The following is a 71,288-nucleotide window of genomic DNA, read 5'->3' as shown; positions in this document are numbered from 1 at the left end:
CATGTCCAACAAGGTTCGATTTCTTCTTTCTGATACACTGTTCTGTTGAGGCGTACTAAGTGTAGAGAGTTATAACTGAATTCATTTTCTATCAACTAATCTTGCAATCGTAAGTCCATATACTCTCCACCTCGATTTGATCGAAGTATCTTTATTGTTTTACCTAATTCATTTTCGACTTCATCCTTATATTCTTTGAACTTCAAGATAATCAAACTTATGATGTATTAGGTAAATATTAACATACCTTCAATAATCATCAATGAAACTAATGAAATATTCATACCCACCTCGAGCTTTGACATTCATAGGTCCACAAAGGTTCGAATGAATGAGTTCTAAAGGTCCTTTGGCTCTTTGTCATTTTTCCTTCAAGACAAGATTCACAAGAGAAAAAGAGTTATCTTCTAAATGACTTAGAAGCCCACTTTTAACCAATCTCTCAATCCTATTGAGATTTACGTGACCAAGTTTTAAGTTCCAGAAATAGGCGTTGGAAGAAACTTTTTGTCTTTTATTATGAATTTCAACTGTTCTGAATATTTTAATATTTAAAGCAAAATTTTCTTTGGTTGGTTTTAACTTATATAAGTTGTCTTCAAGCATGGCAAAACAAACTAGAGTATCTTTATAAAAAATGAACGCTTCATTAATTTCAAAATATAGTCTATACATTTGTTCCAAAATACAAGAGATTGATATTAATTTTTTTTTGCATTTGAGGTACATACAAGACATTCTTAAGTATGACATATCTATTTTTAAAATACAACTTTAAATCTCCCACTCCTTCAGCTGAGACCATATTTCATGTTCCAACCTTGAGAGTGAGCTTACCTTCTGAAAGCTTTTTCCAAGAACTATTTTCCTGAAATGAGAAGCAAATATGGTTAGTGGCTCCTGAATCTAGTATCTAGGTAGAATTTTCATATTCTAGTAAGCATGTAATTTCTACAACTAGTAAATCATATTTACCTTGTGTTTCCTTCTCTGCCTTTTTTTCTGCAAGGTACTTTGGGCAGTTCCTAAACCCTAAACCCAAGTCACATTGGTAACACTTACCTTTTTCTCCAACTTTCTTTCCCTTGTTCTGTTTGAGAGTCTTCCATTTTCTCTTCTTTTTAAACTGAGTATTAGGTTTTGAGGGTCCAACTTTGGCTTTAGAGGACGATCCTCTTGAAAATTTTGTTTTTATGGTAGCAACATTTGCTTCCACTTGTTTTTCCTTACCCATGGTAAGGTTTTGGAATCGTTGGAGCTCGTTTAGAAGGGTTGTCAGATCAAACTCTATCTTGTTCAAAGATGCATTCGTTTGAAAATGAATGAAGCTCTTTGGAAGAGACTCTAAGATAAAGCTAACTTGATTAACCTCTTAGATGGGACCACCATTTACTTCGGCGATGTTGAAGTGCATCATGATGTCCATGACATGTTCTCTAACAGAGGTCCCTTCCTTCATACGCTTAATTAGTGTAAATGTATTTTACCGCCTTGTGTCTTAAGGATCATTCTGGTTGCTCAAAAATTCTCTTTAATGAATCATAATCTCTTTAGTCGTGGCTAAGGATTTATGTTTCTTTGCCAAAACATCAGACATGCTGGCAAGAATGTAGACACTAGCTTTTTCATTAGTTTTGATCCATCAATCATATGCTTTCCGACTAGTTCGATTACCATTAGAGGCAGGGTTTTAAGGAAATTCCTCCGTTAATAAAAATCTTAAATCGCCAACCACTAGTATTGTGTTAAGATTTAATTTCCATGCCGCATAATGATCGCCATTAAGTTTTTCAGAAGCTAAAAGTTGAACTATTGAGTTAATCATGTTGAAAAACAAACATATTATGTTTAGGAAAACTAAATCATGAAGAAACCAAAGTAAACCTCTTAATTTGTCATTCTTCTTGTCAGCCCTTAGACTTTTGGACTGAAACCCAAAACGAACTAAGTTAAACACATATAGTAACTTTTAGAGTCGCATTTGAAAATATGTTAAAACAAATATATGAAAGATTTAGAGGAAACACCAAAATTATCCAAGAAATTTCACAAATATAATAAATTTTCAATTATTATTTAAACTAGGAAATCGTGGTATTTTAGGATAATTTTATCCATCATTTAATTATTTAAAAATAAAATTATATCCGTAAATCTTAAATAATTTTTTAATATTTTTGAAAATCTCAAATAGTTTTTTTCCTTAATTATCAACCACATAATTTATTATATAATTGTAATTTCCTTAATTATTATATTATATATATATTTTTTTTATTAATGTAATATTTTATTATTTTTTTATAATTTAAATATGGTATAAATTATATATCTTTATATGGTAATTATATGGTAATAGTTATTTTCAATTTAAATCATAAACCAAAATCATTTTTTTATTCCATCATCAACGTGTTGCTTTTTTTTTTTTTTTTTTGATTCCTATAGAAAATTAAATTTGTTCTTTCTTCTTTCCTTCCGATTTGGCGATTTTAAATTGGTTAGTTTTTTTTTTCATTCTTCTTTTCATATAACATTTTAATTTTAGTTTCCTAGCATATAGTTTTTTTCCTCAAGAAAATTGTTATTTCTTTTTCAATTCATCTTCTTGTCATGTTCAGTATACATTGATTATAGAATATGCGTTATGTATTTTTTTTTTTTTTATACATATGGTACTGTATCTTTTGATGTAATTTTTTGTGTTATGTTACATATATACTTCTACATATATTGGATAATACGTTCACAATTTTTTTTAGATCTGTAACTTAACACTTAATTTATATACCACTATATACACATCTTATGTGATTTGCTACATATATACTACCTCATATATTTGATCATACATAAATCATTTCATCATTATATACAATTGTATATATACAGTAAGACGTACTTAGTTCAATTTTTTTTCCTTCCTGTTTTGTATCATTTTCTTTATTTTTTTCTCTATCTTATCAGTATTTTCTTTGATTTCTTATATATACTACTACATAAAACATTTATGTTCTGTGATTTGTTACATATATAATACTTTATATATTCAATAATACAAAATTTGAAGTACTTGTCATCCTCCCATTGAATGTAAAATTTTCCATTGGTCTACCAAAAAAGATTAGAATTTCTTCTAAATTGGTGTTCAAGATGTTGATCGGTATGACAACCCTAAAGGGTGAATAAGGTTTAAATAAACTTTTTGACAAATAAAAAGTAAATTCAACTAATTAGATATTTTTTAATTTAAATAGAGAACTTTGTAAACTTTGTTAAATATCAAGATTGATAAAAAGATATGAATGGAAGTATGTAATCAAACTCAACCAATAAGAATATGTAACTAAAATTAAATTAAAAAATAATTAGAAAAGAGTTAGAGAAGAAGACATCGTAATTTTATAATGGTTCTGTTAAACTCAACTACATCCACTTTCCCAAGCACCTCTTGGGATTTTGATTGAAAATCTTCTTTTAACTCTTTCCACGGATTTGAGTCGAACCGATTCTTGCTCCTTTTTCGGATTGAAGAGCAAACCCGATCCTTTCCACGCGTTAGTATCCAACCGTTACAATATGTTGAAGTTTTTAAATCACACAAAATAAAACTCTCTAAAAGAGTAAGTATATAATTTGAAGCTTACAAATTTAATCCTTACAATACAATAAGAAGCTCTCAAGAATAAGATGAAAAGAATAAAAATTGGAAGCTTTAGAGAGAATAACAATATTGGCTTTTTACACTTTTTGAGGATTGTAAAGTTTTAATAATCTAGTCTCTTTAAAATTTGGGAAAAGTGAAGTATTTAAAAAGGGAGGAAAGATAAATTTAAAATCATTTTGAGTCATTAGATATAAGTAAAAGAAAAATGAATGGTTGAGATTTAAACTCAATTAGTCTCTTTTCAAAATACTTTGTTTAAAAAAAAAACCAATAAAACAACTGCACCATCTTTTAAAAAAACTAACTGTTAGACACAAGGAAAAATAATAATATTAAAGTCATTTTCTTTATAAAAGCCAATAAAACATAACCACTTTCTCTAATTGGTTCAAATTGAATGCTTGGTCGCCACGTCACCATCTTGGGTATTTTTCCGTTAACCTTTTTTTAGCAATATTTTCTTCGTTTGAACTTCGATTTGGGTGATTCAAGAGGCGTTAAAATCATTTTTCCAAGCTCTACGATATGGTCTATTCAAATTAATAAAAATTTTAATAAAAAAATCAGATTTGTTATCATCAAAACATAAATTAATTAAATAATTAAAATAAATTAATTTAAGATTAAGGGCCAAAAAACCAACACAAGAGACGCATTCAATGTGGCTGTTGTGGACGTGTTGACCATATCTAAGAAAAAGATACAATTTTTTTTTTATTGAACTAGTTTTTTCTTATTATTAAACTTTTAGTATGTTATTTCAGACTTTTATTTGAAATATTTCATATTCCAGTTTTTATTTCAATTATTTTATTTTCATATTTTTTTCATAAATTTTCATCTACAATACTAATTAAAGTTTTTCAATTTATTATATTTAATATACTACCTTTCATACATAATCACTATTGTTTCAAATATAACTTATTATTTGAAATAAAATACATAAAACCAATTTAACAAAATGATAACATAACATTTCATTCATAAAATACACAATATATTATTTCATATATATTATTCATATAAACCAATTTAACATATCCTCCACATTCAAACACTTCATACAATTCCTGGATCTTCAATTTTTTCATCAAAATCTCTACATCGCAAACATATTCAGTTTTCCTCCACGTTATATACTAGAGAACAACTAATATTTTAATAGCATATATTCATCATAATTTCTTCTCATCCATGTTCTTGTAAACATAAACAACTTTTATACATAATTACTATTCTTACAAAAATAATGTATTATTTACTATGTAAGATATGAACATTTTAAATAAAATACATAAACATATTGATATCAAAACCTTTCATTCATAAAATATACACCGTATTATTCAATATATAATTACATGAAATATATATACAAAACGAAAGAAAGAATGGATGGAAAGAGATTGGGAAGTGAGAGAGAGATCGAGAGAGAATAATTTTGTAACAAAATCACCGAAAGAAAAATAATTAATGGGTAATTTTGATTATAATATTATCATAATATAATTAATCACTTATCATATTTACGTACAATATCTAATAAATGTAAATCTTAATCATGGTTCACTTTCCTTATTTTCTTTTTTATTTTTTAATATATTATTAATGATAAATATGAATAAATTTGTCATTCTGACCCTATGTTTGTGTAAAATATTAGCCATTAGTATTATTAATGTAAATAAATTAGGCTTAGTTAATTTGGGTAATGATGTTAATGTAAATAAAGTAGGCTTAGTTAATTTGGGTAATTACCCTTGTATAAATACACAACTTTGGTCAATAAACAAAATGAGGGAATATTCTTCAGCATATCCTTCCACATGGTATCAGAGCTAGGGTTTTCAGACTTCATCTCAGCCGCCGCCGCCGCCGCCAACCACCCGTGAAAGTCTCCATCCCGAATCCTCATCGCGCATCACAGACGTCTCGAACCGTCTCCGTCATCCTCATCGCGCCTCGCAGCCGTTCCGTCATCGTCATCCTCATCGCGCCTCGCGCCTCGCAGACAGCTCCGATCTGTCTCCAACCCTTCCACCACAGCATCGACGTGGCGCGCCTCGCAGACAGCTCCGATCTGTCTCCAGCCATTCCACCACAGCGTCGGCGTCGCGCCGATTAGTCGCAGCCTCGGCATCGCAGGTGTCCGTTTCCGCTCCGATTCGTCTCCATCCGCGAAGCACCAGTCTTCCTCTGTCGTTCCAAGCCGCACGCGACTTCTCTTCCAGCCGTGAGTGCAAGACGACGTCTACCGTCCGACGCCGCCCACCAGATATGACGAATCCTTCAGCCGTTTGTCTTCAGATCTGACGAATCTTTCAGCCGTTTGTCTTCAAGTTTTTTTTTTTTTGTCTCCGTTCCCAGCCGTGCACCCCTGAATCCAGTCGCCGCAACCCAGCCGTGCACCCCTGAATCCAGTCGCCAAATACAGTGAAACCCAGATCTGACGAAAATCCGTCAAAACTTGGCCGAAAATCCGCATTGTTAACCCCAAATCAAAATGGAGAGAGACCATATCTTTAGACCAATTTCTACCATACTTGATGGTACAAATTATATCACATGGGCAAATCAAATGAAAAGTTTTCTTATTGGAAGAAAACTATGGCGCATTGTAACTGGCGACATCACCAAACCAACTGCAAAGGAAGGGGATAACACATTCATTGAACGTCTCGAAGATTGGGACAGTAAAAATCATCAAATTATCACCTGGCTTGGTAACACCTCTATTCCCGCTATACATGCACAGTTTGATGCCTTTGATGATGCTAAAATATTATGGGATTTTTTGTCTACACGCTTCAAGTCTATTGGTTTAGCCCATTATTACCAACTGCACAGTACACTTGTAAATCTAAATCAAGATTCTGGTCAGTCTGTTAATGAATATTTGGCAGTTCTTCAACCCATTTGGACTCAACTTGACCAAGCGAACATCAGCAAAGATCATCTTCGCCTTATTAAAGTCCTTATGGGATTACGTCCAGAATATGAATCTGTTAGAGCTGCTTTACTACACCGGAATCCCTTACCCTCATTAGATGCAGCTATTCAAGAAATTCTGTTTGAAGAAAAGCGTCTTGGCATCAACTCTACTAAACAATCTGATGTTGTCCTTGCTAGCACATACACTCCCAACAGAGCCGCAAATATGTTTTGTAAGAATTGTAAGCTCTCTGGTCACAAATTTAGTAACTGTCCTAAAATAGAGTGCAGGTACTGCCATAAACATGGCCACATTCTGGATAACTGCCCTACCAGACCACCCCGACCTCCTAGCACTTCCACAAAAGAGAAAATTTTTACCAAACATGGTTCCTCATCTGTTGTTGCTGCGACCTCGGATGATTCATCCCTCATTCAGATAAGTGATCTTCAGAGCTTATTGAATCAACTAATTTCATCATCCTCCGCTCTGGCTGTTTCATCAGGTAATCGATGGCTTCTTGATTCTGCCTGTTGTAATCATATGACCTCTGACTCTTCTCTTATGTCTACTTCTAGCCCTACAAAATCTTTACCTCCTATTTATGCTGCTGATGGTAATTGTATGAACATCTCTCATACTGGTACCATTGATACTCCCAGTGTACATCTTCCCCATACTTACTGTGTTCCTAACCTGACCTTTAATCTAGTGTCTGTTGGTCAATTATGTGATCTGGGCTTAAATGTTTCATTTTCTCCCAATGGTTGTCAGGTTCAGGATCCGCAGACGGGACAGACGATTGGAACGGGTCGCAAAGTGGGAAGATTGTTTGAGCTCACATCACTTCGGATTTCATCTCCTTCTTCCATCTCTGCTTCGGTCACTGATTCTGACACATATCAGTGGCATCTTCGTCTTGGTCATGCTTCCTCTGAAAAACTTCGTCATTTAATTTCTGTTAACAATTTGACTAATCTTACTAAATTTGTTCCTTTTAATTGTTTGAATTGCAAACTTGCTAAACAACCTGCCTTATCTTTTTCTCAATCCATCTCTAATTGTGATAAACCTTTTGATTTAGTGCATTCTGATATTTGGGGTCCTGCCCCAATTACTACTGTTCATGGTTATCGCTACTATGTTTTATTCATTGATGACTACTCTCGATTTACATGGATTTACTTTCTAAAACATCGTTCTGAATTATCTCGCACATATATTGAGTTTGCTAACATGATTCGCACTCAATTTTCCTCTCCCATCAAAATTCTTCGCACTGATAATGCTTTGGAATATAAAGATTCCATCCTTCTTTCTTTTCTTTCCCAACAGGGCACTATTGTTCAGCGCTCTTGCCCTCATACCTCTCAACAAAATGGACGTGCTGAGCGCAAACATCGTCACATTCTTGACTCAGTACGTGCCCTCCTTCTTTCTGCCTCTTGTCCAGAAAAATTCTGGGGTGAAGCTGCCCTTACATCAGTATATACAATCAATCGTCTCCCTTCCTCTGTCCTTCAAAATACCTCTCCGTTCGAAAAACTATATGGTATTTCTCCCGACTATTCTAAACTCAAAGTTTTTGGTAGTGCCTGCTTCGTTCTGTTACATCCTCATGAACACAATAAACTTGAACCACGTGCCCGTCTCTGTTGCTTCCTTGGCTATGGCACCGAACACAAAGGATTTCGTTGTTGGGACCCTCTTTCCAACCGACTCCGGATATCTCGGCATGTCACTTTTTGGGAACACACTATGTTCTCTCGTTTGTCCTCCTTCCACACCTCCTTCTCTAGTCCTCAATCTTTCTTTACAAACACATCTGTTGACCTTTTTCCTCTCTCTGAACCCACCTTGGATACTGAGCTTGCACAATCTTCACCTGCTACTGCAAATCTGGATCCACCGTCTGTCTCCGATGATGTTCCTGAATCGCCACCTGCTACTCCTCTTCGTCGCTCTACCCGGGTAAGAGAACCTCCCCCTCATCTCACTGATTACCATTGTTTTTCTACCATTGTTTCCCTTGTTGAACCCACCTCTTATCAAGAGGCCAGTATTAACCCAGTATGGCAGAAAGCAATGGATGAAGAATTACAGGCTCTTGAAAAGACGCACACTTGGGACTATGTTGATTTACCTCCCGGTAAAAGACCCATTGGTTGCAAATGGATTTACAAAATCAAAACTCACTCTGATGGAACTATTGAACGTTATAAAGCTCGGCTTGTTGCAAAAGGATACTCACAAGAATATGGGATTGACTATGAAGAAACATTTGCCCCTGTTGCCCGGATGACATCTGTTCGCAGCTTGTTAGCTGTTGCTGCTGCCAAACAGTGGCCTCTTTTTCAGATGGATGTCAAAAATGCATTTCTTAACGGCAACCTATCTGAAGAAGTGTATATGAAGCCACCTCAGGGAACTTCTCCTCCTCCCAACAAGGTGTGTCTCCTTCGTCGCGCTCTATACGGTCTAAAACAGGCTCCACGAGCTTGGTTTGCCACGTTTAGCTCCACCATTACTCAACTTGGATTTACCTCCAGCTCTCACGACAATGCCCTTTTTACACGACAGACAACTCATGGTATTGTTCTTCTCCTTCTTTATGTTGATGATATGATTATTACTGGTAATGATCAACAGGCCATATCCGACCTACAACAATATCTTGGTCAACATTTTGAGATGAAAGACCTTGGATCTCTCAATTACTTTCTCGGTCTTGAAGTCTCTCACCGTTCAGATGGTTATCTGTTATCTCAAGCGAAATATGCATCTGATCTAATAGCACGCTCAGGAATTACAGACTCCACCACATCTTCAACACCGTTAGATCCTCATGTCCATCTAACTCCGTTTGATGGTGTTCCTCTTGACGATGCAAGCTTGTATCGGCAACTTGTTGGCAGTCTTATATACCTAACAGTAACTCGCCCAGATATTGCATATGCTGTTCATATTGTCAGTCAATTTATGGCTGCTCCTCGAACAATTCATTTCACTGCTGTTCTACGCATACTTCGCTATGTCAAAGGCACCTTGGGACATGGTCTTCAATTCTCATCTCAGTCTTCCCTTGTGTTGTCGGGATATTCTGATGCTGATTGGGCGGGGGATCCTACTGATCGACGATCCACTACAGGATACTGTTTTTACTTAGGTGATTCTCTCATCTCATGGCGTAGTAAGAAACAAAGTGTTATATCTCGTTCCAGTACGGAATCTGAATATCGTGCTCTGGCTGATGCTACAGCTGAACTTATATGGCTTCGGTGGCTCCTTGCCGATATGGGTGTCCCTCAACAGGGTCCTACCCTCCTCCATTGTGACAATCGTAGTGCCATTCAGATTGCTCACAATGATGTGTTTCATGAACGTACAAAACACATTGAAAATGACTGTCACTTTGTTCGTCACCACCTCTTAAGCAACACCCTCCTCTTACGTTCTGTTTCTACTATTGAACAACCTGCGGATATCTTCACCAAAGCCTTGCCATCTAATCGATTTTGTCACTTACTTACCAAACTCAAGTTGATCGCTACTCTACCACCTTGAGTTTGAGGGAGGGTATTAATGTAAATAAATTAGGCTTAGTTAATTTGGGTAATGATGTTAATGTAAATAAAGTAGGCTTAGTTAATTTGGGTAATTACCCTTGTATAAATACACAACTTTGGTCAATAAACAAAATGAGGGAATATTCTTCAGCATATCCTTCCACAAGTATATTTATGAAAAGTTTATAAAATTTAAGTCTTATCTTATAATATAGTATACAATTTTAAGTGATAGCAGTTAAAACCTAAAAAAAAATTAATGAAATTTATAGTTTGAGCACCATAGTGTGATTCAATATGTACTTTTTCTTTTTAATTCAACAACAAGGATGGTTGTTTATGAAAAAAAAAAGTCTTTAATGGTAGGAGTGGGGTTTTTGTTAGAGTATTTAGGTTGTTCAAATCCAATCATTTTCACCCTCAAATGCAATTTTTAATATTAGAATTGAAAATTTCGAGAGATTAAACGTATCACCATCTACTTTATAACTAAATCTCTATAAATTTTATTGAATTCAAATTTTAAAATTCAAACTATTTTCATTATATTTATTAATTATTATCTATTCATTTTTTTTCTGTATAAATCAATGAAGTGAGAATTTGATGGGCTCAAAAGGCACTTGAAGATAGTCGTGGAAAGTGTAGGGATATTGAATAAAAAACTTGGTGAAATATTAAATTGAGGAATTAATAAATTCTTTTATGGGTAAGTTCGTGTTGTGTTTGCAAATGATCTTAATGAGGTGATTGAGATAGAGACGTTGTGACTATAGTTTCATGGATTGAATGGGATATCCAACTAACTGAAAGAAAAAATAGGAATAAAGGTATACACATAAATGTGAGTGTGTAAACTTATTGGTTGAAAATTGAAACGTTTTGGATTGAGACAAGATATGAGTTCATCTTCACGTGGTACGCAAAAATTAAGAAGTATCAATTGCCGTATAAAATCTATGTGCAAGTTCAATTGTGAGTGAATATTTGAAGAAGAAAGCAAGATGACGATTAAGAAATGTGAAGCTTCTACAATATTACCAATTCATTTATGTTGGGACTGACTCGAAAACCATAAAATTTCAAATTTGTTCCAATTTAGAAATTTTTATTCTGTTATCTTTCTTGCTCCACCAAGCAGCTTATCACTATTCAAGCTTTTTAGAGTTTGTCTTTTGAATTGAGGGTTCCAAAAAAAAATGTTATCCTACCTTTATTCTTTATATTACTTAGTCAAACTTTTTTTCTTTCAAATGCACCATCTTCTGAAAATAGTGTACTTAGCTATTTCTTTCAATATAATGTATGTGTTCTTGATCTATAACTAGTAGCTATTTTTAACACAATGTAAGATAGTACAATATAAAGTATATTTTATGGTGAACATGTTGATTAAGTTAAAATTAGTTGCCTAGTTTCTATGAATTACAATTGAACGATACAAAATTAAAAAATCAAGTGTAATAAATTTTGTTTTTAGTGTTTTTTAGATATGATAAATAATTTTTTTTTCTATTTTTGAAAAAGTCCTACAAAATATATTTCTTTTTATTGTAATGGATCTTTTTTAATAATATATTCATGAATATAGATAAGATTTGATGTTACGGTTTGAATTTTTTTACAAATTGGTTAGTCACTATTTTAAGAGAATTTTAAATTATTGGATTTTTAATTACAATAAATCTGAGTTGTTAAGGATTTGAAGTTTGGGATATTTTGGTAAATTATTAATTTGTACTTAATAACTCTATAAACCATTTTACCATTCTTCTAATTTAAATTTTATTTTGATATTTGTTAAAATGAAACGTTTTATTTTGCAATTTATTTTGTTAGGCCTTTATTTGGAAAAGAAAGCATTATCTATGCCAATATTGAACCAAAAACCTAACACTCAAACAAATACTCCAAATCCAAATAGTTTTAGTATTTTTCCTTTCCTTAATATTAATTAAGATTCAAATTGTACCATTTTCTCTTTTTTTTTTTTTTCCCTTAAATTTCAGTAATATTTAAATTAATTAATTTTTTATTTTATTATTTTTTGAAGACATCCTTAAACTTCTATTATTGACTATCAATCGGATTAATAGGAGCATGGTTTCTATTTGTCAAATTTATAATTTAAAAAACTTCTCTATTTTTTTTTAAAAATAAGAATTTTAAAATTTGAAACTCTAATAAATATAAAACGCTAATGCTAGCTCTCATCTCATTTTTGTAATACAACATTTTAAAAAGAAAAAAAATAACTCCAACCAAAAGATGCAGTATGTATTTTAATTCATCACTAAGAAAAATAATTCAGTATTAGTAATTTGTGTTTCTAATGTCAGAAAATTTGAATCCCAAACTCCACAATCTATATATTTATAAGCATATTTTTGCATTTTTTACAGCTTTCAAATGCCCATTTTTATAGCAAACATTCTTTAATTTTGGGAAAACAATGTAACATAAAATTTATAACACATTATATTAGTTTACTTGGCAATTAATAACAACATTTGTAGAATTATATATAAGAGAGTTTTTCCGTATTAGAGATTTTGATTTCTATTTGTTTTGAGGAAGTACAAGTTTTCACCCAATACATGTAAATGGATACAGTCCACACTCACAAAATTATCTGTTGATGGCCTAATTGATAGAAACACTTATGAATTCGAGGACATAAACACTTAAGAAAAGGCTATTGCATGACAGGACAGAAAACAACAACAAGTCTCTTTCGTTTTCCTTAGTACTATATATATATTGTGTTCTTAGCAAAAACAAACTGAAAGAGAAACAAAAAATCTATTGGTTTACATATATAAATTATACATTTTGACAGATTCGTATTTGAAAGGTTTTAATTTTGGTACTAAAATCAATGTCGGATTTTTATGAGTTTAAAAGCTGCATCTGATCGATCACAACTATTTTTCCTGGTCCATTTCTTTAGGTTCATTGATTATTCTCTCCTTGAAGGAGGAATCAAATGTAATGGAATCAAGAAACAAATGCATGGGGATTCTGTCAATGGAATATATATATATATATTAATAATTATATTATGTAGTCTTTAATCTCTGTGTTTTGTTTTGTTGCTTAATTATTGGGTTTACTTTAGGTTAATCATTTTTAAATCAATCTCAAAACAACTTATTAATTATTAATTACTAACCATACAAACCACATATTCTATTCACATGGAGCATGCATGCTTGGGAAACATGTTCTCGTCGAACCTATGTTCAAAGGAATATAAATAAGATTCTCCATTCTCTTTCATCCTTCTTCTTATTATATTTATTCATATATAAAACTATCGTTTTTAGTCCATCCGAGTTTTGAAGAATTGATGCATTTGGTTTATGTTTTATCAAACACTATACATTTTTTCAACTCATGTATTCTTTTTAGAATATGCATCTTAAGTCTCTAAATTCTTAAAATATATCTTTTTATGGCGCTTTAAAAATCACTTTAATTGTATTTCTTTTCTTTCTTTTTTTTATAAAGTTATATGAGATTTTAAATTGGAACAAAAGTTTTTAAAAGGAATTTCACAGAGAAATATGATTTTTTAAAAGTTAAAATTTCAATTTAAAATAATAAAAAATCATTATGATTTTTTTAACCTATTATATGATACTTTAAATAACTAATTTTAAAATGTTAGAATAACTAAAATATTACATTTTGAAAGTATAAAGATAAAACATACCTATTAAAACTAAAATCGTAATTTCTTTTCATTTATAAATTTCTCTTCTCTCGAGTAAAATCTTATCCATCTTTATTCAATCGTAAATTATTTTCTTTAGTAGGATCTATCAACAACGTCTTCAAAACTCTTTTGTCTTTTCTACAATCTTTTTTATATGCATTTGATGGTTTATCTATCTAACATTGATATAATATATCAATTCTCTGTCTCTAAATTATAATTAAAGCAGCGAAAGATTAAATTATCATGTTTGAGATTTGAGTTTAGAATCGAATAATAAATAAAAGTCATTTTTATAGATTTTAACGATATTTTCCTCGGCTTCAAATTATCACGAGAGAATCACTAAAACAAATTTTAAAATATAAAAATTAAAATAAGAAGTAATGTAAACCTAATCCAAATATTAAACCTTTTAACTAGTTAAAAAAATAAAAATAAAAATATTTTTTAATATAAATAAGATGTTATATATATATATATATTATATATATATATATTTGTATAATCTGCTTAGAAACATCCATCTCCAATGATTTTATAAAAGTTACTTTTACAAAATTGAAATGAAACTAAACATACATATGTGAGATCAAGTAAAGATTTTATTAAAGAAAAAGAAAAGAAAAAAAAAGGTGTAAAATATTCCCCAAGAAAAGTGGTTGATACCACCCTAAGATGAAAGTAAATAAAATCGTGTTTAATTAATATTCTTCCCTATCCTAAATTCCTAATAACATAACAACCAGCTAGGTAGGTGCCAGGCTATTATTTATTTTGTACATTTTCCAAAAAGTTGCTCATTAGTCTATTTTAACGCATATTTAAATTGAAGTATTGAATAAGAGATAGAAACAAATGCAATAAATAGAGCCATAATTAATATTCCCCAAAACAAATAAACAAAAAAAAAAAAAGAAAGGAGGTAGTAGTAGTAGTAGTTGTATATTTAGTGGTAAAGATTTGTAGAACAGATTTATGAGGATGATATTAGACAAACATTAATATTGATATATTTTTAATAAATAGTGAAATTTGTGGTTCAATTTAGAAAAACAAACTGTTATATATAATTCCATTAGTTTCTGGTCCCCTTAAAATCTATGGATCCCACAAAAAAAAAAAAGAAAAAAGAAAAAAAGAGAAATAAAACTTTGACAGCCTTTTTCTTTCTGACCATGGACAGAGAAATTAGAAAGAAGGAGGAAAGGAAGAAGATGACTTTAGAGTTCACCCAAAAGCCAAGTTTCTAAAAAAAAAAAATGATAAATATAACCTTTCAGAGTTTCCAATTAGCCACTTCTCTCTTTTGGGGACCCTAATTGGTTTGTATGGTTTTGTGGTTATGAGCCATACCCTCACCATTTTGGTATGGCTATTGCCCCTTCCCATGCGCCGCTTCACAACTCTCAATACAAATTAAAATTAAAACCCTACTTCTTCTCTTTTATTGCCTCTTTGACTCTTCCAACATTTTCTTTTCTTTTGTCCTTATTCTTTATTCTTTTTCTTTTTCGTAAAACTATAGCTTATCATCCTTTTTTTTCATTAATTTTATTCATCTTTCTTCATTTATATGCTATTGTATGTTCTCTCTAATCCCCCTTTTTGTTTTACTACATTTACCACCTGCTGCTCCATGGAGGTAGCTACATGGCACCCATGCATTTCCATTTTCCATTTTCCATTTTCCATTTTCCATTTCCATTTCTATATATGGAAAATTAGTAGGTACAATTTAGATTACACATATTTTATATATAATCGTCCATTCATTACACAGTGGGGAAATACAACTATTTAACTTTCCTTTTTTTTTTTTTTTTTAATGTTAAAATGTTGTTGTTAGTTTTTGAATGGACAAAAATAAGTGCAATCTCAATAGCATTTTTAAGGTTTTTTTTCCCCTTCTATATAATTATTGTGTTCACTTTATTGATACGCTTCTATATCTTCTAATCCCACTATATATAGATTACAGACTGCACTTTTTGAATTCAAAGTTTGGGAAGTCTTTAAATATCATACTCTAAAAGTTAGTGGACCAACTAATTAATTTGGAGATTAACCACTACTATGTGTGCTGTTTTACAACCATGATTCAGTGATTAAAATAAATTAGATGTGAATTTAAAGTTATACCATCTCATGTAGTTTTAAAAATATTGACAGATATGAAAGCTTTTTTTAGTACAATGATTGGGGGAGAGAAATTTGAAACTCAAATCTTGTAATGAGTCGAGTTAAGCTAAATTTGAATATTGGTTTAGCTTTAAGCTGTTGTTGACAGAAGATATATAAGTTTTTATGTGTTAGATCAATTAAGGAATATGTATGGAATTTGAGATGTGAAACTAAAATTTGATGGGCAGATGATTTGTAAGTATCAAATGGATGGATACAGTTTGCATATCTATGTTTATGAAATGGATTTTAGCAAAGATTCTGTGGTTGTAAATTGAAAAAGGTCACAGTTGAAGGATTTTGTTTGATAATTCTCTTCCCAAACGTCAATCATTTTCACCTACTTTTCTTCTTTGTCATAAATGCTGTGTGGTTTCAGTTTTTGGTTTAACACACAACACTATAGAGACACACAAGAAGAAGATAATAGTTTCTATCTCCTTTTCCTTTCTTAGATATTCATCATCAGATTAATCACAAACTTAGATTTTTTTTATAAACTTTTTAGGGATAGTGGCATATATATATATATAGCCATTACATTCAAAATTATATAGAAATCTTTTGAAAATTACAAATATATAGCCATTAAAAATCCTAAAATTGCTATATTTTAGCCATTATTAAAAATTACAATTCTTAATTGCTATATACATGTCCCACCCCATTCCAAAAGTCACTCTATGCGACCAGGTGGAGACTTGACCACCTACACATTCTACGTGAATCTTTTCGCAAATAGCACGTAGAACACCTAGTAAGCGGAACAAACACAATCCACAATCTTAACACAAACTGAGAACTCAATTGATAACACAAATACTTCATTCATAGTGGTTAAAAGAATATATTTAACACAAGTACGAAGTTCCTTCTAACAAAAAATATATATAATCTCAAAACAATAGTTGGACTCTCCTCACCTAGCTTCTACACATGTTGTGTGAGTTGACACAATGACACTACCAAAGATGATGTGAATTGAGTATATGGCAAAAGAGACGATAAAGATAGCAAGTCAAACGTTGGTTGTCCTCTGTTACCATAGAGGGGGGGAGTAAATCAAGACATTTGAAAGTTAGACAAGAATGTCTAGTGAGTGTGAGTCTTTTACCAACACTAAGTCAAATTCTATCCTAACGTGTTACAACTCATTTTGCCAAATCATGTAATATAAATAGTTATGTGTTTCAAAAATAAAATATCGAGTCCAAATCAAATCATCTCAACGCGTTACACGATCAACACAATCCAAATTTCATTAACAAATATTTATTAATCATAAATGGAAAACATTTCTTTTCAAATCATTTATAACCACTCATATCTCATAAGCATACATCTCGCATAATGCATCATTAAGTCACATCACACAACTGCTGTACGTGTTCAATTACATCTTTGTACCCTTTTCTCAACTCAAGCATTTATCACACTCTTTTGCTAGGTTGTGGCTATACAAAGCAACCTCAACACAATCAGCAATTCAACACAATCAGCAATTCACCATCAATTTCATCATGCATAATCCGTCCTCCAGTGCCAAATCACACTTCAAGAAAAGAGCATCTCATACCATATCACAAAACAATTATATGACATCATATTCTAGATCATACAACAAGAATAAGGTATCTTATACCTAAAGAAACTAAAACCTCAATCAAAGGAGAAACTAATATTCTTGATAAACACATGATGGATATTTATACACAAATTGAATAAGCTACAAACATGGAATGAATAAATTTGTGATTGAAAAAATAAATTTGTGGAGGATTTGTGGAGGTCAAAAAGGAGAACTGAGCAAGGGTCATATTTTTCATTCAAGTAAGGCAAAATAATCATGGTGAATTTGGACAACATTTATGTCAAAGGCTAATTATCCGGATTTTGAGGTAATTTGATTAATTCATATTTGGTGTCAATTTGATTTTGAGATGCCTGATCTCTTATATCCTTCTTCAAACTGGAGTGTTGCATTGCTTGAACTCTAAGTTTGTTTCGTAACTCAATAAAGTGTGCTTTTGGTAAGGGCTTGGTGAATATGTCACCTAGTTGTTTATGAGAAGGGACAAAGCGAGTGATGAGTGAGCCATTGGTCACTTTTTCTCGAACAAAGGGATAATCGAGCTCGATATGTTTGGTTCGAGCATGAAATACTGGATTGACCATCATTTATAATGCACCAAGTTTGTCACAAAAGAGTTGAGGTGTTTGGTTGAGGAGTATAAAAAGATCTATAAAGAGGAAAGTGATCTAAGTAAGTTCAGTTGTGGCACTAGCCATGACACGATATTTAGTTTTAGCGCTTGATCTAGCTATAATGATTTTCTTTTTCGAAGACCATGAAATGTAATTTGCACCAAGATAGACACAAAAACATGTTGTATTACACCTGATTGTAGTGCATTCAGCCCAATCTGCACCACAAAACACATAAAGGTTATATGTACTTTTGCTTAAAAATAGGTAAACCATAGTTTATAGTCCCTTTATTGTAGCGAAGGATCCGTTTCCCAGCTCAAAGGCCTTTTTTTGTTGGATTTTGAAGTTGTTGACAAACACGATGAACAACATGGGAGAGATTATGATGCATAAAAGTGAGGTATTGGAGGGACCCAATGAGACTACGGTAGGCTTGGGCATCGATTGGGTCATTGTCCAAAGATGATCTGAGGTGGTGACAGTCATGGGAGTATTGATTTTGGAAGCGTCAAGCATGTGTCCTTTAATGAGGATTTCTTTTGCATATTTGCTTTGACATAGGAAAAGACCATGAAGAGTGGACATCACCTCAATTCCCAAGAAGTATTGTAGAGGCCTTAAGTATTTAAGAGCAAATTCATTACCGATGGTGGTAATGAGTTGTTGTATTGCTTCAGGGTAATTTCTGGTGATAATTATGTCATCAACGTAGATAAGCATAATGAGTGTGACATTGGGGTGTTGAAGAATAAATAAGGATGGATCAGAGTGGCAACAATTAAATCCTAATGTCATAAGATAGTTGAAAAGTCTATCAAACCAAGCACGAGGAGCATGTTTTAGGTCATAAAGGGACTTGTTAAGTTTGCAAACATGGTTTGGGTGATGAATATCTTGGAAACCTAATGGTTGCATCATACTATAATATACAACTTATTTGAGAATGCTTATCTATGACATTTGTTAAATACCCCTGAAAAGGTAAGTTTATCCTAATGAGGATGTAGGAGGTTTGACAACAGAACTAAATGTTTCACCATAGTCAATTTCCTCTATTTGAGAGTATCCTGGAGCAACTAAACGAGCTTTATATCTATCTATTGAGCCATCTTGATCTCTAAGTTTGATTTTGAGGACCCATTTGGATTCTATAATATTGGTGTATGTTGGACGGGGAACTAGATCCCAAGTATGGTTTTTGTGGAGAACGTCCATTTCTTCTTTCATGGCATTATACGAGTGGAAAATCTTAAGGGCAGATCTATAAGATTTAGGTTCACAAGTGGGAGTGGTGACTAAAAGTGAGCGATGTGGATTTTGAGATGCCCCTATATTTCTGGCGATTAAACATGTTGTAAAAATGAGACAGCGAGAACAATGAAATCAAGAAAATATAATATTAAAATATAATAATATATAATATATAAATTAAATTAAATTAAGAAATTAGAAAATAAAAAAAAAAATCACTTTCTCCCATTTGTTTGAAAATTTCATAAATATGCATTTCATACATGACACACCAAATGTCACTATTTATAGGCAATTTGATAATCATAAGATGGATTACATGACCACTAAGAGTTGATATCTTTAAGACACATGTCAAAGGTGTTGCATGTGAAGGAAAATGACACATGACAATGTAGTGGAATGTGGAAGGAGTTACACTTGGCAATGAACACCGAGTATAATAGGACATGATCTATTTTACTAATATTTATAATACTCCCTCTTAGATGCCTATTTACATATATGAAATATGCATCTCGTTAAAACCTTACTAGAAAAAAACCAATGGAAAAAAATTCTAGTGAAGAAAAAAAAGTACATATTTCATATAATTTATAAGCTTACAAAAATACAATTTACTCCTCATCATGGAAACATCACTTGAGATATTTGAGTCTCTGCATTTCAATGTTGTGCACACCAATTTTTTAAAAATTGTGGTAGTTAAGGATTTTGTAAATAAGTCTATCAAGTTATCATTTGAAAAAATTTGTTGTACTATGATGTCGTCAATTTCTTCAAGATCATAAGTGTAGAAAAGCTTCCATAAAATATTCTTTGTTTTATCGCCTTTAATATAATTTTATTTGATTTGAGCTATACATCACATGTTGTCTTTGTATAGTATCATTAGAAGATTTTTATTATAAGATGAACAACATGTTCCACGAATGTGCTAGGTCATTAATCTTAGCCATACACATTTCGACTGCCTTGTGCATTGCGGGAACTTCAACATGATTTAAGGAGGTAGTTATTATAGTATGTTTCACTGATCGTCATGATATAGCAAATCCTTCATATGTGAATAGATAACCTATATCAATTGTTCCTCGAAGATAACTAGGTATATCCATAATTCTATTCCAATGTCTTTTTATTGGAGAGGAAATGTATCTAGTTAATAAATTTATTGAAAATGCAATATATGGTTTTGTATAATTTTCCAGATGCATAAGTGCACCAATTGCACTAAGATATGATACTTTTGGACCAAGAAGTTCTTCATTATCCTTCAAGGTTGAAATATCTTTTTCTTCATGTCTACTTAAATAAATTTACATTTGTATGTTTAATGGATGTATGTTTTGTCTATATAAAATCTTTTCAAATTTTTTTTTGTATAAGTTGACTGATGAACAAATATGACAAATGCTAAATACTCAATTTGCAAGCCAAGAAAAATTTTCGTTTTTCCAAGATCTTTAATCTCGAATTTTTCCTAAGATATTCTATTGTCTTTGAAAAGTCTTCAAGAGTTTCAATTATATTTAAATGATCAACATATACAGTTATAATAGCAAATCATGACTATGCTTTTTTTTATATATGTAAAAGAGAGCTTGAACATATTAGATTATTTTGATATCTTTTTTCAACAAATATCCATTCAGACAATTATACCACATCCATCTTGATTGTTTTAATCTATATGGTAATCTCTGTAACTTTATTGGATATAATTTCCAACAACTTGATTTATATGTACGTTTTAGGTATCTTAAATCCTTTTGACACTTTCATATAAATATCATTATCAAGAGATCCATATAAATATGTTGTATCTACATTCATAAGATGTATGTCTAGATTTTTTTCACACACACAATCATGTCAATTAAAAAACTCAATGTGTGATTGCAATCACCACCGGAGAATATATCTCTTCGTAATCAATATCAGGTTTTTATTAAAAAAAAAAAAAAAACTTGTGTAACTAGTCTTACTTTATATCTTGTGATTTCATTATCATAGTTTCTTTTTCTCATAAATACTTGTCCAAAAACTTGATGTTTTGAAAGTGAGTTTAATTTTGTCTCAATTACTTTTTTTCACGAAAGCCAATTTTTCTCTATCAACATTCTTCAACAAATTTTGTTTCTGGATCCTCATTTTCAGATATAATATCAAAATTAACATTATATACAAAAATATTGTCAACAACTATATTACTTTGCTTCCATTTTTTTTCCTTTCATGATATAATTTATAAAAATCTCATTCTTATCCTAAGTTGTTTTATCTTCTTTGATATTCTTATCTATGGTCAATTTTTAATTTCTTATGGAACATCTATATCTATAACCGAGTTATGGACTCCCTTTCTCATGGAACATCTATATCCATATTCTTATATATATTTGGTCTAGGCATGCTCCAGATTCATTAATTAAGAATAGCTTGTTGCACTGGAATATCAAACCTTTTATGGGACATTTGCAGTTGCTATATATGACTTAATTACTTTCTTTGTATTTATAAATGCATCGGATAAGTGATTTGTTATATTTTGCAAATAAATTATTTTTTGAACGTCAAGTACTTCACATTGATTATGCACGATGATCTAAAATGAGATAAAAAGGACATATTCCATGTAACTATGTAGTTTCTTTTTTTCAACTTCTGGATTCCTCCACTATGTTGAAAAATTTGTCTCGTTAAAATGACAATCAATAAATCATACAATAAATATATCATCTCCAAGGGTTCAAGTTATTTAATAATTGATGAGAAATCAAATTCGACATATTTTCTTAGCCTTTTTTAAGGACTCATCTTAATACGTTGTGGTAGAGCAATTGGAACATATATTGCACATCACAAAATTCTCAAATGAGAAATATTTGACTTATGGTCATATACTAATTCTAATGGTGAGTAATTGTGATAAGTTGCTAGCTTAATACACACAAATGATGCAGCATGCAAAATAACATGTCTGCATACAGATGTAGGAAGCTTAGATCTCATAAGTAGTGGTAAAGAAAGTAATTGCAAACGTTTTATTAATGATCCTACTAAACCATTGAGCTACATGATGTTCAACATTTATTTCAATTGACATACAATAATTATTAAAATCGTGGTATGTAATTTCACCAACATTATCAAGCTGAATGTTTTCTTAATTGTATAATCAGGAAACAATGCTTTTAACTTCATTATTTGAGCAAGTAATTTTACAAATGCAAGATTTCAACTTGATAATAAGCACACATGTGACCATCTACTAGATTCATCTATTAATACCATGAAATACTTAAATAGTCCACGTGGTGAGCTAATAGATCCACATATATCACCATGAATTCATTCTTAAAATACAGATGATTCAATTCCCAATTTAGCTAGTAATGTTCTAATTATTAATTTGCTTTGAGAGTAAGCATCATATAATAGTTCATTAGATTGAAGAATCTTTTCTGGCTCTTCAATGGATGTCCATATGTGAATTTTCAATAATTTTTCTCATCATTATAGATCCTGGATGATCCAATCGATTATTTCAATTGTAAATATGTCTAGATTCATGAAATCTAGGTTAATAGTTGTATATGTTTTAATTACTCTTATATGAATATAATATAATCAAAAAGATAAAAAACTCAAAACATTTTTAGTTATTTAAATATAAGAAAATTTTTTGTGCTTCCTCGTTAAACAAATTAATTTAAACTTGAAAAAAAAAAAAAACAAAACTTGGAATATATATATATATAATATGAGAGATAAAAAAACATTAACTATTATATAATCACAAAAGAAATACTTGTTTTTTCGAATATGTCAATTTTCTAGAGATTCAAAACTCTACCGTATCCAAATTTGTCATATTGGATAGGTCAAATATATATATTATTAATCATATATGCAAAATGTCATTTCACATTTTTCTATTTTTTTCGAGGTGCTTTCCATTTATTATGACCATCATTTCATGTGGTTCTTTTAAAATTTGGATAATTATAACAATCAGCCGCAATGAATAATTATTTCTTCATTTATTGTAGTTATAACCTCCATTAAAATTGTTAAACTCACAACATTCATTTTAGATAATAAGATTAAGAATCATAATTTTTAATCCACCATTATTAAAATTTACAACATTCACTTTAGCAAATGTTGGTTCTATAGTAGTTGATTGATATTCATGGTCTTTCAATCAATAACTCGTTATTTCATTCATGAGAAGATATTATGCAAAAGCTATTGCATGAAGCATATCCAAAACGTAGAAAAATTCTTCTCTAACATATTTATTTAGAAATTTGGAGCCTCAACTGTATTCATTTATAACGAGCTTTAGGAAGAATAATTGCTTTCTGACGATCATATTTTTAATTACATCTAGGTGTATTTTTGTATCAAACATTCATGATAAATAATTATTACTATTAATATCAAATACTAGAAATTGTAATTTTGTAATATCTTCAAGATAATATACAAAATATTGTAATTATATTAGAAATTTAATATACATTCAATATGCAAAATAACATTCATTTTATTAATTATAATAAAGTGGGTGAAAAATCAACCAACCTTTAGTATAGAAGATGGTTGGAGCTCATGCTTGGACGAAGGAGGCAATTGGAGCTCCAGCGTAAAAATGAGACACAACGAAAATACGAAAATCAAGAAAATATAATATTAAAATAAATTAAATTAAATTAAATTTAAAAATTTCAAAAAATTCAACTTTCTCCTATTTATTTGAAAATTTTACCAACATGTGTGTCCTACAAGATCCATGTCCAAATGACATTATTTATAGGCAATTTGGTAAGCATGAGACGAATTAATTACATGGCCTCCAAGGGTCTGATATCTTCAATACATGACAAATGTGTTAGATGTTGAAGAAAATGACACATGACAATATAGTGAAATGGAGAGAAAGTGACACATGACAATTAACCCATAATATAATGGACCATCTAACTATTTTACTAATATTTATAACAAAATCAATTTTTTGGCCATGTTGAAATGAAACATTTAAAAAGACATTCTAAATGGATGATTAATTCTATAAAATTATAAATCCCATTTCTTTTCTAATAAAAGTGTTTGAAGTAATAGTGCAATACCATTTATGTAATGTTTAGGGAAAATGAGAAAGAGAGAGGAATGAGTTAATTTTTCTTTTTTTTTAATTATATTACATGATTATTATTGTAAAAGTGAGGATTCTATTTTTAGCTAGTTGCCAAGTTAATGAATCATTTGTCATGTTGAATACTCCAACATATGTTTCAACCATAACATCAAAAACTCTATTTCCATTTTAAATTTGAAAATAAATTTAACTTTTCATGGGAATCAATCCCTAATTGTTCATATTATATATTAATTAAAAACATCAAATATTCATTGCTTAAAAGAAATTTTCTAAAACTAGTTTCAACCATTTTGGGATGAGAGAATTCCATTTCTACTTCTCGAAAATTTCTATATTTACCGTAACCTATCAATACATTCTACTTTTGAGTTAGGTTGAGTGATAATTTAGTATGGTATCAATGCAACCCAACTTAGTATTTAAACTTTTCAATTAGTTAAAAATAACGCTTTAATAATTTATAACTTTAGGAAAAATATCTATTTATATCTCTAAATTTAGAGACATGTTCAATTTTCTTTTCTTAGATGAAGTTATGGGTCACAAAGGACATCAAATCATCCTAACTAGGTTAGCACAAACTTAGCACTCCATCATATTCAATTTAAACTAGGTTGACATCAATCATCTTCTCAACTAGGGATCATATTCAATCTAAACTATAAAGTAATATTTAGATTAATTTAAACCCTAAACTCTTGTGTATCAATTAAGGGTTTAGAGCCCATGATCGGAGATAGAGATGTGTATCCTATTAATTGAGTCATCCTAAGTACGTTAGATTTTATTTTTCTTTTTTAATTGGCCTCATTTAACTAATTTTTTGAAAAACTTCTTCCTCCCATCCTCTCGTCCTTCTTCTGCCTCCTCACTTGAACTTCCCCAAATGTCCATAACCAGCCCTTCTCCTTTTCGGGTTTGGATTTTGCATATCGTTATCAACTCCAAATTAGAGATTTTATTTCAATACATACATATATGCAAATGTACATACATACACATATATATATAGTTTAAAGTTATTCTATATCATAGTTATTTATTTTCTATTCAATTATTTCACACTCAAAGGTTCTACTCCTACCTTATATATGGTAAAATAATAACAATAATAATAATAATCTAGGTTGATAGTTGAATACATACTTAAAATCCCATTAAATATATTTTGGCAAAGATATACATACCTAAGTAATCAATATTTATAAAACAGCTCAATTATATAAAATATTCGTTACGAAAAACTGCCCCTTTATTTTATTGTTGGTAGAAAAACTATTTGGCACATAGTAATGGCCAAAAAAGTAATTTTCAAAAACACAAATATTTCATTAGTATTTTAAAGAATCATTTCACTTTTTAAATGCTTGGCTTTACGCTTTTTTTCTCTTTTTCCTTTTTTATAGAAACTTTACACTTTTTTTTTCATTGAGAGTGAGACGTCTTATAAAAAGAATGGAAGAAAGTAATATTATCGTCTTAATTTGGTATGTCAGCAAAAATATCTTGGTGACTATTTGAAGAAGATATTTTTACATTAATTAATTATATATATAGTTTATAAGATAAGAAGATATATTGTTAAATTTTAATTAATTCAACAAATCTCTATCAATAATATATATACATACACTTGTTTGTCTTTGCATGCGTAAGGTAAGGTAAGATCGTCTTTTTTTCTATTCATTATGTGTGGAAATATTTGCTTTCTCCTTCATATTTGATTTAATACATTTTTATTTTCAAACATTTAGTACACAGGTACATTTTTGTCAAAGCAAAATTTCAAAACTAATAAATAAAAACTCATACATGCATGGAATCTCCTAAGATTAAATTAACTCCTCTAAGAACACAATTTTTGTATAAAGAAAACACAGAAGTTAGCAAAAGCTTGTCTCCAAAAATATAGATCAAGTATTTATTTTTTTTTCTCTTTTGTTTTTATGAAGATTTTGAATCTCTTACTATTTAAGCTATGTTCGAGTTAAACAAAAGAAATTATAAATGCACATTTTAGAAAGATTTATAATCACATGTTTTTTGAAAGTTTAACAAACTATATTTAAAGTAAATAGAATGAGTGATTTGAACAGAAATTTGAATCATAGAGCCATGGTTATTAATAGTAGTTTGAAGGACAATAATTTAAAAGAAAATTGAAAGTAAGGGTTGTGGGCAGAGATTTATTTATTATTATTATTATTGTTTTGTGTGTATTTTGAGAAAATTAATAGTGCAATTAAGAAGTGGGGGAGAAGAAAGGCAATTAAAATAAGTAAGAAGAAAAAGCTATGGAAATAAAAGATGTGGAGGATATCTTGTTGATTTGAAGAGAAATGTTTGAATTCATCGTGTGGCTGAGACCGGTATGAACCCAAGGGCTCACACCCACCACAGATTCATAGTTCTGATTTGTAAGTACTTCGTCAGGCTCGCCCTATTGGCACGCCCCCCACTCCCGAAACGGCGTCATTTTGAACTAACAGCTCCCCCAGCCCATCGAAATTTCCTGTCCAATAGGTTGGGCCCTCACTTTCGGCTTTTTCTTCACATACATTTCCTATATAATCACACCTTCTCCTCCCTACTTTTTCCCACCACCAAAACTTCAATTCAAACTACAACATCATATCACAACAAAGGTGGTGGAGGGCAAAATCAGGAGAATTATTTCATTTCTTTTCTAAACAAATAATCTCCCATGGCGGCTTCTGTCGACAACCGCCAATTTGGCTCTCTCCAGCCACCGCTTAATGGCGTCGTTCGCTCCTTCAAATCCGGTCCCAACCACCGGTCCGACTCCCCCGTTCGTGGATGCAACTTCCCCAATTCCAACATTAACAATCGCCTTCTCAAGAGCTCCGTGAAGATGGAACAGGAGGAAGAAGATGATGATTCGTGTAGTGAAGACGAGAACGATAACAACGAGCTTCGTGAATTGATCAAGAAGGGGAACCGTGAACTGGAACCGTCGACTGTGGACCCTAGAGATGAAGGGACGGCTGATAATTGGATCGAGCGGAACTCTTCCATGGTCCGTCTCACAGGGAAGCACCCCTTCAACTCGGAGCCACCTCTCAATCGTCTGATGCACCATGGGTTCATAACCCCAGTCCCACTACACTACGTGCGTAACCACGGAGCAGTCCCTAAGGCCAAGTGGAGCGACTGGACAATCGAGGTCTGTGGTCTGGTCAAACGGCCCACTAAGTTCAGCATGGACCAACTGGTGAACGAGTTCCGGTTCCGAGAGTTTCCAGCCACGCTAGTGTGCGCAGGAAACCGGCGAAAGGAGCAGAACATGGTGAAAAAGAGCATCGGGTTCAACTGGGGAGCGGCGGGAGTTTCAACGTCAGTATGGAGGGGGGTCCCACTGCGAGAGGTGTTGAAACGGTGTGGGATTATGAGCAGGAAGAAGGGGGCGCTGAATGTGTGCTTTGAAGGGGCTGAGGATCTGCCAGGTGGGGGAGGGTCCAAGTACGGAACTAGTATCAAGAAAGAGCTGGCTATGGATCCGGCTAGGGACATCATTTTAGCGTATATGCAAAACGGAGAGCAGTTGGCACCGGACCACGGGTTTCCTGTGAGGATGATAATACCGGGATTCATCGGGGTAGAATGGTCAAGTGGCTTAAACGCATCATCGTTACAACCAAAGAATCAGAGAACTATTACCATTTCAAGGACAATAGAGTCTTGCCATCCCATGTAGACGCTGAGCTGGCTAACGCCGAAGGTATAAAATAGTTACTATATGATTGAATTTTATGTCAACCTTAATTATAATTAAATGTTTAATTTAATTTAAAATATGCAGCATGGTGGTACAAGCCGGAGTACATAATCAACGAGTTGAACATCAACTCAGTCATAACAACTCCATGCCATGAGGAGATTCTGCCTATCAACTCCTGGACCACTCAGAGGCCCTACACCTTGAGAGGCTATTCTTATTCCGGTGAGCCGCCGCCGTTTTTTGTATTTCTTTTTTTATATTTACTTGGTTGTTATCTAGGAAAGGTAGATGTAGATCCGGAGAATTAAAGTTCAAAAAAAAAAAAACACACAACTATTTTAACGTGTCTAGTTTTGAAAAAACGTGTAGGTGGCGGAAAGAAGGTGACACGTGTGGAGGTGACAATGGACGGTGGAGAGACATGGCAAGTGTGCACGTTAGACCATCCAGAGAAGCCAAACAAATATGGAAAATACTGGTGCTGGTGTTTCTGGTCCTTAGAGGTGGAGGTTCTAGACCTGCTTGGCGCTAAAGAAATTGCAGTACGTGCTTGGGATGAAACTCTCAACACTCAACCTGAGAAACTCATATGGAACCTTATGGGAATGATGAATAACTGTTGGTTCACCGTGAAAACCAACGTATGCAAACCTCACAAGGGAGAAATCGGAATCATCTTCGAACACCCAACGGTTCCCGGCAACCAATCCGGTGGATGGATGGACAGAGAGAGACATCTAGAAATATCCACCGAATCAAACCAAACCCTAAAGAAGAGTATCTCCACTCCATTCATGAACACTGCCTCCAACACTTACTCCTTATCCGAAGTCAAAAAACACAACTCCCCTCAATCCGCCTGGATCATTGTCCACGGCCATGTCTACGATTGCACACGCTTCCTCAAAGACCACCCCGGCGCGCTCCGACAGTATCTTAATCAACGCCGGCACCGACTGCACCGAAGAGTTCGACGCCATTCACTCGGACAAAGCGAAGAAAATGCTCGAGGATTACCGAATAGGAGAGTTGATCACCACCGGCTACGCTTCCGACTCCTCCTCCAACTCCCCTAACAACTCCACTCACGGGGCCTCCAACTTCTCCCATTTAGCGCCCATCCGAGAAGCCCCAATGGTGACAAGACGCGCGGCACTGGCCCCTAACGAAAAGATCCCCTGCAAGCTGATTTCCAAAACCGAAATCTCGCACGATGTGCGTGTATTCAGATTCGAACTGCCCGGCGGTCAGGATCAGGTACTTGGGCTGCCCGTGGGCAAGCACATTTTTATATGCGCAAAAGTGGACGGCAAGCTTTGCATGAGAGCCTATACGCCCTCTAGCACCGTAGACCAGATGGGCTACTTCGAATTGGTCGTCAAGGTGTACTTCAAAAACGTGCACCCCAAGTTCCCCAACGGGGGGATCATGTCACAGTTCTTGGACAACATGGAAGTGGGTTCGACAGTGGAGGTTAAGGGTCCGTTGGGCCACATCGAATACACCGGACGTGGAAACTTTACGGTCCATGGGAAACCCCGGTTCGCGAAGCGGCTTGCAATGCTGGCAGGTGGGACCGGAATAACTCCGATATATCAAATTGTGCAGGCGATTTTGAAGGACCCGGAGGACGAGACGGAGATGTTTGTTGTGTATGCGAATCGGACGGAGGATGATATTTTGCTGAGGGAGGAATTGGACACGTGGGCGAAGAAGAACGAGCGTTTGAAAAGTATGGTACGTGGTGCAGGAGAGTATTAGAGAAGGGTGGGAATATAGCATTGGGTTTATTACGGAGGAAATAACGAGAGAGCATCTACCGGCAGCGGCGGAGGATACTTTGGCTTTGGTTTGTGGGCCGCCGCCGATGATTCAATTTGCAGTGCAGCCCAATCTGGAGAAGATGAATTACGACACCAAGAATTCCATGTTGGTGTTTTGAGTAGACAGAGACAGACGAAAATAATAAAATTTTAATTTTAATAAAATGTTTTTTTTTTCTTTGTTTTTTTCTTTCTTCAATGGAAATCGAAAATTGAAGAAAAGGACGTTGGATTCGTTTTGTAAAATAATTAGTATATGTGAATATTAAGTTGTAAATACCCTTCTTTTTCTCCTATTATTGTTTGGATGTCTACATGCAATTAAGGGACGATAATTAATTCATTAACATTTCTCACCTATTATTTCATTATTTTCATTATTTTCATTTTGGTATATATTTGAAATTAACGAAGAAGAAATTAATTGGTTCATTTGTGTAGGAAAATATGTGGAGAATTTTGAAGGGAACTTATTCGTGGGGGAACAGGGAAATGACAAAAATGTCAATTCAAATACCAAATTGTCCACTAGGGGAGATGATCAGCTTCAAGATAACAAGAGATAGAAAATTAAAAGAAAAAACATAGAAAACCATAGCAAAGAAAATTCTGCATTCAAACATGGTTTTGTTAAACTCGAGTTGTTGAATATATGAATTCTTAATATTAAAAATTTTCAGGATTCTTTGGCGTTTATGTCAATATTTGATATCATATATCTAAAATGTTGGTATAACTATATATATATGTAGGTGATGGAGTATCTGAATGAAAAACTTGAAAAACAACCTAACACGGCAACACAAATTTGTGACACTAATAATTAAGATATAATTTTTAAATTAAGATTTTATGCATTGAATAATTTGCCCTCATGTACTCAAAGCAATCTTAATTCCACCACAAATTATTAAACAAACATAAGTGAGGAATGAAAAGAAAATAACAAATAATAGTACCTAATAAACACATGAATTTAGGTAAGAAAACTAGAAAAAACTATGACTCATCCTAGTAGAAAAAAAAAATACTATGAAAAAAGGAAATTATTGGAAATGACACATTATAACAAATATTCACAAAATATGGTAGATTATAAAATTTTGGTATATTTTATAAATAACTTACACTAAAATAATATGGATTGATCCAATAAACTCACCTACTATAAAAGCTACTAGTTACACTGGACAATATAATGTTTCAATCACCCTCAAGTACAATATTTTTTCTAGAATTGTAGATGAACAAAATCTTGAAATGCCTAAAATTAAGTTATCCAATATACTTAGTTTATGTCCAGAAAATTTATTGACAGTGGGTTTGAAGTTGTAACTTAAAAAAAAAATAAAAATTTGAAAAAAAACTATACAAATAAGACTTGAACGCATTATTACCACTAAACTATCAATTAATATTAAGTATTAATTGATTTTGTTTATACATATTATATAAAGACAAGTCTCCTTAGCCTATACTAAATTTGCGGGTGAGTTTAATACATACTTGATAGTATCTATTTTTAACCATATAAAATGAAAAAAAAATGTAATATATAGGAGTTGTCCTAAACAGAGGAATAGAGAAAACCAATATTTGAATTCAAAGAATACACCGCAAACTTGTAAAGGGTGCACAATATCCATAAAACAAGTACAGTAATGTAGATGCGGAGTTTATAGAGATGTGAGAATTTTGGTGGAACGTGTATTAAGGGAAGATGCATATAGAGAGGTATTTTAGAAATAAGTAATGAGAAGGAAAAAGGAGGAGGGTAGGGTGATTTAAAGAATGAAGAAGGTAGAATGAATTGGGAAGGTATAAGGAAAGATGCATGAATGTAATAATTGTAAAAAGGGAAGGGTAGAATGAATTGGGAAGATGAAATTAAAGGATGATAAAAATGGGGCATGTGATTAATGAAAGAAGGAAGAAGGAATGTTAGCCGCGTAGCAAGCGAAGGGGCGAGTAATGGGAAAATGAAAATGGGCCCATTGTTATTTGGGGAACTCAAAGGCCAATTTAAAACCTAGTTTAGTTTCCTTTCCCTGGCTTCCATCTTTTCCACAATCTCCGGACCCTACTCTCTCTCTTTCTCCTTCTTCTTTTTTATGGCCGCCACACGCATGGAATCATCCTCATTTTTAGATTCCACTTTACTCCTCCTTTTATTTACCCACCGCCACCACAATCCACTACTACATTTTCCCACCCTTTTTCTTCTATTCTACATACCTAACCCCAACTCCTTCTACCCAAATAAATATTTCTAAATTATTTTGTATCTCAATCTTTCTACCTTAAATTACTGTTTAAGTTAACCAATTTTAAGATGAACCAATTTTAAATACATACATGTACAATTTATTTATTGTGATATATAATATTTTACTATATTTTATAATTATTTTCCATTATCTTTCCATTTAAAATAGTTTCATATAACTCAATCCATCCAAATACCATTACTTTCTTTTCTCCTTGAAAAGACTCCCAGGGTTCCATCTCATCTTATTTGGTGAATCATGTTAGTGTGTCTAGATGTTTATATTACACCACAAGTTCGATAAATTTTTTGAGTTTAAATTTAGTTTTTATTTCCAAATTTTTTTAATATTTTTAAAAACATATTTATTTTACTTCTTAAATCTTAATAAAAATAAAAGTAGCTATTTTAGACTTTGTTAAATCCATGGATGATTTCTTTTTTTTTTGTTGGTCTGTTTTTCTTCATTTTTTTTTCCCTACAAATGATGTGATGTAGTATGTTTATATTAATAAGGGTATTTTTAAAAATAGCAAAATAAATTAAAATATTTACAAACTATAGCAAAATTTTAGATTCTATCACTAATAGTCTTTGATTATTCTAGCATGTCAATGACTATTTGTTATAGAATTTACTATAGATTGAAAATATTTTGTAAAATTTATATTTTTTAAAAATTTATTGTATTAATATTTATTTTTAGAAGTTAAAACTTTAATTTGACTCACCCACTAACTAACTAAGAAAGAAAGGGAAAGATTAAGAAGAAAAAAAAAAAGGGAAGGTGGAGTTGAATTTTCTATGGTAGAATGATATTTAGGTATAGAATAGTTTAGTTAAGTCTAATTGAGATTAGTCCCATGTTGAACAGGAAGACATTGTGGAAGGCAGCTAATTAGGGTGTTTGGCTTGACTAATGGACATTTTAACAAGTGACAGCCATATATTAATTAATTTAAGGAAAGAAAACTTTATTCACACACTATTTTAAGGAATTAATAATAATATTATAATTGCACCCAATTTGATAATTGTACTGCTTCTTATGAAAATAGGAACCATATTATATTACCTTTGGACTTGATCACCCTACAACGTGGAAAATGACTCCAAAGACATTGGGTGGAACAAATTTGGCCTATTCATTGTCTGCCTTTCAATATACATTTATAATATTAATAAAGGTGAAGATACCTCTTGTCATAAGGGGCAGTTCACAATATATATAACTATAACTATATATATATATATATATATAGCCAATTTGTGTTCTTTTCTTAAATATTTATTAAAAAAGTATTTTGAAAAAGTGAGAGAGGAATGTTTATTTTATTGTTTGGGTAGGCAAACACCAAAATCTAAGATACATCTCTTCCTTTTCAACTTTAATTAAAAAAAGAAGAAGAGTTAGGATAGAAGAATTAACTTTTTACTTTCATCCTATGTTGGTTTACTAATAATTCTCTCCTCAAAGGTTTGATATAAACACGAAATTAAGCCAAATCACAACGACTTGACTTAAGTAGGAAGGAAATTACAATATCTAAAAACTAGAGGTGAATATTACAAAAATTGTGATTATGCCTAATGTGAGAGATCTCATATCCTGGAGAAAGTAAAGAGTTTAAAATTGGGCATCAATCACATTGAAAGAGTAAATAATAAAGTAAATCAGTTCTTTTTTGTAAATTGGAAGTTAGGGTGTCGTGTTGTTGGGCCAAAACGTGAGTGAAGTGTCAAATCAAAGAAAAGGAGGCTAAAAGAATGCATGGCCCTCCACACAGTTTGCAAAAATATCACAAGGACTTCCATATATAATTATTTGAACTCCCCATCACATTCATAATCTCTCCTAATTAATTTACATTCATTACTCGTCCTTTTTGGAACTTCATTTCAAATCAACGTTGCCATTGGACAAAGCTTTTCCAATACATGTTCATTTGAGACAGTTTTTAATTTCAGGACAACTTTACTTTACATTAATATGTGGACATAAATGAAAATATATCAGATATTTCCCATTCTCATCTTCCTGGTGTTTCTCAGATTGACAAACCTTAGCTTTCTCTTTAATGAAGACTTAGAATACACACACACAAACGCATATATCTTGTATGTATCTTTTCTTCCAGTTTTTCGTTAGGTTTATGGTTGAAGATCAAACGAACGAATTCTCTACTTTTATAGAAAATATATTTTACCCTTAATCAATTTGTACGGTAGAAATAAATATAATACTATAAGAGTATATTTTGGAGTAAATGCATATCTATGTTTATTACATCTTATATTTTCGTATTACTTAATGTCCACGAATAACCTTTTTAAGAATAGAACGATACAATTATTACTATAGTTGACATTTTTTTTTGCTGTCAACTGAAGGATGGTATTACATTTCTCAAACTCTCTTTTTTGTTTTAAGCCAGGATTAAAATATATCAACTTGGTGATAAAATATTTGCTATTCTTTTTTTAATTATTTAATTTTTGCTTTAGATTTGAGCCAGTGAATTAAAGTAATTGAGTTTCAGTCATTTTTATAATGGAGAATTTTGTAATTTAGAAGCAATAAAAAAAAAAAAAAAAAAGCCAATGATAAGAATAGAAGTTTGAATAATATTCAATGGTTCACGATATAATTGAAGTGTAGTTGTAGTGCCTTCGCTTTCTTCGTGGAAAAAAAAAAGCACTAGAAATGAATCTGCAGAAAGGGCTTTAAACAATTACAAAGATATTTATCTTAACATTATAATATATTTCTTTACAGTTGTGATATAATTAATTAATTAAAAAGTTTGTTAATTAATAATCAATTTAAGAAGGTGATGTAATCAAAATTAACCTTATTTCATTATCAATTCATGGTTGTTGTTTTTCTGTCAATATTTTGCATCTCCCCCAAATTCAATTTATTTATTTTCAATATTTATTTCAAAACTACCACAAATTTGTCATTTGTTTATTAAATTACACTATTCATAAATTTAACCATGTTTTTATGTTATTGATGTTGAAATTTGAACAAGATAGCAACGGTGAATTGATGGAAAGAAATCAAAATCCTTGGAAAAAAAAATGTGAGTTTTAGACATTGGTGTGATGGATGCCAACCCACACTCTAATGCTTAAATCAATAAACGAACCAAAAAAGAAAAAGAAAATATTAGGATAGAAGAATTCACCTCCTTCTCCAAGGAGTTGTCATGGCAGGCGTTATCATATGCTGTAATCCTCTCACGATTCTGTTTAAAAACTATGCATCTGGGAGGCTTTTGAATGCTCATTAGACCAGATAGGGCAAATGAAATAGTTCCATGGCCATTTTCTCTTTCATTATTGTTCTAGGTGGAATGAATGGAAAAGTTCCCAAGCTAATTCACTAGGCCCGACTTTGGTGGAAGCTAAGCTGAGAATCTCAGATAAGCTTTTTCTACCCATTTCTTTCTCTTTCCTAAACCTCCTTTTCGTCTTATAATGTATTGCTTAGGCTCTAGCTATCTTTCCTCGACTAATTTAATGGCCACGAAACTTCTTAAAAAAATTACCCACAACACTGACCTCTCACTCACAAGTTGGAGCCCATGAAGTAACATGCAATTTATGATTCTAGTACGTATTGGGAGTTATAATCTTTATTTTGTTAGATTGATATATGTGCTTGGTTTACATAACGATGGTTTGCGCACTTAAAACCCTGTAACTCCAGGGTATCTAACTAAGACACTCTTAATTTTACATTGTACCTGTTCTTCCCATTTTCATAGGTATATGGATATCGAACTTAACTCACATGCACTTCATTGTTATCCCCTGTTGATATTTATGTAAACTAGTGTCCTAAAATCTCACTGTTAGTAGTTTTCATTAAACAAAAATTATTTATTTAAGAAAGCCTGAAATATTTTATTTTACTTTTAGACAATATTAATTCAATTCAATAAACAAAGACCCACGTTATATATAATGTTAGTCAAATAATACGTGGATGACATACAAATAATTCATGTGTTCAAGTTATAATCTAAAAGGTCTTTGGTTACGACCCACTTTGTAATTGTTACATGAGATGTAAATGTTACAAACAATATGAATTGTATTGTTCATATGAAGATACGTGAGTGAAATGTATAAAGGGTTCATACATGGGATAATGGATGGTGAAATTTTTATATCATTATTACGTCCAGTTCCATAAAATTTACTTTTGTTGGAATTTTATATACCCGTGCACTTAAGGTGCTTGAGAAGAAAATTATTAACCTAATTCTTTTAACGTATATTTAAAGAGGCTAGAGTTTCAAGTGAACTTGAGAATCAAATAGAGACAAGTGAAAAAATCAAAGAGTCAATTTGTAACTAGATCGTGATGATTGTCAAATTACTTGACAGTAGCATAAATGAATAGTTGTTTGAGCATGCATCACAAACTTTTATTCAATTGCTCAAAGATTTAGAGAAGGTGAAGAAAAGTATTTGGATGGAAAATAATAGTGCAGGTAGTTGGTGTTTAAAATACTCGATGGTGTAATATGCGATGTGATAGAGGTGTGTGAATATTAGTAATGCATTTTTAAAAGTGTTGGTAATGCTCTACCACAAGTTTTTCTATATATAACCCCAAGTGTAAGTTAAGCAAAGGTTTTTTGAAAATGATTCGAGGTCAAACACGAAAAATAAACAACATATAGTTAAAAAGATCGAAAAATGTTGTCTGTGCAACTGAGTGTTTATCAAATATAGGAGGTGTAGTTTTATTTTTAACTATAAAAAAGTATGTGTTCTAATTTAAAGAGAGTGTGACAAGTAAGTGACAACACTAAAAAAGAGATGAATAAGATCAAAGGATGAAGTGAAGTGAATGATGTGATAGCGTCATATTTATATTTGTAGCCTTGCATTGTCTCCACCGTTCAATGAGTTAGCCACATGTGTCATATTTTTATGATGCATGCTAAGGTTAGTCCAGAAATAAAGAGAACTTCTTTACCCGACTTAATAAATTCTGCAATCACTTATTTGCTCGAGCAGTTAATTGCTACCACTTGATTCGAATTGGTATTGGGGTCAACAGTTAGGAATAGGATATCGCATCCATATGACTATGAATGCCAACGCATGCTTCACAACTTACTATGTACTAATCTCATTCTCCTATGAAATTAATTAAGCTGCTATGACAAAGTGAGAAATCAGTGTCGACAACAAAACAATAACTTTAGCTATGGAATGTGATTAATAAGAAAATATAAAAAGACAAAAGAATGATGATGTTGTAACAATTATAGAAGGAATTGTAACAAATGAATATGATAGAAGGAATTGCAGCTGTAACAATTTCCTGCTCTTAGCTTTAAGTCAAGGTTTTATACAAAGTCTCAATGAAATGATACTAGATAGGATTCTTTCGAACTCTCTTAAATCTCTTCACTTTCTCTGTAAAGAAATTACTTAAATTGTACTCCTATGATATCTCAATCTGTTATTTGATTGATTTTAAGGTCTCTCACACTTAGTTGATTGAATCCATACAAGTGTTTGTCACCAAAGATGATTAAAATACAATCTCAATCTTAGAATGTTAACTAGAGTGCCATAAGTTCCAACAAAAATTTCAATCTAGTAGCTTATTTGGCTAGTTAGATGATGATTTGAAAAAAAGACTTCATTGGCCTTTTATAGATGTTGGACATAGAAGATAACTTCTAATAACCCATATCAGTGAATGTTGAAAGTTGAAATATTCTTCATGTTTTCTGGCACTATCTTTGTGTTATTCACCAGCTCTCATTGCATGCAATCTTAACACATATAAGTTTTGTTGCATGTGGTCTTAACGTGTAGCTTCAAAACGCGATCAAGGTCTCATAAGTTAATATGTTCTTTAATGAAGTTCTTAACTCAATATTGTGTCTTCCTGAATTCCTCCTAAAGAAACCAAGTCATGTATCTACAAATTCATCCAATGAAAAGTGGAGATGGTTTGAGGTAAATTCATCCAATGAAAAGTGGAGATGGTTTGAGGTATGACTTGAAGTAGTAAGTTTTAACATTTTTCAATAGTGATACTTGTTTGAATGAAGTAAAACAATTGTTTTTTTTTTTTTTATAGAATTGTGTGGGAGCATTAGATGGAACTCATATTAAGGTTAGTGTCAATACCATTGAAGACCTACATATAAAACACGAAAAAAATGAAATAACCATAAATGGTGTCAAGTGTTTGTAACCAAAATATAGAATTTATTTATGTCTTACTTGTGTAAGAAGGATCAACTTTAGGTTCTAATGCATTCAAGAGATGCTATATCAAGGAGGAATTCATTGAAAGTTTTGAAAGATAGTAACAACATGAATAGTTCAAATGTTCTCATAATGTTTACCGTAGTTCAAATTGTCAACTATTATCAAAACTAAGCTGATACAGAACATGGAATCAAGTTCTGACATTTGATTATCATCTAATTGTTATCAGATTTTCATTTGATTATCAATGATATCAATTGTTATTTGATTGTTGTCTGATTACTCTCTTATTGTTATTTAGTGTTCATTGTTATTTGATTGTTAATGATACTAGTTTACCATCTTGTTATTATTTAATTTAATATTGATTTTTAATTATTTGTAAATGATACTAATTGCAATCTAATGACATTACATCTTTTTTTTTATAATTACTAAGTAAAATCTGATATTCATCTCATTACCATCAAGCTTTTATCAATTATTAAGTAGTTTCTGATTACCATTACATTGTGATATGATTACTTTCCATTTTATGTCAATTAGTAAGATTTTTTGTTCCATTATGATTGTGATCTGATTTGTCACACCTTGTCTCGCACGCATCCCAAATCTTGCAATGCAGCGTGCGATGTGACTTGAGCAAGTTCTAATGCCTCAAGATGAAACCCCAGAATGCTCAACCTAACTTCTTGAACTTAAGCTTTAGGCGAATAGAGTTTACATAACGCAACGGAAAATAATCAACCAACTCTTCTCTTAACTTAACATAATGTACACAACAACACAATTTGCATGCTTCTTAAATACAACAACTAGAACAATAATCTTAAAAGTCTTGCATTAGCTTCACTGCTTGGTAGTTCACCTTCCTTATCCCAACCTTGGCCTTAACGCATGGTGACTTGGGAGAGAAAAATCTTTAAAGCGTAAGTAAAAACTTAGCGAATGTTAGTTTTGGAAAACCTTTTCAGACATACAATGCGTTAAAAGGTTTTCAGTAAACAGGCTCAATGTCTGTTTCGTAGAACATAAAACATGCATTAGTCTTTCATATTCCTTTCTTTCAAGAACATTAACTATTCCCCCATATGGAATACTGTGATGTCCTTTTCATCAACAACATCCCTTGGAGAATATCGTGGTTCACTTCATGTTGCTTAAGCCGCTAAGCTCAGTATTTCCTTTTACGCATTAGCTAACTTCACTTACACCATGCAATAATTTTATACATAGATGCCTTTATTTCTTCTATGCACATTAATAGTTAGTTCATTGATAGAAATAAGACTAATGATTTATACATAACATAGCATACATTTAACATACATAAAACTTTACTTGGAGCATAACATTAAAGCTTTCTTTAGAAAACATTTCTTTCATGAACATTATTATAAGAAGCAATCATTACAATCAGAAGGAAGCTTTCAAAATTTTTAAATGATATTTGAAAATCACTCACAACATAAATTTTGTCTTTAGAACGCCTAGGTTCTAAAAGACCTTCTTGCCTACTGACTTAGAGTGACTTCAAATACTTTAGCATTACATTTTTCATAACCGACCCTTTTTCCCTATTTATATACTAATCCAAATTAGATTAGTCATCCGTAAGTTCTTGTTAATTAACTCACCAGCTTCTGCTTAAAGTACTACACACGTAAGCTTAATATTTTCATGACCATACTTAGTTTAAACTCTTACACACTTCACCCATTAAGTACAATTAGAAAGTTTCTAGAAAAAATCCTACCTTTCAACGCCTAACTTCAGCTCGTGTTTGATCCTCAAACTGCCTACCTTTCAACGCCTAACTTCAGCTCGTGTTTGATCCTCAAACTGCCTACTTAGTCTTGCTCACCTTCTCCTTCTCCCCACGTCACCTTATCTCAATGCTAAGCATCAAAACACTTAAATTCTCAAAAACTCTTTCTTCAAAATCATTTACTTAACAAATAACAAACGTAGATTATCTCAATGCGCGTCACCTTCTACATTTAAATTTTTTTTAATTTTAGTTAGCCTTCTAAAATAATCATTAAATTTGATTACCTTCTGCTTATTTGATTACCTTCTCATTACTTTTTTTATTGTCACAGTATTAAGTACATGCACCGATGACAATTTTGTAAACTAGTGAACCTTCATCCACTGTAAGGCTCTTATCGTAAAAGCCAAAATGAGGATATTTGCATAAGAAATTATATTGAGAATTATGCAGATTTTCAAGAGCAATTGAAGTTGTTACAGTGTGGTTGTCAGGGTATTCTTCATCAGCGAGGGTCTAGCAGAAAAAGGGGGTTTTTTTCGACAAGGGTAGTTCCGTTCAACGTGGTTTTCTTCAATCTACAGGTGGGTATTTCAGTGTGATTAACTCTGATGAAGAGAGGTGGATTTCAACAATGATATTGGATCTTGGTTATTAGGGGTTTAGTCAGCCTGTGTGGTTTTGGTAGAGCTTTCCAAACATAAGAAGAAGGTGGGAAGAAAAACAAGGAAGAAGATGAGAGTTTGGACTGACAGTTTTTTTTTTTTTTTTTTTTTTTTTTTTTTTGACATAAGAAAGGTGTTGAGGAAGAGGAAAGAGGAAGGAAGAGGCGCAAGAAGAGAGGGTAATTTTGACATTTAAAAAAATAAATTAATGTGATTGTTTATTTGTCCAATACTATCAATAAGTTTTTATACATTTAAAACATACTAAATAGAGGTGATAGGGAGGTAAAAGAGTTTACCATACCATTAGTTGGTCCAAATTGTAATATTAGTAGAATTAATGAAAATGAGTGAATGAATTAATAGTAAACTATTCCCTAGCTTTTATTATTGTTATTATTCTTTTAACTTAAAATTTCAACACATGTATCATCAATCAATCTATCATACAACACAGAAAAGTGAATAGAAAAACCAACATAAAGAATATTATTGAAGTGATCATAATTATTACAAATGAATAAGATCATATAAATTGAATTTTAACCCACTTTCACAGTAATTATTACAACAAACAAAATAATTATAATAATATTGAAAAGGTAATTAGTAAAAAGATCAAAACACCAACAAGGAACCTTCTAAATCATACTCCAAATTCTTGAGTATGGGCTTAACTGTGAGCTCAATCATGGGAGGCGGCCCACAGACCAAAGCCAAAGTCTGTGGTGACCCCATCGGAATATGCTCCCTCAGAATATCTTCCCTAATATATCCCACACTGTACGGCCACCCTTCTTGAACCCCATCCTTCACCACATACCAAATCTTCAATCTCTCATTCTCCTTCGCCCATGTTTCCAACTCTTCCCTAAGCAGAATATCCTCCTCACTCCGGTTCGCATATACAACAAACATCTCCGTCTCGTCCTCCGGATCTTTTAAAATCGCCTGCACCACTTGATATATAGGCGTTATCCCAGTCCCACCTGCCACCATGGCAAGCTTCTTGGCCAATCTGGGCTTTCCGTTGACTCTGAAGTTGCCGCGCCCCATGTACTCTATATGGCCCAATGGGCCTTTCACTTCCACCATTGATCCCAACGGGAGCGAGTCAAGATACTGTGACATAAGGCCACCGTTGGGGAAATCGGGATGAACGTTCTTGAAATAGATTTTTACGACTAAGTCGAAGTAGCCCGTTTGGTCAACGGCGCTTGACGGTGTGTAGGCTCTCATACATAGTTTCCCATCCACATTGGCGCATAAAAATATGTGCTTTCCAACGGGTAGTCCTAATCTTTGATCTTCCGAAGAAAGACCAAATCTGAAAATTCTCGTGTTGTGAGAAATTGTAGTTTTCGAAATCAATTTCACCGGGATTTTCTCACGAGGGATCAGAGCCACGTGTTGAGTAACTGCTTTGGGTGATGACGTTGCGTCCTTGTTGTCGTTTAGGATCAACAAGTCTCCGATTTTGTAGTCCTCAAGCATTTTAATGGCTTTGTCGGAGTGGATAGCCTCGAACTCTTCCGTGCAATCTGTGCCAGCGTTGATGAGAATGCTGTCTGCGCCGCCTGGATGGTCTTTGAGAAAAGGAGTACAGTCGTAGACATGGTTCTGGACGACGATCCAAGCCGATTCGGACGAGTTGTGGGTTTTGACTTCCGACATGGAGAAGGTGGTGGTGCTCTTGTTGTCTTTTTGTTGGGAAGGGGACTCGTCGGTCGGATTGGGTTTGTCCTTTTCCTGCCAGCCGCCGGCATTGTTGCCGGCGACTGTTGGGTGGCGGAACACGATCCCGATCTCTCCTTTTTGGGGTTTGCATATGTTTATCTTGATTCGGTACCATGAGTTGTTCATCATCCCCTGCATCCAAACATTTTTGTACTTTTATTATCAACAAGCTGTGGTAGAAAATGTGTTCTCATATAGTATTCCTCTATGAAAAATTATTATTATTATTTATCTTTTTTAATAAAAAGGGGTTTTTCAAAAGTTTAAAAAAAATAAAAACTGTAGAAAAAACCCACGAAAAAAACTAAAAAACTACTAAAACGAATGTACGTTTCCGCAACATCTCTTCTCTTATGATTCTTTCTCTAGGACTATTATTACTATATTAATTATGAGAGTTCATAAATTTTTGTATGATAACGTTGAAGTCGTACTTTTTCTATATTAATTGGTACTTTTTCTTTTAAGAAAAAACAATATTTTTGGCAGTATGTATTGATCGAGTATTATTGTTTGAAATAAAGTAGAATTAATATGTATTCTACTATCACCATACAAAAAAGGGTTTACATTTGTACATATATTTATTTTTATTTTCTCAAATTGACCGGTTATTTAATTTGCGTCATCCTTACATAAACTTTTTATTACGATAAAATGTTCTCATTCTTCCCATTTATGTCACTATTTTATAATGTTATCAATTATTTATTATATTATTCAACCTGGGTATATTTTTATTGCAAAAACCGTGTGTTTTCTTTAATTTATCAAACCATTGAGTCTCACTATACATATTGCAGTTTAAATATAATTATTTTGTAAGAAACTTTTTCTTTGAATTAAAGCATATGGATGAGAGGGTGAGAAATAGGAAAGTCAAGCTAAAAGGTGGGAAGAAGAAGAAATATCTGTGTTTTAAAAGATGGAATAAAAAATAGGTAGTTGAAGAAGGCTGAAGAAAGGGACATTATATGTCAGGTTTCTTATGATTTAGTTAAAATTTTATTGTTTTAGTTTCATATGTGTGCATGGGTCATAGATTTTGTAAGATTTTTCTGACGATAATAACTTCATTAACTATAATATATTTTTAATGTAGAAATAGAAACATAATTATTAATAATTACCATGAGATTCCAATTAAGATTTTCTGGCTGTGTGTTGGTTGTTTCATCCCATGCTCGGACAGCAATTTGCTTAGATCCAAACAGGTCCAATATTTCCACGTCGACTGACCAAAAGATCCAGCACCAATATTTCCCATACTTGTTTGGCTTCTCATGGTACTCCAAATTACATATCTTCCACGTCTCCCCACCGTCCAACGTCACCTGTACACGTGTCACCTTTTTCCCTCCACCTACACCAAGAAAACAAAAATAAATCTCAAATAGAAAATTATACAATAATTGTGTTCACATTACTAATTCTTACTCACCGGAATATGCGTATCCCCTTAACGTGTAGGTGGATAGTGTCGTCTCTGAATTAATCAACAACGTCTCGTTGTGTGACGGTGTTGTTATCACAGAGTTTATGTTCATTTCGTAGATAACGTACTCCGGTTTGTACCACCAACCTAAATAAATATTGAGTATATAGTTTTTAAAAATTAGTAAATTTTAGAAAATGTCAATTAATCATTAAATTATAATAAATAAATATATCACCTTCAGCATGTGCCAGCTCGGAAGAATCCACGTGGGATGGAAGGACACGGTTGTCCATAAAATGATAATAATTGTCAGACTCTCTATTGGTGACGATGATTCGTTTGAGCCACTTGACCATGCGGCCGCCAGTGAACCCCGGGACGATCATCCTAACCGGAAAGCCGTGGTCTGGCGGGAGTGGGTCGCCGTTTTGCTTGTATGCTATTATGATATCTCTTGATGGGTCCATTGCCATTTCTCTTCTTATGCTGGTGCCGTAGCTGCAGCCGCCACCACCAGGGAGATTGTCCGCGCCTTCCATCCATACGTATAAGGCTCCTCTTTGACGGCTGAAGATGCCGCACCGTTTCAGTACTTCGCGTAATGGAACTCCCCGCCACAGTGAGGTGGAGGTCACGGCGGCTCCCCAGTGGAATCCGATGGTTTGTTTCACCATGTTTTGCTCCTTCCGTCGGTTGCCGGAGCACATGATGGTAACCGGAAACTCTAGAGATCTGCTTTAAGAATATGAATAAAGGGTTAGAAATAATCATATCCCACATATTTAAGTTGTTGAATTTAAATATGATTGTAATTTCATTTGTTCTCAATTTCTTATATATATCAATAGTCAATTACTCAATTGTGTGGGGGTTTTGTTCTATATTTTAAAACTTGTATTTTAAAAAAATAAAATAAAATAAGCTTATGACGTTTTAGTTTTGCTCTTGAATTGCTTTGTTTTGTCATAACTCTACTTTCCTCTTTTATTATTATTTTAAAAAAAAACGTTTTCAAAATGTCAACCTAAATTTAATAACTAAAAAGAAAATTTTTAAAAGAAATCCTATGGGTTTTGTCTTTGTGTTTATTTTTAAGAAAGAAATAAAGTGATGATACAGATGTTTTGTTGAAGCTCTCCTGCGCTAAGATACATTATTTCTAAGTACCTCATAAATCTTAAAAGAATTCATTAAAGAAAATTAAACAAACATTGATTTGTAAATTTAAAAATAAGTAGTTCAGTCTATTTTATCTCAAACTTGTATAACAAGTTTCAATTTTTAATTAAAAGAGCTAGATTTAAAATTTGTTGGAGAAGTTGAAAATCCATTTAAAAAGATACTACTTCTCTCATTGGTTTTGAGATAGAACTGGTACTATCAAATTTAACAAAATGATTTTTTTTTTAAAAGAAGAATACTTTAATTTTATAAAATATTGTTAGAAAGTTAGAAAACAAATCAAAGAATCCACTAAAAAGAATATTTATAAGCTTAATTATTAAAAACACAAAATCAAAAACCAATGTTTATTTCTTTATCCTATCTTCAACCCTTAGTTTTGGAAGTACCGACTAAATCCTAAAATCAAAATATCAATTTTTTAAAAACTTTTTTTTGTTAGCTATTAAAAAAAATTGTTTACGAGATAAACAGTGAGTGTTTATTAACTGAATTTTAAACTTTAGAAAAAAAGAAAAAACTTAAATTAAAAAATAAAAACAAGAATTAGTTTGGAAATGAGTTTGGAGGGTTTTGAGTAAAATGGGTATTTGAGGACCTGAAGTTATTGACAAGTTGGTCGAGAGTGAAGGATGTAGGGTTTTCAACGAGTCCAGTGACGTCAATCGTCCAGCTAGACCAATCAGTCTTCGGAACCGGACCATGGTTACGAACGTAATGAAGTGGGGCCGGAGTAATGAACCCATGGCGCATGAGATGGTCCAGCGGCGGTTCAGAGTTGAAGGGGTGTTTTCCGGTAAGCCGGACCATACAAGGATTCCTCATGATCCCACTATCCGCCGTCCCCTGGTCCCTCGGATCAAGAATCGACGGCTCGATTTCCTCTTTCCCCTTCCGGATCAAATCCCGGAAGTAATCAATGTTCTCCTCGTCACGATCAAAGGAGGAATCATCATCATCAATAAGGAGCGGTTTCTCGGCTTGGCGCTTGAATTTGAAGCTATTAGACCGGAATGAGTTGCAACGTTGAACTGGAAAGTTGCCAGTGGAGGAGACCGGTTCCAAGTCGAGGGTTTTATGATTAACAGCAGTCGCCATTGGATCCTTGTTTCTTGGAGAGAATTGAATAATTAAGGATTTGGAATGCGTGAAGTTTTGTTTGTTGTAGGAAAGTGATAATAATAATATGTGTTAAGATGTGAGTGGGGAATTTTGTAGTTCATGAAATGGGTATTTATAGAGAGCTGTTGCTAATTAAATTAACATTTTGGGTGCCCTACTTTGAATAGTCAACTTTAGTTATGATTTTCTTTATGTTATTTCAAAAAATATTACATGAAATTTTGGTCAATCATACTGTGTTGAGGAGGGAGGGATGTTGGGAATTTTTCCTTTCTTTATTATTTTTCATATTTGTATATTTAATTTAATTTTAATTTTTTAATATTTAGATTTACCTATTATTTGATTTTCAAATTTCATATTTAGTTTTAAATCTTCTTTTCTAGTTACTTACATTTATTTTTTGTTTTTTAATATTTACATGTTTAATTTAAGTTTGAATTATAAATTATTTAATATTTAAATTTATATATTATTTTGATCTTGTTTTATTTAAATATTAATTTTAAATTTTGCAATATGCATGTGTATATTTTATTTTCAATTTAAATTTATTATCTTTAGTTCCTTCAAAATTAGTTAAACTGTTACCTGATATAAATTTTTCTACTAAAATATTCATTTATGTATATTAAAAAAATTTCTACTAAAATATTCATTTATATTACTTTTAATATTTTACATATAAGACATTTACGTAATAATATATAATTGAGTATAATTAAGTTGAATTTTAATCAACATCTTTGTCTAATTAATTGAACAAGAAATAATATTTTAAATTAAATTTTAACCATATATAATTAAAAAAATCTATTGTATTATACTTATTAATTTTGCAACCAGATTTAGGTGTGTTTGAAAATGTTCATGTTTTATAATTATTCTTTTATACTTGAACGAATTCTATATATTTTTTATTTTCACCTAATTTCACCTATTTTGTCTGAGTACGTATTTGACCTAATTAATGGTTCACAAGTAAAAGAGAGAAAAAAAGTGAGTGTTTGGATTTTGGAAGGGCATATCTTACGTTTTAGAATATCTAAGAGTTACTAAATGGGTAAAACGAAATCTAAGCAACATTCTATATATTTTCTCCTTTTCAAAGATCTTTCTAAATAAAGATTTATTGGAAACTATATAGTTATCAAATTCAAAATTTAGTCGCAAGTTTTCTGAAAATCAGTTTTTATATTAAAATACAATACAATGACAAATAATAATAATAATAATAAAGAAACGAAAATGGAATAAAACAATTTGATGGGAATAATGTATTGGCTTAGTAAATCCATAATTTTAGCAGGGTAAGTTGTATTTAATACAAAAGAAGAAGATAAAAAACAATTTTAAAAGAGTAAAAGTTGGGTAACTATATTCTAAGATTCGAAAGCAAAGGAACTTAATTGGATTTTGTAAGTCAAATAAATTTTAATGATGTGAGTCTAAGAGTTTTCAAACCTAAATACATTATAATGAATTAAATAGTTAAAAAAAATATATGAAAAGAATGTTTTGATAAGTACATAAGCTATGAAATGAAGGAGGATATCCTTCTCATGCAAAACGTCAAACACACGGAATGGTGAAACGAACAAACCTTGGAGGTGTGATTTTAAGTGATGAAGGGTGAGAGACCTTTTACTCCCATCGTCCTCCTAATTATTGCTTTTGGGGTTACTTCTGAAACAAGCAGAGAAACCAAAATCATGATTCACATCATAACAGTGCATTAGAAAAATATATAGTAATTCTGAGAATATATTAGTAACAATCAATTCCTTATCTTTATTAATAAATATTAGGACATTTGTAAAAATAGCAAAAAAAAATTATGATAATAAAACACATTGTCACTACATTTTGGCTCTGCTATTATTTGAAAGGGTACAATGAAGCGAAAAAGTTAAAACGAAAAAGAAAAGGAGAAGGAAAGAGGACACTTTCGGCGGTGGCGGCGGTGAAGATGGACGGCGACGGCGACGGCAACACAACTCTCCTCCTCTCCCTCGGTCAATTTATGGTTTGTTTTTGTTTTGCATTCTTTTCTGTGTTGAAGAGAGAATAAATAGTGTGAACTTTCTTCGACGTCTCCGAAAACGTCGGGAAAGGTACCTTTTCGTCAACGTATATAGTACATGTCAAAAAAAGTTTAAATAATAAATTCATTATTTAAACTTTTCCGATGTGTCTCCCTGCCACATGTCGAGAAAAGGTGACTATTGTCACTTCAATACGGACACTTTTTACGACGTGTGACAGGTTGTACGTCGTGAAAAGTTTAAATAATAATAATTATTAAACTCATAATATATCTATTTACTTGTCATATTTACAATATCCAAAAAAACATGAAAGTGGTATGAACTTTCTTTTTCTCTTTTTTTGTCATGAGTTTTCCTTAAATATTAACCCAACATATAACAACCAAATCTAATTTCTTATCTTTATTAATAAATATTAAATATAAAAATTTAATTTATTAATAATCATAAAAAAAATGGATGCTCCAATTTTGTTTTTAATAAATAATCCAATCAAAATCTGTAACATAAAAAGATTAAAATCATTTAATGTAGTTTATTAAATGTCATTGATGCTTGACAATTAAAAAACTGAAGCTTGAAAATTAGGGTTTTCGGACCAAAAACGCCTTTTTCTAACATTTATGACACAATTTGCCTCCTCCAACTCAAATTTAGTTATTTACCCTGTGTCATTCAAACCCAAATTTATGACCATGTGTGTTAATCAAAAGATCGTCTCTTTTACGAATCTTTTGATGATTTTTCCATCGTTAGAAGTTTAATTAAACTTCGATCCTAATGCTATTTTGTGCATTTTCGGACGAATATATGCGTCAAGAGATATATAATTGTTTGTAGTGACAATTCAAAGACTTAAAAACTGGATCATATTGAGTTGTTGACTTGTCATTTTTTAAAATGACTTGACATGAGTTGGAAAATGATTATATAATTAAATCTCTAGTTTTAATGTTTGGTAGGATGAATCTAAGTTAAATATTTATCTTTAATTTAACAAAAAAAAAAAAAAAAAAAGAGTTAACTATGGTAATTAAAGTTAACCAAGTATAGGAAAATAATTTAAAATATCACAACTCTAATGATAAAGTTAACAACGCGAAGGTTGAAAGCAGAAGAGTCTTGGAAGGATAGTGGTTAAATAAAACCACGTGAAGGTAGAAATTTGAAGTTTTGCATGGGAAGGATAATCATATTAATTGCCAATATATTGAGAATAATATTTGAAGGTAATCGTATTGGCCCAATATATATTGAGAATTTGAAAGGGTACAAGAAGGTGAAGCATAAAGGAATTATATGGTAGTGTGTAAAGAGGGAGAAGAGGAAAAGTAATATGTATGTTTTCACCATTTTAATTAAACTAACATGCTTGGATGTTCTTCAACCATTCAAATCATTTTTATTATGCTTTGAGTTACATAAAAACATTCAAATGTGGACCAATTATATATCCAATAAAATAATTTCTGTGGAATCTTTGTTTAGACCAACTCATTTATTCCGTGTAAGAAAAATAATAGTGAAATTAAGATAAAGTAATAAAATTAAAACAAGTAACACGAATCTACGTACATAACTTCCAACTTAAAGAAAAACTAGAGATAAGAAAAAAATTCACCACCTGAAAAATTGTTATAATCACAAAAAATAATTCTCTCCCTTGATTCCAATTTTAGAAAAACTCTCTAACCACTTCACTATTTTTTAAGTACATTTTTTTCACTTTCTAGCTAAAGCATACACAATGAATTTAATTAGAGTCCTGAAGCATTTGGAAGTAATTTTGAGTTAATCAAAACCATAATTTCTCCTGTCAAAATCACTTTTTCAAATTAAAACGGATTTTAGAAAAATATAAAATTATTTAAATTGATTTTAGAAGAATTAGATGATAGATATTTTTTTTTGTCTAATAATTGATCAAAAATCACTTCTAAAATAGTTTTCTAATTCAGTTTTTATGTAAAATATTGATAACTATCTATGAGTTTTTTTTCTTTTTTTTTTTAAATGTTGAAACAAAAATGACCGACACTAAATTATAGATAAGAATTTTAAATTGTTAAAACAAAATATTACAGATATTAATTTTAAATGGTTGTTCATTAAATTACATATAAAACAAACATTTATATATGTTTTCTGAATTTTCTTTCGATATCTATCTATATATATCAACTATATACATATAAAAATTTTACAATAAAATAATAGAAATATATCTTTACCAATAATTTTTAAATAAATAATTATTTACAAAAAAAAGTATAATTACTAATTAAAGAGTTCTAAATTAACTTTTAGAATGGGTGATTGAAAACTAATTTTAAATATATAAAAGTTACTTTTAAAAATTTGATACCGACTGTTTAAAAATCAATTAAACCTAAATATTTTATTATAAAAGGACTATTTCAACTATATTTCAAACAGGTATTTTTAACTAAGAACTCGGCCTATTAAAAATCAAAGAAATAGATTCTTTTAATATAGAAAAAAACTTATGAATCTGTGAGCTCTTTTATTGTAGCTCAAATTAATGACATTAAAAAAATTTATGTTGGACATTGTAACATACATTTATTATATATGATTCAATATAATAAATATATTAAATCATACATTTCAATCTTTTAATCATTTTGAGAAACTTTCAAATCAAGTTTTTTTTATTGAGCTTCAACCTCTAAATTAACTTGTTATTTTGAGATGGAGTGTAACTTAATTATTTTGACAACATATACGAGTAGATACATAATACATTCACAGATTTATCGTATTTTTCCTATTAACTTTAATTTCAAGCTAATAAAAAAATATGTGATTGACCATATTTAAAATTTCAGACAAGTCTCTTTTCTTTCTGGTTTTTTTTTTTTTTTTAATTTTCAATGAAATTCGAGACGAAATTTAAATAGTAAGAACATTTGTCAAATTGAACTTTTATTATTTGTGGGTCAAAATCTATCATTTGTTTACAATTTGTGTTTCTATTAATTCAAAGTCCATTAATTATTGTTTATTTAACAAAAAAAAAAAAAGTCTATAAATTAGTCGAAATACATGCAAAATCAAATCTATACATGGATCTTTTATATTATGAAAAAGGATCATAATATAGAAAAAAGAAAAGGGCAAAAACAAAAGTTGAATTAGTCCCAATATAGAAGTAATCAAAATTCAGTCAAATTATTAATTTTTTACGTACATTCCCCCACTTTATTTGGGTTTGAAACTGTATACCTATGGTTGTCCATATCCCTTCCCTTTACGAAAACAACAAAATTTTTTAATTTTTTTTTGTTATATGGTGGAGAAACATATGAAATGGGTATCATTACTCTTTACATACAATTTTTTTTTATCTAACATATCATTCTCTGCATTATAAATTCTACATGGGATGAATTGAAACTTTTTATCATAAAAACTAAAACAACAACTATATCAATAATATTGAAAGAATATGAATAACAAACTTTTTAACTTGATTAAAAAGTGTACAATGTTTACTTATTATAAAAATTGTTTTTATAATTTCTTTTAGAATAATGGATATTTCATATTTTCATTGGCATAAAACACTTAAACCTTACCCTCTACTATGTCAACCCACTTCATTTTTCAAATGTAGACCCATTTGTAAAGTTACATTGATATATTAGAATTTCAATAAACTAAACATAAATGGTCATGCATGGATTGTCATAGTAATGATCAAATAGGGACACAACTTTGCAAAGGCTAAGAGATTAGGGTTAAATTCAGGTAACAATATATTTTTTATTTAATATTTTATCAATTTTTCTCAACACTTTTACTGTTGTTGTTAGGAGAAGATATAGATATGTTTATTTTTAAAAGTACACATACTTTTAACAGTTTAATTGAGAAAAATAGAGAAGATATGGACTAAATATTATTAAGTCATAGATTAATTAAAGTAGAGAAGAGTGAGGAAATGAAAAGAGGGAGATAATGAGATATTTAACTCTTCCTCTCTTTTTTTAATATAATATTAGGTTGCTTAGCCAACTTTTAAAAAATTTATAAATACTTTTTTGGACACTTCCAACAAATAAAATAAGTTATAATAACTAACTTCATACCACACACACTTTATTATTTACGAAAATGAAAAAATCGAAACTCAGCCCATACACCAAGAGGTAAAATGTCACAAAAGCGCTTGTTACTGATATACGTTTGATACACCCAATACGTCTTGATACACATGATACATTTGATTGATACACTTGATGCACCTGATACTTTTTGATACACTCGATACCTTTTGATACAAAATTCTGATAACTTTATTAAATTTTTTATATACTTTATTATACCTTATTCTAATGAACTGCATAACCAACTAATACATATAATATAAGTATATCACAACACTAATATACGAAACTGAGACAAAGTAAAACCAAAACAATTAATGTAAAAGAATAAAACAAAATCATTTGGACTCAAATTCAATTCAAAATACACATTGAAGAAAGTAAAAAGAAAATCACAAATAAATTTAAATTCCTCCGATTCAACAACCATTATATTATATTCCATATTGCAATTATTGTACTATTGATATTTTGAAATTAAGATTAAGACAAAAAAAAAATTCTAGTATAAGAATAAACAAATACTTAAAGCCTTGAAAAGTAGGAGAATAAATAAATAATGAGTACAACATTTAAAAGAGAAAGAGAAATAAGCTATTATTGAATGGTAGTTCATGAATAATAAAAAATTTAAGATGATGAAGTGAAAATTTTGTCATATTCGTAAAATTCTATTATACAAAACAATGTGTTATAATTGCTATATCATATTTTTAGAGCTATCCCATGCAATTTCTCATATATTTTTTTACGGTGGTCTCGAATATTTTCTTTTACTTGATATTCTTAAAATTTAATAATTTTCCTCTAAAGCTAATGACAAGAATATATATATTTTTAACTCTTTTTTAAAGTTTGAAAGTATCTTCTAAAGTTTTAAAAGAAGAAATATTTTTGATGAAGGTGCAAAAGGTCAAGGTCAAGGTCAATGTGTATTTCATGTAATTTAGTTTATCTCTTTTAGAATAAAAAACAATTTAACTAATTTGATTTGATTCAATCAAAACGTGGTAGCCAATCAAACAATAAAAAGTTGAAATAAATTGGAAGTAAAAGCAACTAAAATAGACAAGGAATCAACTCGGCCATTTTGATTGCATCAATTCATTTAATTTGGACTATCATTATTGTTTCACTCTCCTACCTAGCCAATTCTCTCTGCCTATTCGTCTAAACTCATGGTTTAATATTACAAATTTGATTTTCAAACACACATATATAATATTTACACCTGTTTTTTTTATGCAAACACCATAGATTCAGTCCTGTCAAGCATTAAAATTAAAATCGCAATTACCTGGTGCATTCATACTGTTGTTGGATACATAAATCTAGTAACATATAGTTTCATCTTATATTAAAGACCTAATAATAATATACTTGGTCCTAAGGTTGTTTCTTTTCTTTTCTCTCTCTTTTTATTATTTGCTTTTGACATGTAAGAAAGATCATATATTAAATATCAAAGACGGCCAACATAAAATACGAGGAAAAAGTTCAAAACCTATAAACCATGCAAGAACAACAATTGGGTTTTGTTCAAATACACTGATGATGGACTTTTCAAGTTAATCAGTGGATAGTAGAATATGTAAATAATTGTATGGCTGTTATAAGGTGTATGGTTAAACTATAAGATTAAAAAGGTATTGAGGTGGATCGTAGATTAAATTGCAAGGACTTTCAAACTTATACTATTTATTGTTTATTGAGGTGGTGCATGCAATACTAATACGTGTTGAGAATTTCAACGTCAACGTAATTAAAATTCGTAGGTTTGGTTGTTTTTCCAAATATATTATTAACTGCCAATTCCTGCTTACCTCATTCTCATTCGGCTTCCCCCACATAGTTCTTATAGGATACTCAACAAATATATATCTTCTCAATTTCCCACCAAAATTAATTTCTATTTTTTAGATAATCTGTTATTACCTTTTAACTATTTAATTAAATTATTGTTAGTAATTCATTTTCCGATTTTTATTACTAAAGTCATATATATTCACGTCCGTCTATCAAAACCTAAAATTAATTCATTTTACCATTTAAAATATATATTTCTATTAATTAACACTATAGTAATTAATTTGTATTTATTTAAATATTTTTAACATCAAATTATTTAATTAATTTCAATTTCCACCAAACTAATATTAATTTCAATTGTTTAAATGTTTTTATTTCTATATTTTCATAAATTTCAAGTTTTTTTGTTTTGTGATTTATTTATCACCTCTTCATATTATTCATTTCTTCTCACTATTACTTCTTATTCATTTTATAATATTATGATTATTTATATAAATATTTGACAATTTCTTCATTTCTTCTTCCAAAATTTCTTTCTTCTTTATTTCTCATCTTCTTTTTTTTCTTCTTCTTGGTACAAGATCTAAACAATCATGTGTAAATATCTAAACAATTAGTTGTCTATCCCAAATAAATAGAGATAAACCACTATCACTAGTAGATCGTTTTGATTTGGTATAAGATCGTTTAGACTTGGTATACAAGTACAAAGATCGTGTAGACTTGCTTCAAGATCATTGCTAAGAGATCATTTAGATTGGGTACGAGATCATTTAGAGTGTGTATAAAATCGTTTTTCACACGTGTGTGACTGATTAATCATAGGGGTAATTTTGTTATTTCACTTTGAAGATCTTTTCCTTTTTTAAAATTATTTTATACGATGTAAATATTTTCGCGATTTGTTTTATTTTTGAAAAACAAATTCTTTCTAGAAATAGCAAAATAAATTAAAATATTTACAAGTTATAGCAAAATTTTATATCCTATCAATAATAGGAGCTGATAGTTTTCTATCATTGTGTATCGATGTCGCTAATAGAAGCATATCAGTGTCTATCAATACCTATTATTGATAGAATCTGAAAATTTCACTATGGTAAATATTTTGTCAAATTTGCTATTTTTGAGAATTCTCTTATTTGTTTTTAGTCTTTTTTTAATAATAATTTAAGCAACTATTTCTTTTGTTTGTTTGGTATTCATACAAAAAAAAATCCAAAATTTTGGGATATTATTTGTTCAATAAATTAAAAAATAAAAAAATTTAAAGTGTTATTTGCCAATAAGATATGATAACAAAAATGAGGCGTTTTAAAAAATAACAACATATTGAAACTATTTACAAAATATAGCAAAATTTCTGTAACTCATTTCAATTGTTGGTTAGATTTTGTAAATAATTTCATTTTTTTGGACATTTTTAAAAATAACAAAATAAATTAAAATATTTACAAAATATCAATGATCATGATCCTGAGTGATAGAATTTTTTATAAGTTGTAAATATTTTGTAAAATCTACCATTTTTAAAAGTTTTAGTTTATGACAAATTCTACAAAAAAAAATATTTAAAAAATTAATAAAAAAAGTAAAAATTTTGAGATGTTATTTATTAAAACAAAATAAAAATTCAGAATTCAGAACTTTATTTTTTACCTTAAAAACTTCGATGGTATTTATAATTAAAAAGAAATATAAAATTTTGGAATTTTATTGTACACAAAAAAAAAAAAAAAAAAAGCCTAAAATACCCAAAATATTTTAGCTTGTTATTTTTCGATAAAGGCATCATATATAAAAAATGGTTAAAAATGAAAAGATTGACAAAATATTTATATAAATTATTTTTGAATTTAAGTGATATTTGGTCGTATGTGTAAGTATTATGTGATTGTTTATTATATTTGGAAATACCCAACAACAAAATTTTAGGATATCGATAAAGGTTTTTATATTAAGAAAATTTTGGATGTTATTTTCTAACATATTGATGAAATACTTCTGAATAATATATATAATTATGTCTACAAGAAATGATGTAATTACTTCTATGATTGAGATCTATTACCATTTATTTAACAAATAAAAATTTGTTATGCTTATCCCATTTTTAATTAGAGTTACATAAACATGTACTAAATACATATTTTATAATTATTCGAGTCCACCACATAAAATTGTTTAAAGAATACAATCATTTGGGATTGATTTTGACAAATAAAAGAGATTAGAATAATTTTAAACTTTTCTTTTTGGTAAATCATATTGAGTTGATATGTATATATAAGGTTTCCCACCCAATAAAATCTCTCTTAATTAATCAACTTCTCACCTTCACGTTGATGACACTACATACAACTTGTGAAAAAACAGTTGGTGGATTTGATAGTAGACACAATGTCAAATACGATACCACAATAATATATTTGACAATATGATAGTTATGAAAATATATATGCAAAAAGATGATGAAACAAAAATTGACAACTCAGTTTGGTGCAAAATCACCTATGTTTCGAAGGCATTGTACTTAGTGAAACAAAACTTTATTATATAAAAAGTCTAGCAATTACTACGAAAGTATTTATTTGACAAACTCCATATTCAGTGACACATGTATAGCTTTCTCTTTAACGTTTCACCTAATCTTGAGCTCCCTCACTTCCACAATCTACTTCTTCAAGCTTTGTTTGAGATTCCATCAATACAATATGCTTAGGTTTTTCCTAAAGAGTGAGATTCCATTCCACGTTCACTATATTTAGGCTCCCAACCATACAATATAAATAACGAACCCTCTTCCAAGTAAATTGGCTACCAAACCAATAGTCTAAGCAACAAGCACAAGGATTTTCACTGTCATATGCTACATGAAGGTTGAGGCTTAGACAATCTTTAAGCTCAAAACGTTCAAGTGCACACACCTTTGTAACGAGGTGGCTAATTAACGGTAAAACGAATAAGATCACCATTATCATAAATATGGCTTTCTTTAGAAATATATTTAAGGTATAATAAATATTAATTGTAAGAAAATAAAGGAAGGACTATAATCCTCTTAATCTACAAAATAATTGTTTGATATATGAAAAGAATATTTTGTTGAATATGTTACATAACCATCCCAAAGTTCGAGTGTCTTTCACATGTTAAATATGATGCTCAATTTTGCTTTTAATAAGCTTAGTTACAACTTGAATTACATATTTAACAGCAAATGAATTATAGCAATTTAAAGAATTATTTGAAAATTATAAACTAATTTAAGAAACAAAAAACATATTGTAAGCAACTTATTTTAACATTTGAAAGTATAAATAATCAAAATAGAACGTTTTCCCAGATTAGTGGAGACTAAAAGGGTTTGAACTAAAATAATAATAACAATAATTAAAATGGTTATAGAAGCTGAGAAACCTTAACTTTTTTTCAGTTGAATAGTTTAACTTTATATCTTAATCTTAAAAAGAAGAGAACATGTCAATATAAGTATACATCATCAACAATTTATTTAATAAATTATTTATAAGGTGTGAGAAATAAAACTTCTAACTTAATTAAGGTCTATAATACAAAGTTCTATCTTCATTAAAATTTCAATTAGCCTTTTCACATGTGTATTTTCCCTTCCTAGGTCAATATCTAGTACAATCTGCGAAACGTTATTAAACTTTTATCTCGTTTGAAGAAAAAACATTAAAAGATATAATTGATGTCTATGCGAAAGACTTTATCAAACGAGTTTTTATATATTATAAATTTAATTACATCGTTTATACTTAATACATTCTTAATAATCACATCAAACAATACAAAAATTTAATAACTTCGATTATATTTGGTTACGTTAAAAAACCCGATAATCACGTGTAAAAGAAAAGTAAGAATAGATATAAACAAATAAAATAAAAAATAAAGTCAAATGAAAGGAAATATGTGAAAATGAAGATGATTTTGTTTTGGATATATTTTAGAGGCGTTGATTTTCCGTCATTTTCTTTCCCATTTATTATCTATTTAATGACGTGGACGATTGTTAAGTTAGATACCACATTTTTACACAAATATTATTTTATGTAATTCTCAATGCCTCGAACTAATATTAATCTAATAAAAATGTGTTGTATATACATTTTAGATACCAAAATTTGGTGGCATCTGAATTCAACACATTTCCAAATATAACATTTATCATAAATATCACCATCATTTTAAATACATCCGTTATCAATTAAATAACTAACTTAATCCAACGTTTTTATCGTACATTTAGTTATTTTTGTTTGAATACAACCTAGAAAGACTTTTAACTTTCAATTTAAAAAGAAAATAGTATGCACAATAATGTTGTGCTTAATTAATTTATGTTAACGCTATTTAGTAACTATTAGACTATTCTTATTAAGTAATAGGGTAATGAAATAAATTCAACTAGTAAGGACATGAGTTTATAAGATTACTATAGGGTCATCATCACTTGCATGTGCATATTTTAGAAACCATGAGAGAAGTTTAAGAAGGATATACCAAACGTACAGATTCAAACATTAAGATTTACATTTTAATTATAAATAAAACATGAACGAAAGCACTTTGATTGGTCCCACTGCAACGATTACGAATTCTTCTTTGTTTTCTCATTTACGAATTTAATTTCTTATTCATTTACCTTATACATGCCTGATACAACTAACACCCCTATATATATGATACTTCTTGATACACTTGATACATTTGATATATACACTTTATGCACTTGATACTTTTTGATACATTCGTTATCTTTTGATACACTCGATATCGTTTGATACACACTTAAAACATCTTGATACACATAATACTATTTGTTACACTTGATTCTTCTTGATACGGTCTCTTAGACTTTGATACGCTTAAATGCTTCACTTATAGGTTTGAAACGTCGCTAATAAATTTGTTATGCTTAATCCATTGGTACACTCAAACAAATTTGATATGTTTGATACATCTGATGCACTGCATATATACTTAGTATTCTTCACTTATACATTTGATTGATTAAATGAGCACTTTCAAAAATGGCAAAATAAGTTATAATAATTAAGTCCATAGCACGCACATTTTATTATTTGCGAAAATGGCAAAAACGAAGCCCAATCCACACATCAAAAGGTAAAATGTCACAAATGCCCTTGTTATTAGTATACGTTTGATACACCTTATACACGTCTGATACACCTAATACACGTTTGATACACATAATACACCCATTGATACACCTGATACTTCTTGATACACCTAATACACGTCTGATACACATAATACACCCATTGATACACCTGATACTTCTTGATACACCCGATACATTTGATTGATACACTTGATGCACCTGATACTCTTTGATACATTCAATACCGACACATACTAATATATGTTTGATACACATGATACACTGCACATACATTTAGTATTATTTACTTATACAATTGATTGATTAAATGCACTTGATATGCTTGAAGTCCTACTTATACACTTGATATACTGTTGAGATACACTTGTAAACTTGATTCATATCCTTGATAATGACTCACTTTACTGATATGTTTTAACAATATATTGTTGATATACTTGATAATGATACACTTGAGTTATATCATTCATATACTTAATAAAATTTTATAATGAACTTCACAAAATTTTAAAAAAATGAAAATCACCTAGTAAGTATATCAACCAACTAATATATATAATATAAGTATATCACAACACTGATATACAAAACTGTGATAAATTAAAACCAAAACAAAATCAATGTAAAAAAAATAAAATAAGATCATTTGAAATCAAATTCAACTCAAAATACACATCAAAGAAAGTAAAAAAAGAAAATCACAAATGAAGTTAAATTACTCTAATCAGCCACCATTATATTTCATATTGCAATTATTGTAATATTGATATTCTAAAATCAAGATTAAAAGAGGAAGAATAAATAATTTTTCTCGTGTAAGAATAAATAAATAATTAGAACCTTAAGAAGTGAGAGAATAAATAAATAATATGAGTAGAACTCAAAAGAGAAAGAGAAATAAGTTATTAAAAATAATAACAAATTTAAGATGAAGAGATATTGTCATTTGAATAATATTTTTTAGTGTTTTTGTAGTTTTAAATCAATATTTAAAATCAATTTAAAATGATATTCAATAAAATCTATGGACAACATACCTCATTTAAAATGATAATTACATAAACTGATTTTATTCTTACCGTTATACTAACATTTAATTCATAAAATAATGCTTAAAAATATGAACGATACACTAATTATATGAATTTGTTATTATCTAAAATGCATAATTTTAGGTAGAAATTATTATTTTAAATTCAAAATTTGGAAGTTTAGTTGGAAGGAATAACATTATTAATAATATAATTATGTGAATTAAATAGTATAAATTAAATATGTATTATTATATATAATAATATGGTCAATCCATTTATTGAAAATTTTGTATATGCATAATTATAGAAAATATACATAAGTTGTTAATATATAAAATGCATAATTTTAGGTAAAATATATTATTTTAAAAGATAATTTGTTATCAATTTATGACATGAATGTAGCATAATTTGGTTACATGAGATGAATAGATAAAATAAATATTTATTTAATAAACGTTTATTAAAATAAACGTTTATTTAATTTCGTTTGAAGATAAAATTGAATGATATCCAAATAACGTGTAATATTAATGATATTTGTTATATCAAGGAGTAAAACCGAGTGAATTTTTTTTTTTAATATTTGCTATTTTCTCGATTGTAGTCCATGGTTTTGCCATTTTCACCATTTTGGAGATTATAATTTTGTGCTAAGAAATGAAATTAGATGTGGGCCTGGGCATCTTACGAATATTGTTAAGCGAAGCCCATTTATAATTGGACTTATTGGACCTCTGAACATGTTTGTGTTGAAGTGTTGTTGATATGTGTAGTTAGCCTCTCTCTTTCTCTCTCTCCCTCGCCATCCTCTGAACCGCCTTCCCAGACATGTTTGGAGTTCGTCGTTCCTTGGGGATTGTCTCTAATGCTCTCCTTCCTCGCTTTGAATCATTATCAGTGAGTTCATTAACCTCGTCTATTTCTTTTTTCTTTTTCATTTCATAAGAATTTTAGAATTTAGGGCTCCTCAACCTCACACTACTCGGTTCAATCATTCCTCTTACTTCTTTCCTGTTTTGAAATCTCCATATTCAATTTGATTTCCTGTTCATGCATTGATTCCCGTTTTAAGGTTTAGAGTGTTTGTATGAGGTGAAGGAATGTGTGGATGATACGTGCAGATCCAGTCGATTCATTTAGGAGCAGGTATGGAGATCCCCGATAGCAAACCACTCAAATTTGCACTTCAGTACATCAATGGAATTGGCCGAGCGAGAGCAAACCAAGTTCTTGCCCAGCTACACTTGGAAAACAAGCTTTCCAAAGATTTGACTAAAAAAGAGCTCATTTTTCTTGCAGACGAAATTTCCAAGTACACGGTTGGACATGAGCTGGTAAATTAGTCTCTCTTTCTCTAGCTTTTCTTCCCATGAATTTCACATACGCGGGGATAGCGTAACAGGATGCTTTGCTTGCAGGATAAATGTGTTCAAAGGGACATTGGTAGGTTGCAGGACATTCAGTGCCATAGAGGGATTAGGCATGAGCAAGGATTACCATGTAGAGGCCAACGAACGAAGACTAATGCTAGGACTGTGAAGTCGAAACAGACCCGTGTTGGAAAGAGGAAAGCCTTTCATTGAGCAAACAGTTTTGCAATTTCTCCTCTCTTCTTGCATTCTTGAACTGATTGATTATAAACATATTTGGATTTCAACCAAGTTTCATGATTTCTCTTTTAGTCCCAATATTTTGTTTAGGGTTCATTTAGTGAAGAATTCATTATTGGATGGGGATGAATGGCTTTAGAAACGTTTCAAATGTTTGTAACCAATGAAAATTGCTTAATGATTTCATGTCCAACTATTGCAGTTTGCATTGTTGTGTATGTTCATCAAGTTTGTGTCTATATAGTCTATAATAATTTGTGAAGTTTAGAATCGGTTCTTTGAAGACTGATCATAAAACTACAATAAAAATGATAATTCAAAAATTGATTACATCCAACTCCCCCCTACCATAGGAACCCCTATCCTTTTTATGGCTGAATCTAATTCTTACATCAAGATTAAGTTTTCAAACGAACATATCTTTTAGCTATATCTTGAAGACTTGAACCGATGGGTGTGCAATGGAAGATACTTTTGGTGTGGCTTAAAAGCAATTTCCTATCGATCTAAATTATCAAAATTTCATTTATTGCATTACTTGGAATATATATCCAGAACTTGTGAGCTTTGGATGTTATCTTCAATGGAGTGGATAGGAACACATTGAGATTGATCAATACCTATATTTCAGCTAAGGAGGCTTGGGATATTCTTGTTGTTGTACATAAAGGAACTTCTAAGGTAAAAATGTCACATTTGCAGATTTTAACTTCGAAATTTGAATCCCTCAAGATGATGGAATAAGAAACTATAGCTGATTTTCATGTTTGTATTCTAGACGTTGCAAATGAGTCTTTTTCTCCCGCCGGTGAAAAAATATTTGAAGAAAAGTTAGTTTGAAAGATCCTTCATTCATTACTAAAATGTTTTAGTATGAAGGTAACAACTATTGAAGAAGTAAATGATATCTCGCGTACTTTTCAATTAATGATTGATGATACTTTTCAATTAATGATTGATGATACTTTTCAATTAATGATTGATGAAATACCTGATAAAAAAAAAAAGGTTTTGCTTACCGATAATATCCTATGAAGAAACATACCAAAACCTAGGGATCGACAGTAAAGAAAATTTGGTTGTTTCTCTTTTTGTGTTAACTGAGCAATTAATTAACGGTATGAAATGTTTGAATAAGCAATCTAGTGATCATATTGCACCTTATGTTAGAAACATCAATAACAAGAGGAACTCCACATCAATAACAAGAGTAACTCCAAAATCTTGGAGAACTCTAGACCTTTAGATAGAAAAAGAGACCGTGAATAAGGAACAAGCAATACTCAAAATAAAAAAGCCAGAAACTTTAGATGCAGAGAATGTGAAGGTTTTGAATATTATCAAGTTGAGTGTCCAAGCTTTCTGAAGAGGAAAAGAAAAAGTATGGTTGTGACTTTTTTATGAAGAATCAACTGTGAGTAGTGATTGTGAAGAAATTTATCCGGCATTGCTTGGGCGTACTTCTGAAAGTGTTATCGTGAAGTTGACTGAGGATTCTTAGTCCTGAAAGAATGATGTAAAATATTTTGTTTCCCTCGCTAAACCTTTAGTTAGTGACTTAAGTGTTGACTATGTTTACTCAAAGTGGCAAAAGAACCTACTAATGCTGAAACAACAATATGATAGGATACAATGCCTTTTGACAAATAATCATCACTTATTATGCACGATATCTACCTTAAAGCAAGAGTTGAGGGCTATTCACATGGATTTTGAGTATATATCCAAGTCTGTATGATGATGATTAATTCTAGTACTGGTGATCTAAACTCAATTTTGAAGTCTGGAAAACCTAAAGTTGACTGAAAAAGTGTAGGTTTCAACCATGATAAAGGAAACGTTGTTGTTGTGCAAACGATTTTCGTGCTTGCTCAAGATAGAACAATGTTAGACGTTATGTTAAAAGCTCAAGGAACATCAAGAACTGTCACTTTGCTTGCTACAAATAAGCTGAGGAAAAGATGGATTTTGTCATTACTGTGGTAAAATTTGGGCACATTCGTCCTTTTTGCTTTCATCTCTATGGTAGAAATGCTTATGTACCATCTCAAAAAAGGATTGATAGTGAGAGATCCAAAGTATAATTAAAGGAGCATAAAATGTCAAAGCACTAATGGAGAATAAAGAACACTCTTACGAGTAAGTTATAATGTAGCTTTTATTTTCGAGCTCTCTTTATCCAAAGGTCGGTTCTTTGACAGTTGTTGTTCCATGCATATAAAAGGAGAGAAGAATTTTCTAACTGATTTAAAGCCATGTGCTTATGAACATGTTATTTACGATAATGGTCATAAAGGAAAAATTATTGACAAAGAAAAACTTCAATATTCTAGGTTTTCTTCTCTAAGTGATCTTATTCTTGTGGAAGACTTAACAAGAAATCTTATTAGCATCAGTCAGTTATGTGATCAAGGTTTCAATGCTAATTTCTTAAAAGACAGATGTCTAGTGACTACTAGTGATAAGACTCTCTCATTATGACAGGTACACAATCTTATGACAATTATTACTTATGGACTCCTGATATTTTTAAACTTTGGTTGCAACTTCCCTAAGCATCCATCAGTTTGTGCCTTCTTCTCAAAAATGCAAAATAGCTTATAGAAACTAAAGTTTTCTTATCCAGGAAAGTCAAAGTGGGTCAAGTTTTCCTTTAAAATCAAAATAATTCACTACAAGAAATCAGAACAATTGCGACGCCAAAAACAACGTTGGCAAAAGGTGTGTCACCATTGATCACCTTTCACTGACGCATGCAATGTTACGTCGCGAAAAGTCCCCTTTCCGCGATGTGCAGAAACAAGACATCGCGGAAAATCTAAAATTAAATTTAATACGTTCACTTTCTCTAATGTCACCCTGTCAAACGTCGTGAAAAGTGAATGCGTTAAATTTAATTTTAGACTTTCTGTGACGTTTGACTGGGTGAATTCGGAAAAATTTTAAATATTGATTTTTAATTTAAATTTTCTCCGATGTCACCCTACCAAACGTCGTAGAAAGTGAACGCATTAAATTTAATTTTAGACTTTCTGCGACGTGGTGCAGGGTGACGTTGCGGAAAGTTTACTAATAATTCGTATTGAAGTGACAAGGTCACCTTTCCCTGACATGTGGCAGGAGGCACGTCAGTTTTTCCGACGTGTGTACTTCATACGTCACTGAAAGGGACCTTCCCCGACGTTTTCGCAGACGTCAGAGAAAGTCCACACTATTTATTCTCCCTTCAACATAGAATAGAATGCAAAATGAAAATAAACCCAAAATCATCCGAGAGAGAGGAGGAGAGTTGTGTTGTTGTCGAGGTCCGTCTTCATCGCTGCCACTATCGGGAGTGTCCTCTTTTCTTCTCTTTTTCTTTCCATTTCAACTTTTTCGCTTTCACCGTACCCTTTCAAATTATAGTAGAGCCAGATTCTAGAGCACTGCAAAATGTGTTTATGAATCTATACTGAAACACAAAGTTAAAACAAAAATCCATGAATAAACTACAAGAATAATAGAAGTATGCAATTGAAACAGAACGTAACAAGCTAGAAGAAGAAGAAGAAGAAGATGGTAAACAAAGAAAAGAAAAAAATTTAGGCTTTTCTCGACTTGACGATGGGGAAGGGTTCCACGTCGTGATGTCGAGGAAGGTTTCCACAACGTGACGTTGCATAAACCCTTCTCTGACGTGCTGAAAATGTGTGTTGGTGAACGTTTCCCCATCGTCGATGCGATCTGCGTTGGGAAAAGAATCCTCGACGTGCATTCCCCAACGTACATGCCGACATTGACTGAGACGTTTAGGTAACCTTGCCTGACGTGTTTTGAGGATTTTACTGACGTGGGGCTGCGTTGGGAAAGATGCTATTTCTTGTAGTGATGTGTGATGACATTATTGACAATGTTGCTTTTATTGAATCTTTGGCTATTTCTGATTTAAGAGTGTTTGAGATGTTAATTATTGTTGATTTTGGTTATTTTTTTAAGTCAAACCAAAGAGGGAGAATGCATGCGGATGAATGTGATTATGGTTACCAAGTTGCTCATGCTTGTTTGGATTTTTTTCATCGTCAAAGTTATCAAAGCCCTTGGGTTGTTGTTTAGCTTGTGTTAATTTGGACTCTCAATGATTTGGTTGTTGTATGGTTTGTGTTAATCTCAATTCTTAATGATTTGTTTGTTTTGCTTTAAAAAATAGTCAAATGGGGAGATTGTTATGTTACAAATTTTAGTTGACTTATTTTATTATAGGAAAAATTAGAGCATCAATTTCTTACCGTTATTAAAAAATCAAATCCTGTTGTTTAATATTTATTAATAATTATAAAAGGATATATTTTCATAAATTGGTTAATATTTATTAATAAAGACAAGAAGTTGGATTTGACTGTTATGTTGGATTAATATTTATTAATGAATATATGGTTTAATGTTTATTAATAAAGATTAAAAATTGGATTTGGTTGTTACTATATATATTCTTGGAAGTTTATTAATATTTCTTTTACAAAGTACTCAGTTTGCATGGTGTGTGGTGTTGAACACCTTGTTACTATCATTGTGAGTGCCACTTGGTTGAGAAAACTTATGCAAGTTAGGAGAGCCTAACATTGAAGGCCTAAACATTGAGACATAAGGGTGAAATATGCAACATATGATCTATGAGGAGCCTAGATCGAATCCTTTATTTACACATCAAGTGGTTTAGGGAGAGCCTACACGTTTATCTTGTAAAAGTCGTGTAATTCAAGATAGTTGAATTTTTGACAAATTATGTACTTGTGATTCTCTTGAGCCTTAATATATTATCTTTTCAATCGAGCTAAAGGTCCTTCAGATGTAAGCGTGATTACACCAAACTTGGGTTACTAACATGCTATTATTCTATTTTGTCTTTTCGTACTGTTACTAATGTTGTTACTTAAGTTAAACACTCAAGCTAATAAAAGTCATGTCTTTTCGTACATAATATAATTACTTCACTTATTAGCTTGAGCTTTAACTTAAATCCTCGAGAGTTAGTCGTGAGTTCTTTTCTCAAAATTGTTTGATAACAAAAGACAATTAAAAAGACTAATTTTTTATTTCAAAACTAGGCATCCAAAGAAATAGTAAAAGAGGAACAAACAAAGCTTAAGACATGCATAACCATTGTCAAATTTAATTAACTTAAGTCCATATTATTTTAAGAATCATATTTATTACAATTTTTTAATTACCATGATTTTCATATTTTTGTCACTTAACATTCGACTTCTAAGCCTGATTTAAAAAACAATAATAACAAGTTTAAGAAAACTACAGTCTTGTTCAATAACCAATTTTAGTGTAGTTTATATATACAAATACACACACATGTATGTTTTAAATTAAACAAGCATTTGCTAATGAACAATATTAATTCATTTAAAATATATCAAATTTCAAAAGGGTTTAGCTGCCATTATAATGCCATATTCTTGCAGTAAAATCCAACTAATTACACAATTAAGAACTCTAATAATACTTTAATAGAAAAATGAGAAAAGTTCAAAACATTGGGAGGAAAATTAGTTGTATTGATAGTACTATACAGAAAATCCCAAGTAATCAGACTTCAATTTTGTTTAGTGAGTGTGTGTTCTTAATGTTGAGATGAAGAGTTAATTACACAATTTGGAAAGGGATACAGATCACCAAAAAATGAGGATAAACTTGAAAAGGGAAATGAATGAATGTACAAGAAGAATCAGGTGATTGGAAGAACCATACCCTTTGAGATTGAAGTACACAATTACTGAAAAATGAGGATGGAAGAAGTGGCATTTGTATTTGAGTTTCGATTTCTCTATCACCAAAAATCAAACATGTTCCACTCTGCACAATATTCATTTTGTCAAACAAATTTCTTTACTCATCCAATAATTTCAACTAAAAGTGTTTTCATAAAAGTCACTACCGTTCATAACCCCTTTTTTTTTGTCTATGTTCTTTTTTATTGTTTGTTAATGAATGATTAATTAACACATTTTGAATGCTAACCCTTTAGATTAATTTGAATTTTTGTTCAATTTGGTTCCTAGATTTCAAGATTTGTAATAATTATGAAACTTGGTTCACATTCTGAAACTTTAACACTGAATTGAAATCAATAAAACATATTTAACAAGAAGAAAAAAATTACATAGTGAATGAAGAACCAAAAGGTTGTTATTCTTTTTAATATTGATCGATATAATTCTACATAAAATATAAGATTACATTTACCCCAACTCATATCAACTTAGACTTTTGTGTTAATTAATGACTATATATTAACAGATTTTCAACGTTAACCAAGTAATTCTACTTGTTGGCCTTCAACAAATTTTCAAATACACAAGGAACATTAGAAGTGACAGAATATTCATATAACATTACATTTACTATAACTCATATCAATTAGGGTTTTGTGTTAATTGGGGATTATATATTTAACAAATTTTCATCTTATCTACAAAAATACACAAATATATCAAAGAAAATTAAAACAGCCGTCTTGAAGAAAAGTTCATAGAACATACCTCTTCGGTAAGAGGTGTCTCTGCAAATGGAAGAATTGAGAAGGAGACTTTTGAACCAAATGAAGCAATCAAAACTGTACAAAATAAAAAAAGGTTTTAGCGATATATATATATATATATATATATATATATATATAAATTATTATAAACCACTATTTATTTAAAAGAAAAAAAAGTAAAATATACGGAAAATAGAATTGCATTACTTGTATTAGCTTCAGTGAAGGAAGAAAATAGTTGGATAATATCGATAAACAGTTGTGACTCAATGGAGAAAACTTTTCCATCAAAGTTAACTTGTGCAGTAGACCAATCTTCCATAGGCACGACGAATGTCAATTCACGGTTCAATGGTAATGTTGATGGACCTTAAAAATTTATATTATATAGTCAAAAGAGAGTTATATATTATTTGTAATAATTATACTTGACATTTGAATTATATTTAAAAAGAAAAAAAAAAGAAAAAAAAGAAAAAAGAAGCAAGATTGAAGTATAGAATATGCTCAAGCATTTGATATATGGTGAACTTTTGAATTAAAGAATTAAAGTTGCAAGAATCGATTTCTAATGATCTAAACATTAACAAGATTCATAATTTATGAAAACAAAAATCCACAGAATTAATGACCAAAGATGCATGTTCATAAACAAATTCTTAGAACGTATGAATTAAGGAATCAAGAAAATATTGAGAACCAAAATTCAGTTTTGAATAAAAGAAACAAAGGAAAGAGGGCATTATAAATATATGTGTATATATATACTTACTTGAAGGCTCAAATGTAAGCAATATTTTATTCTGGTCTTCCTGAAGATGGATGTTCAATGCAGCAAAAGTTTGGCATTCAAGCAAAGCACTGTAAAAGGACAGGAGGGAAATCCTTGAAATGTGGTTCCGATCAACGGAATACTCGACGAATAAGGGTTGCGGCAGAGACATAGTTACAAAGAAAATAGGGCATTCGTAGCGAACAATTATGGACATGGTTGAGGGCAAGAACTTTAGGCAGATTTCATCGTGTGTAAGTTCAGCAAACAGGATGGTTGCATCTAAGAAAGGATCAATGTCATCAATCTTGATAGAGAACATGGTGGTGGTAATGACAAATTAAATTGCAAGAAAGGAGGATTAAAGGTTGAATTTGGGTGTGTGTTTCAGTTCTTTTTCTCAAGTTTAAGCAATCTTCTTTTTCCAAATTAAATTGGATTCTAATTATATATTACACCCTTTTCCCTTGCCCACCCTTTTTGAATTATTATTATTATTATTATTATTTAATTTCGCATTCCATTCAGTGTTTTTTAAAAAATATAACAAAACGGCAAAATATTTATACAATATAAAACAATTTTAAAAACAAAAAAAGTCCACACGCTCACAATAGAAAATACCAAAAATGTCCAGCGATTAATTGACATCTAGGGAGTAATATATTTTGGAAAACGATCGTTTAGATTTGTCTATCATTTCCTACACAATCGTTTAGATTTGATCGTACCCAAATCTAATTGATTTTTTTCAAGATTCTTTGTACATGATCGTTTAGATTTAGCAAACAATCGTTTACACTTGACACACTATCGTTTAGATTTGAAACACGATCGTTTAGATTTGATGGGTAGCCAAATCTCAACAATTTTTTTTTCAAGATTATTTGTTACACGATCGTTTAAATTTGAGTAGTCAAATCTCAACGATTTTTTCAAGATTCTTTGTACACGATAGTGTTTATATTTGGAAAATAATTGTTTAGATTTGAAAAACGGTCATTTAGATTTGGGAATGATCGTTAAGATTTGGTCATTTTTAGTACACGATCGTTTACACATTTGACAATTCAATATCTCAACGTTTATTTCATGATGTTAAACAACCAAATAATAGTTTAAAAAAATTGCACAAAGAGAGAAAAAGACGATGAAAAGAAAGAAAAATTGTAGAGGAAAGAATATGGAAAGGAATGGCAAACAAAAGTGTTTTTTAAAAAAGCAAAATAAAAACAAAAAAGGACGGTGAAAAGAAAAAAAATGGAGAAGAAGAGAAGATAAGACGATGAAAAGAAAAAAAATCGCAAAAGAGATAAAAGACAATGATAAGAAAGGGCAAATCTGTAATTTTGTTAAATTATACCTATGTCGGTTTCACATTCTTTCTCATTTTGTTACCTAGGCCATAAATATTTTGCCAGTTTATTAGATTTATGAAAATTTTCCTTCAATTTAACTTAATTTCCAAAATTATTATTTT

The 71,288-nt window shown here is 30.8% G+C and overlaps 4 protein-coding genes across 8 annotated transcripts; 2 read left to right on the top strand and 2 right to left on the bottom strand.

Annotated features, from left to right (window-relative positions):
• Window positions 1-27,406: 27,406 nt before the first annotated feature.
• Window positions 27,407-30,383, top strand: NR2 (nitrate reductase [NADH]-like). Its single transcript, NM_001280767.1, is given in 6 exon segments — window positions 27,407-28,317; window positions 28,320-28,441; window positions 28,523-28,663; window positions 28,811-29,362; window positions 29,364-30,172; window positions 30,174-30,383. Coding segments are annotated over 6 exon segments (2,745 nt in total).
• An 11,453-nt stretch (window positions 30,384-41,836) lies between these two features.
• NR3 (nitrate reductase [NAD(P)H]-like) lies at window positions 41,837-46,673 on the bottom strand. The gene is given in 5 exon segments (NM_001280759.1): window positions 41,837-43,087; window positions 44,086-44,318; window positions 44,397-44,537; window positions 44,629-45,125; window positions 46,174-46,673. Coding segments are annotated over 5 exon segments (2,622 nt in total).
• Window positions 46,674-61,646: 14,973 nt separating this feature from the next.
• LOC116401621 (small ribosomal subunit protein S13, mitochondrial-like) lies at window positions 61,647-62,731 on the top strand. 5 transcript variants are annotated; one of them, XM_031885640.1, is made up of 4 exons: window positions 61,647-61,794; window positions 62,019-62,043; window positions 62,197-62,231; window positions 62,316-62,731. In XM_031885640.1, exons 1-4 carry the CDS (start codon window positions 61,726-61,728, stop codon window positions 62,478-62,480), a joined length of 294 nt encoding a protein of 97 aa, XP_031741500.1. In that variant the 5' UTR covers window positions 61,647-61,725; the 3' UTR covers window positions 62,481-62,731. The 5 variants fall into 5 exon arrangements, with proteins under 5 accessions (XP_031741500.1, XP_031741498.1, XP_011655183.1 ...); XM_031885638.1 differs by having other exon boundaries at window positions 62,019-62,231; XM_011656881.2 differs by having other exon boundaries at window positions 61,656-61,794; window positions 61,996-62,231.
• A 5,301-nt stretch (window positions 62,732-68,032) lies between these two features.
• On the bottom strand, window positions 68,033-70,204 carry LOC116403863. The gene is made up of 4 exons (XM_031885637.1): window positions 69,809-70,204; window positions 69,244-69,405; window positions 69,038-69,111; window positions 68,033-68,351 (listed from the first exon to the last, which is right to left on the bottom strand). The coding sequence occupies exons 1-4, from the start codon at window positions 70,128-70,130 to the stop codon at window positions 68,142-68,144; spliced, it is 768 nt and encodes a 255-aa protein (XP_031741497.1). The 5' UTR covers window positions 70,131-70,204; the 3' UTR covers window positions 68,033-68,141.
• Window positions 70,205-71,288: the final 1,084 nt, after the last annotated feature.

Source organism: Cucumis sativus, chromosome 5, assembly GCF_000004075.3.
Source record: "Cucumis sativus cultivar 9930 chromosome 5, Cucumber_9930_V3, whole genome shotgun sequence".
NCBI classification, from domain to species: Eukaryota; Viridiplantae; Streptophyta; class Magnoliopsida; order Cucurbitales; family Cucurbitaceae; genus Cucumis; species Cucumis sativus.
The sequence above is the reverse complement of the archived record's forward strand: the minus strand, read 5'-3'. Positions and strand labels throughout refer to the sequence as shown.

Bases quoted from the DNA above. Each gene is read 5' to 3' on its own strand.
- LOC116401621 (XM_031885638.1), top strand. From the start codon at position 61,726: ATGTTTGGAGTTCGTCGTTCCTTGGGGATTGTCTCTAATGCTCTCCTT. The intron at 61,795-62,018 runs GTGAGTTCATTA...TGATACGTGCAG, and splicing joins CTCGCTTTGAATCATTATCA to ATCCAGTCGATTCATTTAGG. The intron at 62,232-62,315 runs GTAAATTAGTCT...CTTTGCTTGCAG, and splicing joins ACACGGTTGGACATGAGCTG to GATAAATGTGTTCAAAGGGA.
- LOC116403863 (XM_031885637.1), bottom strand. From the start codon at position 70,130: ATGTTCTCTATCAAGATTGATGACATTGATCCTTTCTTAGATGCAACC. The intron at 69,406-69,808 runs GTAAGTATATAT...TAAATTTTTAAG, and splicing joins GCTTACATTTGAGCCTTCAA to GTCCATCAACATTACCATTG. The intron at 69,112-69,243 runs GTAATGCAATTC...TATTTTGTACAG, and splicing joins CTTCACTGAAGCTAATACAA to TTTTGATTGCTTCATTTGGT.